General features: G+C 38.5%; 1 protein-coding gene across 1 annotated transcript; it reads right to left on the bottom strand.

Annotated features, from left to right (window-relative positions):
• Positions 1 to 12,045: 12,045 nt before the first annotated feature.
• Positions 12,046 to 54,786, bottom strand: LOC134320909 (interphotoreceptor matrix proteoglycan 1). Its single transcript, XM_063002548.1, has 17 exons — positions 54,679 to 54,786; positions 50,474 to 50,633; positions 44,774 to 44,940; positions 41,898 to 41,932; positions 40,303 to 40,708; positions 38,124 to 38,273; positions 35,934 to 35,992; positions 27,422 to 27,603; positions 27,159 to 27,211; positions 26,003 to 27,017; positions 24,820 to 25,014; positions 23,830 to 23,856; positions 21,828 to 22,384; positions 17,487 to 17,706; positions 16,444 to 16,654; positions 13,613 to 13,798; positions 12,046 to 12,085 (listed from the first exon to the last, which is right to left on the bottom strand). The coding sequence occupies exons 1-17, from the start codon at positions 54,784 to 54,786 to the stop codon at positions 12,046 to 12,048; spliced, it is 3,771 nt and encodes a 1,256-aa protein (XP_062858618.1).
• Between the last annotated feature and the right edge of the window lie 17,303 nt (positions 54,787 to 72,089).

Raw genomic sequence — 72,089 nt, 5'->3', positions numbered from 1 at the left:
CTGACCACCACTGAGCTATCACAGGGGCAATGGTAGCTCAGTGGTTAAGGTACTGGACTAGTAAACAGAAGGTTGCCGGTTCAAGCCCTGCCACCACCAAGTTGCCACTGTTGGGTCCCTGAGCAAGGCCCTTAACCCTCAATTGCTCATTGTGTTCAGCTCATTGTGTAAGTCGCTTTGGATAAAAGCGTCTGCTAAATACTGAAAATGTAAATGTTGTCTGCCTGACAGCTACTAATCCTAATGACCTTAAGGTGTAGGGGTGTTTACAATGCCTGAAGTGGTAGCTGAGAGTTGATTGGTTACATCTCGACATGTCAGTCTTCTGTTATATATGGCTTGGTTTACTGTCACCTTTTGGTTTGCTGCTTACTTTGCATTTAATCTTGCTCATATTAAGTGTTTATGCTACTAAGGCAAACAGCATACACAATACACTTTGCAACAAATTTGTGTGGACTAATTAACTGATTTTAATTCTTCCAAACTTACTTTTCCTTAGCCCAATGCTGTAAATCAGAAACATTAGATCCACTTTCAAATTGGTTAACAACAAGGAGCTTACCAATTATGATGCCCAGGCATGTTGTGATTTAATCTTAAATATGCATTTAGTTTGTGAGTCAGTAGCTTTATTGCAATTGTTTTATGCCTTTGACTCCCAATAATACGTATGCACTATCTGATACATTACATTGTATTAAAGGAAACATTAAATTAAATTGAAATTGAAATTAACATAGACTGGTAAGCTTGTGAAAAGTTTTTTATTAAAGATGATCTAATAGATGTAACAATAATGTTCGAGAGAGCTTCTCCTTTGTATGTTCAGCATACAGATCATACTGCAATACATAAAAAAAAAAGTTGGACACATGTTTAAAACCTTTTGCAATATTGAAAATTGTTGATCATTTGTGAACTAAGAATAGTAATTATTGCAATTTTCAAGTGCAATTGTTAGTTGTAGTAAGTAGTTCACCTTTCGGGTTTATACCAAAACATTAATTATATAAAAATATATTATTACACCTTGATTGAATACTGTACTGTAGTAGGTAGTATAAATGACTAAGTGAGTAATACAACCTTCCTTATAACAAAATGTTCATTTATTAATTTGTATTTTTTTTAAATGTTTGATTCGTTACTGTACCAATGCTGTAAGACTTTTAACTTATATTGTGGTTGTAGTAACTAGAACAGGTGACTAGTTAACTACTACAACCTTACTTTTATAAAAAATGGCGTTTCTTGATTTATGCTAATTAAACAATTTTTTTGATTAGTTACTGCACCCATGCTGGGGGAATTTTAATTTGTATTTTGGTTGTAGTAAGTAGTACAGGTGACTAGTTAACTACTACAACCTTTGTCTTATCAAAATTTGCGTTTCACGATTTTTGTTAATTTTTATAAAACTTTGATTCATTACTGTACCTTTGCTGGGGGACTTTTAATTTGAAACGTGGTTGTAGTAAGTAGTGCAGGTCACTAGTTAACTACTACAACCTTTGTCTTTTCTAAATTTGCGTTTTACGATTTTTGTTAATTTTTTAAAACATTTGATTCATTACTGCACCTATGCTGTAAAACTTTTAATTTGTTCTGTGGTTGTAGTAACTAGCACAGGTGACTAGTTAACTACTACAACCTTTGTCTTATCAAAATTTGCGTTTCACGATTTTTGTTAATTTTTATAAAACTTTGACTCATTACTGTACCCTTGCTGGGCGACTTTTAATTTGAAACCTGGTTGTAGTAACTAGCACAGGTAACTAGTTAACTACTACAACCATTGTGTTATCAAAATTTGCGTTTCACGATTTTTGTTAATTTTTATAAAACTTTGATTCATTACTGTACACTTGCTGAGGGACTTTTAATTTGAAACGTGGTTGTAGTAAGTAGTGCAGGTCACTAGTTAACTACTACAACCTTTGTCTTATCAAAATTTGCGTTTTACGATTTTTGTTAATTTTTATAAAACTTTGACTCATTACTGTACCTTTGCTGGGGGACTTTTAATTTGAAACGTGGTTGTAGTAAGTAGTGCAGGTCACTAGTTAACTACTACAACCTTTGTCTTATCAAAATTTGCGTTTTACGATTTTTGTTAATTTTTATAAAACTTTGACTCATTACTGTACCTTTGCTGGGGGACTTTTAATTTGAAACGTAGTTGTAGTAAGTAGTGCAGGTCACTAGTTAACTACTACAACCTTTGTCTTTTCTAAATTTGCGTTTTACGATTTTTGTTAATTTTTTAAAACATTTGATTCATTACTGCACCTATGCTGTAAAACTTTTAATTTGTTCTGTGGTTGTAGTAACTAGCACAGGTGACTAGTTAACTACTACAACCTTTGTCTTATCAAAATTTGCGTTTCACGATTTTTGTTAATTTTTATAAAACTTTGACTCATTACTGTACCCTTGCTGGGCGACTTTTAATTTGAAACCTGGTTGTAGTAACTAGCACAGGTAACTAGTTAACTACTACAACCATTGTGTTATCAAAATTTGCGTTTCACGATTTTTGTTAATTTTTATAAAACTTTGATTCATTACTGTACACTTGCTGAGGGACTTTTAATTTGAAACGTGGTTGTAGTAAGTAGTGCAGGTCACTAGTTAACTACTACAACCTTTGTCTTTTCTAAATTTGCGTTTTACGATTTTTGTTAATTTTTATAAAACTTTGACTCATTACTGTACCTTTGCTGGGGGACTTTTAATTTGTTCTGTGGTTGTAGTAACTAGCACAGGTGACTAGTTAACTACTACAACCTTTGTCTTATCAAAATTTGTGTTTCACGATTTTTGTTAATTTTTTTTACATTTTTAAATCGTTACTGTACTCATGCTGTGGGACTTATAATTTTTTATGTGGTTGTAGTAACTAGTACAGGTGACTAGTTAACTACTACAACCTTTGTCTTATCAAAATTTGTGTTTCACGATTTTTGTTAATTTTTTTTTACATTTTTAAATCGTTACTGTACTCATGCTGTGGGACTTATAATTTTTTTATGTGGTTGTAGTAACTAGTACAGGTGACTAGTTAACTACTACAACCTTTGTCTTATCAAAATTTGTGTTTCACGATTTTTGTTAATTTTTTTTACATTTTTAAATCGTTACTGTACTCATGCTGTGGGACTTATAATTTTTTTATGTGGTTGTAGTAACTAGTACAGGTGACTAGTTAACTACTACAATCCTCATCATATCAAAATTTGCGTTCCTCAATTTTTTTCATTTTTTAAATATTTTGATTCATTACTGTACCTATACTGTGGAGCTTTTAACTTGTATTGTGGTTGTACTAACTAGTACATGGGACTAGTTAACTACTACAACCTTTGTCTTTTTGAAATGTGTGTTTCTTGATTTTTGTAAATTTTTTAAAAACTTTTGTAATGCACCCAAACTGGGGGACTTTTAATTATTATTGTGGTTTTATTAACTAGTACAGGAGACTAGTTAAGTATTTCAACCTCAAAATGTGCGTTTCTCGATGTTTACTGTAAGCATACTGTAGGATTTAATACAGGTGTATTAGATGGTACACGCCACTGGGTAATTACTACACCTCGGAACTTTATAGACGCTCCCTTAGCACTTCCTTAGCATTTCAGCGCGGATGCACCTCACATTTACCAAATAACGTTAAATAAAAATTAACAGAAAAACCTTTTTAAACAAAATTAATTGTAGTTTGTTCCTTGTTTACTGAGGTATCAGTTCGTGCAATTTAATTAATTTTTGGATGTTTATTAGCCGAGAACGAGCCGAAAGAAAGTCGAATGTCAGGCGAATGAACTAACTTTACCACGGTAACTCTGATTGGTTGAAACGGCGCAGATGATCCTAAACTCTGATTGGTTGAAACGGCGAAGATTATCCTAAACTCTGATTGGTTGAAACAGCGCAGATTATCCTAAACTCTGATTGGTTGAAACGGTGCAGATGATCCTAAACTCTGATTGGTTGAAGTGGTAAAAATGACTGGGACCTTTAATTAGGAAACCTGTTGCGGCTTTAATTCAGTAAATTAGCATAGCACCCGAAGATAATGTGAGTTAACTTTCTACATTCAATAAAATGTTATAAATGTTATACCAGTAAAATGTTATTAAGTAAACTGTGTTAAAGAAAAAAGTCCTTATAGTTCTGTAATCTTAAAATTATTGTTTTCATGGCAATATCGCGAGTGTTTACAGTGTCGGACTTCACTAAAGTTTATACTAGAATATAGAGGACAGCGGATTCATTCAGAGGAAAGTAAAAGAAGACAACGAATTTACCACAACAAAGCATTTATGTTCGAATTCATCTGGCACGGAAAATTCTACACGTAAGTATGCATTTATAATTCTTTTATTCATGTGTTTGGTCTGTATGGTTTCAGGTGTTACGTTTTTAAATGTCCGGAAAATTCTTTAAATCGCTGCGCTTCTTTAACAGACAGTTTAAGAAGAAATCTGGTGGATTTAAAAGATTTTAAACCTGTAACTCATTTAGTGTGAGAAATCTAACTTATATATCACAGTATAGGTGTTTACAGCGCAATGTTTACAGGCGATTCACCGAATCTCTGTTTTTATCAAAAAGAAATGATTTGGTTAGCCTTTATTTGTTGACTTTTTAGTCTTGTTAAGTATTTTTGTATAGCTGTGTATATGTGTATAGCTTTTATCTGACTCCTGGTTTTGTTGGGCAACTCATGTTAGTGCTCCAGAGCATCCTTACCTTTCACTGTATCAGGAACACCTGCACATTCACATGCAATGTATTGACAAACGTATTGGGATACCCTTTCTAATGTGAAAGTCATGTGTTTAAGACACAACATATGCTAACATGTGTATTAAATTATTATATAATGAAAATTATGTTTTTTTAAATTTCCAGCAACAGTTTAGGGAAGGTCATTTCATGTTCCAGCATGACTGTGTATATGCAGTATATGCCCTGTGCACAAAGAAGTCCTCTGACCTCAGCCCCACTGAACAGCTTTGGTATGAACTGGAGCATCAGTTGAGGCTTTCTTGACCAACATCAGTGCTCTTTTGACTGAATAGGCACAAATTCTCATAGACATATTTTGAACTGTGGTTCTTAGAAAAGTGGTGACTGCTATATCTAAAAGGATCACAGATATAGGCCACTGTTTTAATTAAATTTTCATGGAATGTCCAACCAACTCATGGTCAGGTGTACAAATACTTTTCGCTTTATAGTTTGGTATCAGTCATGTGGCAACAGCCCAGTGCATACAGGTGTTTCTATAAAAGTGATTCAGCAGGTGAAACATGAAACATACCTACATAGCTTTAGTACCATTTTGATTCTCTAACTCTGTTTGCCATGCATGTCCTGAGTTGTTATACAGGAGATTAACAGTTTGCTTTGTAGTTATTCTTTAGTTTACTTATTTCTATTTAACAAACTATTGTGCTCCTTAACTAAATGCATGATCATCTTTAGTAATTCTGTATAATTTAGAAGAATTTATATAATGTTTAGTTTTATTCCTAATTAGTTCTTAATTGTACAACAAAAATATAATTTTCTGTCACTTAATAACTGTCTGTTCGTTCAACTTCAGTATTAATGCTGCAAGGGAAGATGGCATTCTTGGCAGACTGGTTAACGATGACCACATTAACCCCAACTGCAAAATGAAGAGAATCATTGTGGAAGGAAGACCCCATTTGTGCCTTTTTGCTTTACGAGACACACCACCCGGAGAGGAGATCACATATAATTATGGAGATGCTGATTGTCCCTGGAGGAGTAAAGTAAGGGTGTTACTTCTTGTAACAATAGTGAATATTTAGATGCAAAATGGTGAATGTAGTTTTACCACATCACTTAGGTCATGTAAATTGAACGTTGGGATTATTAAACAATATACTGAGTTTATGTAGACTGTCTTGGGATAATCATAGCAGTGTCAGTTATTTACTACATGGCACTGCATGGCACATACTACATGATGTTTTACTACCAGGTTTTCCCTTATTCTTTTCAGTTTATTAGTGACTGTTTTGCTTATTTCAGGTGACAAAAAGTGGCGTGGAAGTCGACACTGAGTGTCTGAAGTCAGAACGTGCGTCTGAGGATAATCCCCATTGCACCCAGCACTTACAGGATGAGCCAACTTTCTCCAAAAAGGTACCAACATGCTTTTTACATGTATTTTTAACATGGTAAACGTCAAGTCCCCACAATGTGGTATGAATTTTAAGTGTTTGCACATTTTTACATGACTGTTTGTATGTGTGTGTGTATATACAGGGGTTGGACAAAATAACTGAAACACCTGTCATTTTAGTGTGGGAGGTTTCATGGCTAAATTGGACCAGTCTGGTGGCCAATCTTCATTAATTGCACATTGCACCAGTAAGAGCAGAGTGTGAAGGTTCAATTAGCAGGGTAAGAGCACAGTTTTGCTCAAAATATTGCAATGCACACAACATTATGGGTGACATACCAGAGTTCAAAAGAGGACCAATTGTTGGTGCACGTCTTGCTGGCGCATCTGTGACCAAGACAGCAAGTCTTTGTGATGTATCAAGAGCCACGGTATCCAGGGTAATGTCAGCATACCACCAAGAAGGACAAACCACATCCAACAGGATTAACTGTGGACGCAAGAGGAAGCTGTCTGAAAGGGATGTTCGGGTGCTAACCCAGATTGTATCCAAAAAACATAAAACCACGGCTGCCCAAATCACGGCAGAATTAAATGTGCACCTCAACTCTCCTGTTTCCACCAGAACTGTCCGTCGGGAGCTCCACAGGGTCAATATACACGGCCGGGCTGCTATAGCCAAACCTTTGGTCACTCGTGCCAATGCCAAACGTCGGTTTCAATGGTGCAAGGAGCACAAATCTTGGGCTGTGGACAATGTGAAACATATATTGTTCTCTGATGAGTCCACCTTTACTGTTTTCCCCACATCCGGGAGAGTTACGGTGTGGAGAAGCCCCAAAGAAGCGTACCACCCAGACTGTTGCATGCCCAGAGTGAAGCATGGGGGTGGATCAGTGATGGTTTGGGCTGCCATATCATGGCATTCCCTTGGCCCAATACTTGTGCTAGATGGGCGCGTCACTGCCAAGGACTACCGAACCATTCTGGAGGACCATGTGCATCCAATGGCGGTGCCGTGTATCAGGATGACAATGCACCAATACACACAGCAAGACTGGTGAAAGATTGGTTTGATGAACATGAAAGTGAAGTTGAACATCTCCCATGGCCTGCACAGTCACCAGATCTAAATATTATTGAGCCACTTTGGGGTGTCTTGGAGAAGCGAGTCAGGAAACGTTTTCCTCCACCAGCATCACGTAGTGACCTGGCCACTATCCTGCAAGAAGAATGGCTTAAAATCCCTCTGACCACTGTGCAGGACTTGTATATGTCATTTCCAAGACGAATTGACGCTGTATTGGCCGCAAAAGGAGGCCCTACACCATACTAATAAATTATTGTTGTCTAAAACCAGGTGTTTCAGTTATTTTGTCCAACCCCTGTATAAATAGCAGTCCAACACCATTAACCTGACAAATCAATGTTTTTAGTAGAAATGCTATTTCTACATAGCAAAAAATGTACTTGAAAGTGTAGTAGAGTAATGAAAACAAAACAAACACAACAGTTAAGACATGCATGCTGCTTATTCTGAGTTATTGAAGCACTGATTGAAAAGGGGCTTGTTCAAAATAATAGCCGTGAGGAGTTCAATTCGTGAAGTCATTCATTCTGCAGAAGAACGGGTGTCAATTTTTGCCCTTATTTAATTTAGGAGGGGGGCAAATGTTGGTCATAGCATATTTCCTTCTGAAATACTGGGTAAAATGGGTTGTTCCAAACATTGTTCTGATGAACAGCGTACTTTGATTAAAAAAAAATTTCATATTAAAACTTCAATAACTTTAAAATATGCATCCAATTGCTCCAAAACTGCTGTATTGTATCAAGTGTAACCCACATTACACACTACAACTCCTAAACTGACACTTTTACACTGTATTATATGATAAAAATAAAGATTTTGATTCATAACTTCAATAGCATTTAAACTATTCAGCATATCAACAGCATTTAAAGTATTCAGCATATCAACAGCGTTTAAAGTATTCAGCATATTAAAACTTCAATAACTTTTAAAATATGATAAAAAACAAATTTCTATTCATAACGTTAATAGCATTTATTGTATTCGGCATATCAATAGCATTTAAAATTCAATAACTTTTAAAATATGCTTTTAAAACAAGCTGTATTGTAAATACATTGAAATACAGCATAGCCAAAACCTCAATAGCATTGCAAGTATTTAGCTTTTTTAAAACTTTAATAGTTTTTAAAATATTCATCGACTTTATCTAAAACATGTTATATTGTATCAAGAAAAACCCACATAACACAGTACAATATTTATTTTTAAACATTTACCTTTTAATACCTTATAAAAACTGATTTTATCCATGATATTAATACCATTGAAATACAGCATAGCCAAAACCTCAATAGCAATGCAAGTATTTAGCTATTTTAATACTTCAATAGCTTTTAAAATATTCAACGAATTTATTTAAAACAAGTTTTATTGTATCAAGAAAAACCCACATAACACACTACAATATTTATTCTTAAAATTTTACTTTTTAATACCTAATAAAAACTAATTTTATCCATGATATTAATACCATTGAAATACAGCATATCCAAAACCTCAATAGCATTGCAAGTATTTAGATATTTTAAAACTTCAATAGCTTTCAAAATATTCAACCAATTTATCTAAAACAAGTTTTATTGTATCAAGAAAAACCCACATAACACAGCACAATATATATTTTTAAACTTTTACCTTTTCATACCTAATAAAAAACTGATTTTATCCATGATATTAATACCATTGAAATACAGCATAGCCAAAACCTCAATAGCATTGCAAGTGTTTAGCTTTTTTAAAACTTCAATAGTTTTTAAAATATTTATCGAATTTATTTAAAACAAGTTTTATTGTATCAAGAAAAACTTCCATAACACAGTACAATATTTATTTTTAAACTTTTACCTTTTAATACCTAATTAAAATTGATTTTATGCATGATATTAATACAATTGAAAGCAACCTCAAAATCCATGTTAGTATAAACAACTAGTTTGAAAATTAAAACTGGAAAGATCATGGAAGAATAAGTAAACATTGTTGGACAAGTGTTCTCAGATAAATTGATAATAATGACCTTACTACCTATTCTCACTAAGTATGTTCATAATTCTGGACCTGATTGAACCATTATACATTGTATAACTATTAAGGAAAAAAGAAACTGTATCAGATAGGGGAATTAACTCATAACCAGACATAACCAGGAGGTGCATAGTTTATTAGCACAAAGGCAGAAGTTTAGTAATACACTGTAGCGTCCAGCATGTTCAAAGCTAACAAATAATATTATAAACACATTGTGAAAATGTGTGGTCACTGAAACCACTTAAAATGCTGATAAATAAAGAAAACTCATACTTTAACTAAGTGTGTCCTGATAATTCTGGGTACATACTCACTGGCCAATGCATTAGAAACACCAAATTGATAATCAGTAAGACTTACTCCCTCTTTGCCCCTTTTGGTTCTCAATTCCTTGTGGCATGAATTTCGAACATTTTGGTTCAATGTAATTGGAAAAATAAATTGCAGCAATTATGTGATGCAAATCTCTCATTCCACCTCATCCCATAGGTCCTTTATTGTAATTTGGTGACTGAGAAGTCTTTTGTAGTTGAAACCAGCTTGAGGTTGATGCTTTATCATACTGGAACGGATGTAGCCATTATAAGATGGTTACATCGTAGCCATAAAGTGATGCACATGGTCAACAACAATACTCGGATTGGTTTTAGCATTTAAAAGTGTTAATTGTATATAAGAGGCATATTTGTGTTCCTGGAGAACAATCCCTGGTCTTTAGCTGATTGTTTCAAGTGAGTCTGTGATTGGTTAAGCCCATGCTTGGTCGACAGGAATGAAACTCCATGTTGTCTTTAGGTGTTGTAGCCCATTCTACGTGAGGTTTGTTGTGCTGTGTGGTCTGAGATACTTTTTTGCCCACAGTGGTAGTAAAGAGTGTTTTTTTTTCTGTTAGCTCAAACCAGTCTAGCCATTTTCCTCTAACTTGCATCTGTATGGTTTTATGCATTGTCCTGCTTATACGTGATTGGCTGATTGGATAATGAGCAGGTGTACAGGTGATCCTAATAAAGTGGCCTGTGAGTCTTTATAACACAATTTTACTATAAATAACAATTATAAAAATACAACCTAAAATAAATGTCAAACTAAATAATACTGCTTACTAGTCAATGTGCTATTTAATGTACTAATTTTTAAAATGACAACTACTGTACATAAAATGTTCACTCAACAGATGTATATAAAAATAAATATGAATTTCTTTTTCTACATTTTACTATATTGTCAATAAAACTTTCTACAGTTATGCAATTAGAAGACAAAAAGTCTATCTGGTTTTAGCAGTAACTAGAATGACTTTATATCCACTTGTAGGGGACATGTATGTCAATTGTTTTTACAATTGTACTTTTTCGATTGGAGCGCATGCTTCGTTGATTAATTTAAGGATCAAATACATTTATTTATTGTTTGAGCTAGTAAATTTGAGCTATTTTATTTTTATAAAAAATAAAAAAAAATTATAGCTATTTTATTTGTAGTTTTTCTGCTAAGTTGAAAATACACAAAACATCTCTTATTATTAATATATAAAAAAATATATAATGTAATTTAACTTTGTGACGTGGTCCAATTTCTTCCAATTTCAGGAACGTCACCTGGTGCCATTTCCTAATGTTTAAAAAAATGTTTACAAATTATTATCTGTAGGTATATCAGAACATGGACTAGTGATCTCTTTTACTCGTCACCTAATGCCTGTTGGTTTTTGGACGTTTTTAACTGGTGCATAACAATAGGAACGTTTTAATAGCTCCAATTAGCATGTCTTTGGACTTGTGGGAGGAAACCGGAGCATCCGGAGGAAACCCATGCGGACACAGAGAGAGCATGCAAACTCCAAACAAAAAGGACCCTGGTTGCCTGGTCGGGGAATCAAACTCAGGCCCTTCTTGCTGTGAGGTGACAGTGCTAACCAACTCCCAACCATGTGTTCCAATCATTCGCTCCCTCAAAAATAGCAGCTTGAGAATTTTCAGAAATTTTGAGACTGAAATGACATACATGTCCCATACATGTCTAAAACGATTGACTGTACTGTAAGTAAAACAAATCACCAGCCAGCCGAAAGCAAAACATTATTCTTAAAAAAGTCTCCTTTTCAGGACAAGGATGCTACGCTCTAGGCTAAGTAGCTATTTAAAATGTGTTTGACACTGAAAACATGTACAAAGAAATATAAACAGCTTAATATTAGATTCTTCCTAGCACATATAACACTTCATTGACCTTGTTTTGAGCAATTCAATGAGCTAAATCACATTTCTTTCTTTCGGAACAGCCTGTAGTGTCTCTGTATTTGTTTCATTTTGCTGAGTAGTACTTCATTACAATAAACAGTCAGTGAAATGTGTCAAACAGGTAAGTAGCGGGTGCTGATATAACTGTAGAGCATAAAAAACACCAGCACTGAATACAGCAGTTAATTATCAGCTTTTTTTGTTCCTGGCACCTCTGAACATCCTGCACTTTTGGATCTGCAAAAAAGGAAATACATTTCTTAAGCTTGTTTATTTGTCTTAAACATTTGTCTTAACATGATGCTTTAAAGCTAACAGCACATTTCACTATTATTGCTATTAATTCCCTAGCACAGTCACAAAACTTCACCTCATTTAAACACAACATTCACCCTCAACCCAACTAAAAAATAGATATTGGCATCATTAGTGGGGAGAATAAAGGCTGAAGTGCTGCCTTTTGACACTTTTTACCTTAATGCCAGCAATAACGCTGTCGACGTCTGGTATCGGCATGATTAACTGTTCAGACCTGGCAGTGTGCTGGCTTCACGGTTCCTATAAAAAGACAAGGCATCCATAACGCTCGATTGCAACAGAGACCTTAATGCATTATAAAATCTAATTAAAAAGAGTAAAATTAAGAGTAAAATAAAAGAGTTAAATAAAAAAGGAAAATACAGAGAAAATGCAGAAGTGGTTGGGAGGAAAGACACAAAGCAGTAAGCTATACATTATTCCAAAGGTGGATTAAAACATAAAAAGAATTTTTAAAAAATAAATAAATACACTAAGTTATTATTTTAATGTAAATTGCTAGAAAGCACATTTGGTTTTAAGCATCCTATTTTGGATATTGCGCAACACACTTAATTTATACTTTTGCGCCTACTGGCAAATTAGAGCAATCAATTCCCCCTCTGCACTTAAACTTCGAATTACATATTGATTAAAGGAAATGCCCCAAAAAGTCCAGGCCATGAAGACGTTATTGAACATTTTATTCGAATTTTCACATGGTTGTCCTCTTTTTCAAGCGCACACACCCTTTGTGCTCTGATCAATAGATGCCTGATTTCATTACACTGCTTTTCAAATGAATAACTGCTACACTAACTGCACTATTGACAACTGATCTACTATTGATGTGCTCTGAAACAACCATGGACAAGAAAATGCTGTCTTCTTTTACTCCCTCCAATTACTTGGTTAAGGACTTTGGACGTGTGAAATGATTATTGAATTATCCACAAAGCCTGGACATGAGGATGCTGAACCATGAACCTTCCTTCTCCAAGCCAGATAACTGTACTGTTGCAGGGGCTTTTCTTTTTAAAAAGCTCAGAGGAACAGTGAGAAACGAGACTGATAAATATGAAATGTGATTAAAGAAGTTTTAATGAAAAAATGTCGAGATATGGAGAAAAATTAATTAATACAGAAAAATGTGGACAATATCCTGCAACCACTATATTTTTTCAGATTATTAAATCATATATTATGAATTTTAAGTCACGAGACCGAAAATGGCAATTTAGATAAAGTCTAAACATTAAAAAGTGGAACAATTTTGTTATCTTCCAAAACACATTGAACATTGTTAACATTCATACAGGGTCTAGACTTATATAGTTAATAAAAATGTAAAAAGGAAAGACAATTATTCCCAACCTTTTTAACAGCTGGGCACAACAGGCCATAACAGCTGCTAAAAACACACGTATAAATCTATAGACATAATTTCTGCAGACATTAATGGACATTTTATTAGAATTATCAAACATACATGTATTTTTCATGTCCATAAAATCATTTATATACAGTATATCTATGATAGAGGCACATTTCAGATAGCTTCATGTTCACTTCAACTAAACTGAACCTGCTGAAAACGTTCTGATTTTGGAAACATGACATTCCCTTCATTTGTGACTCTTAACAGCTTCAGAAAAGTCTTATAGCATAAACATTAAATAATTAATCAGTAATTAAAATACTTATCAGTACTCTGCATTTCTGCAGACGAGCAGAATGGAAAACAATTGACAACACATTAAATATCTAACGAAAAATAAAACTGCTTACACTAAATTCAGTGTCTTTCTGGTCCGTACACATTTCCTGTACATAGATATCAAGAGTGCAATAATGCCAGAAATAAAGCTGAAGGCCCCCACAAGGCAGGTTAGGAAAACAAAAGGATCTAGAGGCACGGACACCAACTCGGCACATCTCTCCCCTTTAAAGTGCCAGAATTTACCTACAGGACATCTAAAAGGGTCGAGAGAGACAGTTAGAGCATCAGTCCATGTGATAACACATAGAGCAGAGTTTAAGAACTCCTGGCGATGCTAACCTGAATCGTCTGTGTGAAATATCCAACCTCAAAATGGGACTGCATGTGCTTGTAAGCAGTGTTCCTAAAGGTATATTAAGACCAAACGTCACCTACAAAGGGTTTACTGTACCCGTGCCACCACAGTTTGCTTTAAGATTAGCAAGAGAGTCAAATCTGTCTTTGGAATTATTGATAAAGCTTTGGATTTGGTAGCTGTGGGACCTGCTCAGAAACACAAACAGATATAAATGTGTGTATTTTACCTCTAGTGTTTTCACATGTGCACACAGACAACACACATTTTTAACAACATGCTCAATACAACTCAATACAAGCAGAAATTTCATTCTATTTCACTCTATTTAAAAAAATATATATTTTCTTTATGCATTTTCTCCCCTTTCTCCCTTTTTAGCGCATCCAATTGCCCGATTGCGTCATGCTTCCTCTCCACCAATGCCGATCCCTGCTCTGATTGAGGAGAACGAAGCTAACCCACGCCCCCTCCGACACGTGGGCAGCATGCCGTATGCATCTTATCACCTGAACTTTGACGAGTGCAGTGCAGCTCAGCGTTGTGTACGGAGAGACACACCCTGAGAGCACTCTTTTCCCATCTCTGTGCAGGCGTCATCAATCAGCCAGCAGAGGTCATAATTGCACCAGTCATGGGAAAGAGACCCCATCCGGCTTAGTCCCGCCCATATCTGAACAACAGGCCAATCGTTGTTCATGTGGCCGCTCAGCCTTAGCCAGTAGGCAGAGCTGAGATTCGATACGATGTGCTCGAGATCCAGCTCAGGTTCCAGCGTGTGTTTTTACTGCTGCGCCACCTGAGCGGCTCATTGAACTCTATTAAGAAAACTTACTATGAAGCATCAGAACTGTGCTAATATGAAGGTATCCCTGAGGTGATATGTTCTTATAAGGAATTTAATAATGCATATAATTTAATAATGCTTTTTTAATGCTTTAATAATGCATCATAAGGCTAAGACAATGTGTTCCAAATTAGTTACATGAATTTCATTATTTATGATAAATGAATTTAGTGCACTGTGCTACCTTAATAACTATGTAACATAAAAATAATAACCTAATTATAAAGTGTAAGTATTTTAGAGCTATATACAACAAATATATAATAACTATTATATTTTGTAGTTAATTATGCCCACATTATGAACATTTAAAATGACATGATTTGTAATTTAATGAACTTATTGAACTTAAGGGAATGTTTAAGGTGCTTGTTGTGAGTACAGATTTTTCTGTTCAAGTGTTTTTGAATGATTTTATCCTTGAGGAAGCTTCTTTACATTCACCATCTTTACTGCTGCATAAAATCTTCATGCAGTTTGCACCTGCTTTCATTATTAGATTGGTTTGAAGTATATACAGTATATAGATGGATGGATGGATGGATGGATGGATGGATGGATGGATGGATGGATGGATGGATGGATGGACCGATTAGGCATAACATTATGACCACCTTCCTAATATTGTGTCGGTCTCCCTTTTGCTGCCAAAACAGCCCTGACCCCACCACGCTTTCGGTGGTGGACAGGGGTCAGCATGGGCACCTTAACTGGTCTGCAGCTATGCAGCCCCATACGCAACAAACTGCGATGCACTATGTATTCTGACACCTTTCTATCAGAACCAGCATTAACTTCTTCAGCAATTTCAGCTACAGTAGCTCGTCTGTTGGATCGGTCCACACGGGCCAGCCTTCGCTCCCCACGTGCATCAATGCGCCTTTGCCGTCCATGACCCTGTCGCTGGTTTACCACTGTTCCTTCCTTGGACTACTTTTGATAGATACTGACCACTGCAGACTGGTAACACCCCACAAGAGCTTCAGTTTTGGAGATGCTCTGACCCAGTCGTCTAGCCATCACAATTCAGTCCTTGTCAAACTCGCTCAAATCCTCACGCTCGCCCATTTTTCCTGCTTCTAACACATCAACTCTGAGGATAAAATGTTCACTTGCTGCCAAATATATCCCACCCACTAACAGGTGCCGGGATGAAGAGATAATCAGTGTTATTCACTTCACCCGTAAGTGGTCATAATGTTATGCCTCGTCAGTGTGTATAAATATATGTTATATCGATTTTTTTAATGACCATGACTACATACATTTTTCCACTATCATAATAATTTCTTTTACATATCTTTATGTTGTTCATGCTAATTGATAAATACTTTTGTTTATTTAAATGCACAAGATTAAATTAGATGTGTAAAATTATAGTGAATGTACCAACCAAAATGTAAGTTAAATAACAAATGAAAGTGGATTAATACTTGTTTTCTCCTATGGTAATAATAACTTAAACTGTATAATTATTTCTCATTGTAATTATGCTGTAGCACCCATGACACATATTACCTTCTCTAAAACAATTCATAAAAAGTCTCTAGTTAAGTTAGCTTACGAGTGTTCTTAATTCTGCGTATGGTATTCCCCGAGTACACCCTTAGTTAATTAGGGCCTCAGAGTTTTGTAAGCTCTTTCAGTAACTGATAATGGCATTGTGTTACATGTCTGTATAGTACGTAGTAAGGTACCTGCATGCTGCACCATATCCTGGTACAATCTCACACTCTCCACCATTATGACAAAAATCAGGTTGCACATCACACCGGCTCTGACAGGGCCGTCCATCCATCGCTACGTATCCTGGCTCACACCTACACTCGGCTTCCTTGGTCCAGCGGTTCACCACACACCGCGAGAACTCATTACAGGCCAGAAACTTGCAGGGGTCAGCTTGATCACCTGAAGGGTTCAGACATTACATCAGCGTTAATAAATGATCTGTGGCAGGGTGTCTATGCCTTTTGACCGTGCGTATGTACTGCATAATGATTAGGGACTAAGGAGGGGTGCTGGGATTAATGAACTTTGATGCTACGTGCTTGGCAAAGATCTACAGGAGCTTTACAAATCATTTAATGTTTAATGAATGGTGAAATACTTCAGGGAATTTGATCATTATGCTTTATTACACTGCAAAATATAAAAATGTGGTTTTTTTTAACACATTTGGACCAATAATTCCAACAATGAAGATTCTAGTTTCAGAACAAAAGGCTACAGTTCCTGTTTTATGTACTGTGTATTTTTTTGCATCAACAGAACCTAATAGGACAGGATTAAATGTGCTGTACCTGTTACAGACAAACAACAAGCAGCAGTAGAGAGGAAGCGTTGTGCAATCGGGTTATGGAATACAACTAAATTGAGAGGAAAATTGGGCAAAAAGAAGCAAATAAAGGCCTTAAATTAGTTTTTTTAATGGCCTGGCTATTTTAAAAACTTACCCCTTGACTTTCAATAGTGTTCCTGCCTAAAATCCTTTAAATCAGTTTAGCACTATCAGAATACAGGACGGTTGTATGGCTCGCAGCAAGAAAACGCAGTGTTAGAATTTTGATGCCTCTCTAAGAACACATGTAGCTTGCAGCAAGAAAATTGGTTAGTAATTGTGATTTATTTTTAACCAGCTTTCCCCAAAAGCTGTCTTGCTTTTGTTGTGTCTCAAGTGGTTGGAAATTTTTATGCAAAAAACGTCAATGATACAACAATAGTAGACACACAATTAAATCACCTGGTTCCACATCTAACAAATGGCTGTCGATCTTTATGTCCAGACGCTGTGAAGCAGCATTACAGAAGTCCTCCAGAACACGTTGGACCTTTTGGGTTATGTTGTATGGTACAGACTTTGCAAATTTCATCTTGCTGTTGACCACCACGCTGCCGTTTCTAAAGTTCAGAATCTCAAGCTGCTTAAATCCAGTTAGGTTGGACTGTAGATATGGTAAAAGCTGAAAAGATATAAGGATAAAGAAATATAAATGATTAATAATGCTGTTAAAGCAAAAATGTGATGTGATGAGAGAAATGTTTATGTAACGTTTGGGCTAGTCATCCAGACATATTCAGCATAGAGTACAGTGAATTATCTCAAGAACTTCAGTTATACACATTCTCTATTCATGCCAACAGATGAACACCATCAGAACAAAATTCTACAGTACAAATAGCTACAAGGAAATCTTCACCTCAGTACCCTCCCAAAAACTGCTTAAATTCTTGGAAGCACTTACACTTAAAAACACCATATAAGAACTCTTCACCCTCATTGTTATATAATCACTCTAACTACCATACAGACTTGTTAAGAAAGCAAATTGACCCACCACTTTGACTTTTAAAGACCATTAGCTAGCCATAATAATAGCCATAGCAGTTGACATGGCGTTAAGAATTAAACAACAACATTGAATTATCAATGGCAATGTAACATTGCGTTAGGAAGGGCATCCAGGCTTTAAAAACAATGTACCAAATCAAATATGTGGATAAATGCGGTGACCCCCAATGACAGCAGCCGTTAAAGTAGTAGAAAAGGTTTCAAACATGATTATATGATGTTATAAAAAAGACTATTTAAATAATAATTGATAAAAAAACATTGTAGATTCACAGCATGGCCAATAGCATATTTACACCTGAACACAGTGAGCTTGTTTAATATCCTATTCCAAAATCATGGGCATTAATGTGGTGTTTGCCCTCCATATTCGCCCTTCACATTTGCCCTCCAGTTCCTTCATTTCTCTGGGAAAGCTGTTTAAAATAATTTGTACTCATTCAGTCAAAAAAAAAAGGTGTTTGGTGAGGTTGAGGTCAGACCTTTGTGCAGAGTTTCGAGAGCCAAATTTGTCAAACCATGTCTGCTTCGGGCAAAATGGCACAGTCATACTGAAACAGGAAAGGGCCTTTCCCAACTGTTACCACAATGATAAAAGCATATTTTTTTAATTTGTTACTTATAAAATATATACATATTGTCGTATTGTAATAGGTATGGCAGAAACCCCTGACATCAATAATCAGGAGGGGTGTCCACATACTTCTTGTCACATTGTGTATATACCAAGGGCCAAGTCAAGTCTAATGAGTACAATTTTACTGACCCTAATAATTAAAAAACATACACACAAATTAAAACGTTTGTATTCTATTTTTCTAGGTCAGGGTTTTAAAATAATGGGTCGCACATAAACACAAAATGAACTTGTACGCTAACGCCCCCTTGTGGAGCCTTTATGTTACATTTTGGAAACCACTGTGGGACCAGATTGACATCATTTTTTTTCATTTTGATGCATTGTTTGTGTTGGCTGTCTTGAAAAACCCCGATCTAGGTAACATATGACTATCCTAACTGCTCATAAATGTATGTTTAAATAGACAATTGTTACCACAAAAATAAATACTTCTCTTTTTGAGTCAACTAAAGACACTTAAAATTAAATTAAATACTATATAAAAACTATTTATTTCCCATTGTTGTTTAAAAAAATAGGACTAAATAGTTTAACCGCGCCCATTACAAAGTAAATGGACCAGAGGTCATGTTGGAAAGAAATCCCAAACTGTCACCTTACATAGAGAGGAAATTTGTCCATATGATCATGGTCAGGTCTGTCATGAATCCAAAGCTGCTTTAATACAGGAGACACTGTCCACTGTCAAGTAAGCGTTACATTTTAATAGATGCTGATGGAGCTTTGCTGAAAAAAGTTCCTGCTCCTGCTTTATCTTTCACCATGTGATCAGTTAAGCTTTAAGTTTTAGATTTTGAAAACTGTTTCTTCTACTGCCGCTTTTTAGCCTATGAACTTTCCTTAACTAACACTTTATTTTTTAATTAGGGCCTTGACCTTAATTATACGACCCCCATTAAGACATACATGCTACTTGACAAAGACTAGAAAGGAAGACCTTTTTATAATGAGCCATTATTTTCATTACTTACTGTGGCTCTGCGAGAACAGTACTTCAAACTGAAAAAAATCTTCCAAATAAAAGGCTTATTGAAGGAATCGTACAGACATTTGTGCTCAGTTGTTTACTTTGTAAGGAGAATGCTGTTGTGCTCTAGAGTTAATGCATTTGAGGGTTTTGCTAAGGATTTTCACTCGCTTTACAGCAGACAGAAAACAAATCCTGAAAAAAACCTTTATAGCAGACATTAATGAGCCCATCTCCAGACCTTGTTGGCAGAGTACACTTTTAATCTGTTGGTTAACCCTGCAGTGGGTCATGGAGGATAGTGCCACTTTGAAGATGTCAGTCTGTTCCTGCTTTCAGTGTATTCTGCCTCTCTCGGGTCACATATAAAGGTCTTATTTTTATTTTTTGCTGTGCAGTGTTTGCGGATGAGTCATGAGTTCATTTTGTACAATACAATAATAACTACATGATCATCGCTGTTAGAGGATTCTGTTCTAAAAACATCACTTCACTTGAGAACTTCAGAACTTCACTTGCTGTATTTATGTATGTTGGGTGTTGGTCAAACTAAAACTTAATTAATCTGAAGTTTTAATAAGTGACAACTCTAGGGTAATAAATTAACAATGCCCTTTACTGCATTAATAACAATGCACACTACTTTATTATTTATGATGTAACAACGGCCATCAGTTAAAAGTAAGAGTTGGTTATTTAGTAGGCAGCTAACATTCAACAAACCGTCAGCAGAGTGTTTATCACAGTGAATCTAATTATCATCATCATAATCCGAAGCAAAGGTCAGTGAACAGACAGACAAGGTACACAAAGTTAAATTCATAATTCATTGTAGAAATCCACGCGTGGTTCAAAATCACAAATGCTATAAAAAAGTTGTAAAAGCTCACTAGCAAAAATAACTTCAATAATTTCATTATGATTTATTATGTGATTTATATAACCAGATTAATATTTATATAACAGATTATTAGAGGTGACTCCTGATGCAATTCAAATGATTTCTCTTAGTTCATCATGTTCTACTGTGTTAACTGGCCGGTAGTTTTGGCTACTTAATTAACTGAAGCAGTAATTTTTTTTTTTACTTTTCTAACAGGTTTTGTTTTTTGTATTTGGTCACTCCTGTGATGTAAACCGACGAGGCCCTGTATAGATAGTTTTGGTACTGTGCTTTGCTTGGATATGATATGTCATAAACTAATACTTCTGTGGTAATTCAGCTCTCCAAACTGCAGATTAGCTGTGTTTTCTCCAAAGATCCAGTCTGCAAGTACCGGGTGAGTCAAAATTATGTTAACGCTGATGGATCTATTCCCTGCGAAATGTGTATCTGTGCTTTAAATGGTACTGTTGGTTGCTGGTTTTTGTGTGTTGAACATGATGGCAAACAGGTTGAGACTGTCCTGTAAATCATCTTACACATATAAAGTATGTTTTGTGAATAAATGGTTTCCGCTATTCAAGTGTTAAAATAATTTTTACTCACCGTGTACTTTTCATCTAAAGCTCCATCTTTGTCCTTATCCTTTTTAAGCCATGATGGTCTGGTTTGGCTGGACACCCATAGGTCAGCCTCCCCAGAAAATAAACACCCAGCTTTGTTGTGTTAATTTTATGTGTCAAAAAAATTAATTAATTTATTGCAACAATTTACACATTAATTTTGAAAGACCTCGTCATGGCCAGCCCAATCTCCAGACCTAAATACCACTGAAAACCTTTGGAATGGGATCAAGAGGAAGATTAATGATCACAAGCCATTAAACAGAGTTAAGCTGCTCAAATTTTTGCACCAGGACTTGCTTAATAGCAATGTGAACTCTGTAACTGGATATAGTGATTATCCCAACACATGTTTAAACATAATGTGTCCTTATGTTTTCTTATTATATATTTAATGTGTTGGTCTAAAAACAACATCTCTTTTTATGTTGACCAGTTGACAATTTCTGCAAATAAATGACAATTTTTGTTTGGAATTAGGAAAAAAATGTCAGTCCAAAAACATTAATTTTACTCAAACCTAAAGATTAACTAAAACAAGAGTAACTAATAATTCTGCAGTGGTCTTTGTGATGGTTAATGTAAACATAAAATTCCTCAAATAAGTTGCATCACTTACCAAGTGAATGAATCTGTTTTCCAGATTTTGGTATTCGAAAGAGCTTTTGTTAAACAGGTCTTCAGAGAACATCATGTTGGTGACACGCAAACTGAAGAACACTACCAATTCTTTGCCTTTGCTTGCCGTGGTCATTGAGGGGGTTGTCGGGTACCTCAGCGGCGGTACGACTGTGCTCTCAAACACACGTTTTTCATTCGGGAAACTACCATAACTCAGGGCATCGATGGTTTCCGTGTTTATTATATCCGTTTGGTCCAGCTCTGTGGCAAGATCTTGTACTTCAAGACGTAAATTGTCCTCCTTGGTTTGTTTTGTGTCGTCTGTTTCCACTGGCTCTGCGTCCTCCACATCTACAGGCTGTACAGTTGTACTTGTAGGTAGGAAATCTTCGTCGGCAGATGTTGAAGTTATCCAAGGTTCTTTTGTTTGAACATCCTTGGGGTTCATGTCTGGATCTATGAAGGACAATGTATCATGGGGCTGTACCGAGACTGATGTAGTTTCAAGTGCTGGTTCTTCAGTGCTTATCTCCCCAAACTCTGCAGAGTCTTTTTCTGTAAAAAAAAAAAAAATAATCCAAAGAGTGACTTTTCATAAATCATTTTTTAAAAAGATTTCTTTTTAAATCATAGTTGGTGGCTAAATTGGCTACACTATGCTTAATTACCAGGACTGTTTTATCTTCTTCTTCATAGTGAAGACAAATCACTTGTACTCATAAGTACATCATAAATCTTAATTTATCAAACTGACAGTAATTATGTTTTTAAAGCAACGTAACACAAAGAAAAGCATTTTACAAAAACTGTTTGCAGAGCTGCAGAAACAGCATCACATGGCGATATGTGGTGCCGTAATTAATGAATTAATTGGTGCTATAAATTACAGACAAGACAGAACATTGATCACTGGAGACAGCACATTAATTCACCCCAAGAGATTAAACTCATCATTAGCACTAATGCTAGCACATACTGTAGTTTAAGTATTGCAGTTAATAATGTATGTTTTTTTTAATTTTTTTCTCTCTCAGCATGTGTTAAATATCTCTAGTCATGTTAAAAGTAATTATATCATAGTCACAGAAAAGTGCATCTCATTCTAGATCAGGAAAAAAATAATACAGTAGTACCTTGTAACTGAATGTCCCCTAAACTCAAAATCTTTGAAACTAAACACCCTTCATCAAGAAATTTGTACCCTTAAACTCAACATTTCCTTTAAACTCAATGTGTGAATGACTGCTGCTTTGCTCAGCGCTCAGCTTGAGCGGTAAAACGTCATCAAAGTGCGAATACGAGACAAATCTGCATTTGTGTGGAATAACCGTCAGATCCAGTCTGAAAGCTCCACATGCATCTGTGTTTATCTGGATATTCCTCGTTTCACTTTTAAACTTGTGTTACAGCTCAAGGTTCTGAGAAATTGTGAGAATCAGCTTCTTCGAGAGTCTAAAATGCTTATCATTAAAAATAAAGCCTAATGTGGTTTAATGTAGTAAAAGAACGACAAAGAAACACTAAAACTCTCTTCATTTTTACTGCTCATAAGTTCTCTCCACTAATTAAGAAGCATAAGGAAACAATAAAGAAGTAAAGCTAAAGTGCAGGTTTTATTGTATTTTTTTTTTTTTTTTTTTTTTTTTTAACTGTTTTTAATTGCATTTCAGTGTTTTTTATATTATATTTGTGTTTTTTGTGTGTAAGTGTCAAAAACAACCCCATTATTTTACATGAGCCTAAAATATAGCATGGAACGCATTAACAGGTTTTCCAAACATCCAGGGAAAAAATACCTTAAAACTCAATGTCTTTTAAACTCACCGCCACTCCCAGAACCAAGTGATGTTGAGTTTCAAGGTACCACTGTATTATAAATTATTGCTGCTCTTATCTCAGTGTGAACAAACAGTATTAAAATAACTTAGCTGGGTCTTTGTTTAAGATTTGCTATAATTAAACATGTTGCCATGGCACAACTAAACAAGAGGCAGTAAGACCTGTAGCTGTAATGGTAGTTTGATAGCCTATGTGGGAAACAAAACACTTAATTACATACAGTAAAAATGTTTTTTTTTTTTCATAAATCATAAAAATCATGTTTTAAAGATCATGTAAGTAAATTTGCAAGAGTAATATTTTGCCACACCTCCTCCAACACAAATAAATTAGAGTTTGATACATAACCAAGATTTTTGAACTTTAAAAAAAAAAAAAAATTATAATTACAAATATTAAGGTTCATCAAAGTTAAAAATTAAAATGTTTGTTGGATGATTCATTAATGGCCACCTAAAAATGTAAATAACCTGTTTATAATACAGTACAATAATACCAGCTGTACATTTAATAATTCTTTAATTATGATGTATTTATTTATTTATTTTATTAGGATTTTAACGTCATGTTTTACACATTTTGGTTAGATTCATGACAGGAACGGTAGTTACCCATTACACAAGATTCATCAACTCACAAGCTTAATGTCAAACACAGTCATGGACAATTTTGTATCTCCAGTTCACCTCACTTGCATGTCTTTGGACTGTGGGAGGAAACCGGAGCTCCCGGGGGACACCCACACAGACACGAGGAGAACATGCAAACTTTACACAGAAAGGACCCGGACCGCGCCACCTGGGGATCGAACCCAGGACCTTCTTGCTGTCAGGCGACAGTGTGACCCCAATTATGGAGTACAGCAGAGTACAGCGTCTTTCCTTCTATTTAGTCTCCTCTTTTCTTAACAAGCAGAAGGTGGATTGGCTAATTTACACGATTTCTGCAAACAAGTAAGTCAGTAGTTTTAATATAATATAACAAAAAAAAACACTTACTTAAACTTATGGCTTGAGAGGATTAAGAGTACATGTGTTGTTTACACATTATTAAATGATAAAGTTTTTGTATTATTCAGTCTTGTACTTTTTGCCACCTCAGTTTTTTATTTATTTATTTATTTAGAACATTTTGTTTTTAGCATCTCTTGCATAATGTGAGGACAGATTCCTCAGGGACTGAAGACTTATCCTCAGTCTTTACTGCTGTCTCAATGTTCTCATTAAGCTGTTTTTCAGACTGAACATTAACTGTAGTGTCCTCATATATCTCAGTTGCCATGACCTCTGTATCTTTAGATGCTCTTTTAGCATCCTGTTCACTAAATAATGGTACTTTAGGTTTACCTAAATGTGCATATAATCAACATACTCAGGCTCACTTAGGTTTCTTTGGCTCTGTGTTTGCCGTGGGCACAAAAGGCAAATTATCAGGTTGAGGATGATCTATGTGCTTACCGGTTTCTGTGTGTTTTCTTGAAATATCTGGGGAAATTAGAGTATTTTTGTGAACAGGAGGCTCAGGCAAACTTGTTGCCTCATTATAGGGTTTTTTCCACTTTTACCTCTTTCTCAAGATCTTAACCTGTTCCTTAAGATTTGCCTTACATGTTTCTTCCTCTCAAGTGAATCCTCTAGCTCACATGTGTCAAACTCAAGGCCTGCGGGCCACATCTGGCCCGCCACGTCATTTTATGTGGCCCACAAGAGCTTAAAAGACGTATGATTGTCTTAAAATACACTGTAAATCGTACATAAACTGCATCTCCCACAATGCATGCCAATTTTGTGGCCGCATCCCGCCACTAAAAGGCAGTGTTTCCACATCAGTGTTTAACTGAGGCACTTTTCCAACAAGTGATGTTAAGAAATATTTACATTTACAAAATTGAAGCAGAAGACAATGTAATGAAAGATGGGAAAGTGAATACAAGTTTGAATACAAGTCTCTTGTCTTATGAGGCCATGTCTGTGGTAAAGGAGTGCAATATAAATGTAAAATTTGGCATTTTGACACCAAACACAGAATTTAGCCTCCAAGAAAAACAACACATTGTCCAAGAATTAAAAGGCAGACTGCAATCACAGCAGGATACTTTACAATCGGCCCTTTGAGGGCCACCATAATGCAGATGTGGCCCTCTGTGAAAATGAGTTTGACACCCCTGATCTAGCTGATGTTCTTCTGTCTTAATATTTTTTTCTCTGTCTGTCTTTTATGTCTTCATCAAAATGTCTGGCCTCACCCTGTTTGTCAGTTACTTTTAGTACTTCAGTCATTCTTTTGATACTGATCCAGCCTTCTTAAGGTCTGTTAGTTGATCACTTTTCTTACCTTTCACTTCCTCACTTTCTCCCTCAGATTCCACAGTCCCAACATCTTCCGTTTTTCTTTCTTCAAACTCTTTGTGGGGGTTTTCTGCTTTATCTTCTTTCGTTTCTGTTATTTTAACCTCGTCCTCAGGTCCTGGTACCTCAGATTGTTCTTCTTGTTCTGTTTCCTCAACTTCTTTAACAGGTTCTGTTACTTCAACCTTTTCTGGTTCTGTTTTTACAGTCTCACTTGGTTCTGTGCCCTTAAAACCTTCCACTGGTTCTGTTACATTACCATTCTCGGGCAATGTTTTATCTCCAGACTTTGACTCCAGAGATTTTTCTACTTCACTTATGTTCCCAAATACTCCTTCACGGTCTTCTTCAAAAACCGATTCAGTGTGTTTTGATTGCTTATCAGGGCTGTTCAATGATGTCTCAAAATGATTCGTTTTAGGTGGCTCAAGACTACTCTCATCATATACGTTGGTTAGAACTGACCCTTCCTCTGTCCCAACCGCTTCCTCTCTTGGTTTAGTTTGGGTCTGAAGGGTAGTGTCTGAATCTGTTGTAAGCGGAAACATTGTGTATGCGTAAGGAGTCATAACTGTTGGCGTATTCAGCAAGATTTGCATTGTAGTGAGTGTAGAAAAGACATCATCCTCTGATATCATGTTAGCACTCCTGTCAGTAACTAGGGCAGGGTTCCCCTGGGCATCATGATGCTCACTTGGTAAAACTAGGTTTGGCGTAAGAACAGTTTCTGGGACATGTGTCACCTCTCTCTCACTGGATGTCTTTGATGGCTCATTGGGTATTTTGGATGGTGCTGTGGGCAAGATGTCCTTTTTGAGAGCTCCATTTTCTCCTTGTATTGTCACGACATGGGTGAAAAACATCTCTGCCTCAGGTCTGTTTGTTGGTAGTGTTGTTTCTGAGACTGTTGAGTCTGTCTCTGGATTTAAACGAGTGTCCAGGTCAGGAATGTTCAGCAATTTTGACTCTTTTGTTGGTATGCTAAATTCATCAAAGGTGACCTGTAAAACCAAAATTACACATTGTTACGATGTCATTTTTTATTGCTCTAATGACATTTTACTAGGACATAATTTTTGTCTATTTTATTGCCATATAACAGTGGACATAGCAGAGACAGTATATAAAATGGCATAGGTCACCTCAGTTGCAACATCCTTTAAAACTTCCACGTCTGGTGTTGTGGTTTTATCTGCTGTGGTTATAAAACAACACAACAATAAAAAATAGCATGGCATTAATACAGGACAACATTGATATTCTGTTTTGCTTTGAGACCATGTAAAAATAGCTTTAATATATTAATGATAAATATTTTTAATTCCATGACATAAATGACTCAGCTTGAGGTGTAATTACTTATTCATTACTCTGACCGACTGAGTCAACACAATCATCTATCTACCTGGTTTAAAAGTCAGTGTATCCAGGTCGACAGGCAAGGACGACTTCTCAATCAGTGCTTTTTTCACATCCTCCCTCAGGCTTGGTCTACCAGATGAAACTCCTTTACTTTTGCTGTCCTCACCAACATCTGGTGCAGTAATTTCAAATTTGGCCACATAGTGCACGGATATTCCTTTAGACCTGCAAGGAAAAAGCTACTTAAGGGTTTTAATGGCAAAACCATTTCATATCTCTGCTGTATTAGGATACACTTGAGGGCAACTTTTTATATACACTTTTTAGAAACATGTAATTCAGAGTAGTCTTTGATTTTTTTTTTGGTAAGCTAATTGAAACACATGTTGAAAAACATAGTCCAAAAATATTTGGACTATCTCCGCTCATGTTCCTCCTTGACAATTTTTAAGAAGCAATTAAAAACTTATCTCTTTAGAACTGCTTTCCATAATTCTTAGTTTGATTGAATACTTGTTTTTAATTTGTTTTATTCTCAATATTTGCAGTAGTACTATTTACTTTCTTATGTTTTATTACTCGTTTTATACCTTTTCTGTTGTTCTCTTTTAATTTCTTTGATGTGTAAAGTGTCCTTGTGTATCCTGAAAGGCGCTTATAAATAAAATTCTATTATTATTATTATTATTATTTGTTTAGATGTCCATAGTTCTCTTAACGTCAATCAGTCTGTGTGCGTGTGTTTATGTGGTGTAGACGCTACCAGCTTAAAAAAAAACTCTAGCTCTGCAGCTTTCTTTCATTTATTTCAATAGACTTGAGTTTCTTATTAAACCTTGTATAGTGAGATTTGTTTTTAGCAAGTGCTTGACTTGAGTTTACTCACTCACATTCTTAACCGCTTATCCAATTAGGGTAGCAAGGTGTGTGTGTGTGTGTGGGGCGGGGGGGGGGGGGGGTTGCTGGAGCCTACCCCAGCTTTACAATGGGTGCAATGCACACAGTAACACCCTGGACACACACCCATTCACCTATAGGGCAATTCAGTGTCTCCAATTAACCTGACTGCATGTTTTTGGACTGTGGGAGGAAACCGGACCTGACTTGAGTTTAGTCCATATATATTTTTTAGGATTATTGTCAGGACCTAATTTAAGCCTTATTTAGCCATTAAAAAAAATGCTGACATGTTTTGGGTCACTGTTCTGTTGTACCACCAACTACATCCAGGTTTTTATTGTGCTTAGGAACCGAAAAGCTGGTGGCACCACTGAGACTCATTGTTGGGTCTTTGTGGTGGTTGTTTACCTCACAGAACTGCTGATGAGAAGATGTCTATTTTTGGCCTCAAGCGTTTCAACGCCATACATTTAGCCAAATGTTTTCAGGTAGATGTCATTTGTACTGCATGTTACAATAAAGCAATTAAGAACCGACCTTGCTCAATGGACTGTATGAAAATGCTGAGCGGGCCCAGTTAATCTTAATTCTGGATCAAGATAACAGGAAAAAAAATCTAAGTATTTTTGACACTGGCTTTAAAAGACTGATTGTTTTGTTAGTGCTTCGACAGGATCAATGACTGAAAGGACATCTGCATTCAGATCTATGTAAAAGACATCAGTAAATTGGGTTGGGAATTGTGGTTCAAAGCACCTTGTGACCTTGATGCTCATGCTTAGATGCAATACATAAAGAAACTGTTCATCGGGTGACTCATTGTTAAATGCCATTGTTAACAAAAAGTAAAATGTAAAAAAAAAATAAACAAAAATGGGAAAAATACATAAAGAGGAATATTACAGTAGAGTAGCAGAACATAAAACACCTATTATGAAAATCAAACCCCTTTTAGTAGTTTAATGGTACAAAAAACCATAGGCAACGGAAAAAGTGATATGATCAGATGATTCAGCATTCATCATTGATGACAAGCTGTCCTGTCCTGATACAGCAACTTGTTTGTTTGTAGTGAAGTTTTTATGTTGGAATGCATTTTTTGCCTACCATTATGCTTTGGTCTTAAGCAAACTTTAAATGGGCAGCAGTGTTCTTTTTTTTTTTTAAGTATTAGCCTCATTTTTTCTATCCTTTCATACACACTGTTCTTGTTCATTGTTTGTCTGATGACTCATGAACATTAACATCGCTCAGTGTTGCCGCTCAGGTGGCGCAGTGGTAAAGTACGCTACCAGAGTTGGGGTTTCGAATACATCGTATCGAATCTCAGCTCTGCCTTTCCGAACTAGGCTGGGCGGCTGTATGAACATCGATTGGCTGTTGTTCAGGGATTAGAGGGTAAGAAAGTCGGATCATAGGTCCTCATAACTGGTGCGACTGCTGCCCCTGCTGGCTGACTGATGGCGCCTGCACAGGGCTGAGGAATAATGCTGATGGGGGTGTGGCCCTCCGTACACAGTGCCCGTCAAGTGTATGAACTCGACCCCTGCAGGTGAAAAATGCAGTTGTCCTCTGGTTCTTTGTGTCTTCTTGTAATATTTTGCTAGAAAATCATTCCTTAAGACTGTCCCAATGTTGCTTAATTACCTCCATAAGTATTTTTTCTGCCTTATTGTGGATTGGAGAAGGCCAAACTCTTTGGAAATGGTTTTGAAGCCCTTTTTGGCCTGGTGGGCATTGATAACTTTAGGAATCTCTGTTGTTTAAGGCATGGGACACTTTAATACACCTGTTTTGGTGAAGACCCGGTACACTTCTAGTCAAGTGTATTAGATTAGATAAAGGTGTGATAACCATTCCAGGTTCAATTTATGCAGAAGTACAGATATTTGTAAAATTCATAATGTTCACATGTTTAACTCCCAAGCAGCATTGTAAATAAAACATTCCAGATATCTTTTTTTTAAGATATTTTTAAATTGAATTAAAAATGGCACTTGGGCTATGTGGTGATCTAATGCGCCAACCCACAACTGCTGGGATCCAAATTTAAATCTCAGCTGTGGCGTTGACCGGCCTGACACTACTTGCTATGTCTGGTAGAACATTATTTGAAGGGATTTTTCATTGCCGCCTCTGCAGGCTGGTCAAAGAGGCCTGAACTAGAGATGCTGAAATAACAGAGCAATGCATGACTCAAGTTCTTTGTGGGATCCTGTCAGTGGAAGATGAAAAGATGTTGTCAGTGATTCCACTTATTGGGTGGAAAATGGGGGAAAAATGCACCAAAATGCTTTCAATGTGATGTCAGTCAATAGTAGCGTTACCTTCCAATTACTTTTCCTAAAGACAGTTCATTTTCACCAGTCTGCCTTCTTTCAGCCAGCTAGCAAATATTTGTGCTGTCTTAACCGTGCTATAGAGAATAGCATTACTTTCATTACTTCTATTTTATTCCTTCTTTTGTCATCCTCTTCAGGAAACCCTGACCTTTCCTTTTCAAGCTACCCACTATCATTCTTCTTTTATGGTTTGCGGGGGAAGTGTGGGAGTCAATCGATGACTGTCATTTGTGGTCCAGAACAATGCTGCATGCTTTATAAAACTGCTTCTTCCACATTCACAACTACTTGTTTTTCTCTGCATTAAACTTGGCCTTTATACATTTGTACTGTAATTAAATCAGTTCTGTAAAATTAAAGAAAACAAAAAAATGTTGTAAAATAGTTAGATTCTTCATATTCTAATGCAGAAGTTCTCAGATTTTTGCCTATTGACCCCTTTTTAATGGGTCCAGTGGTTATGTTTTCAAGTTGTCATTGTTGGGCCCTTGAGCAGGGTCCTTAACCCTCAAATACTTGGATTGTATGTAGTCACAATAGTAAATTTCCCAAAGCTGGGTATAGGGCTAAAACGATTCCTCGAGAAACTCGAGTAAATCGATTACTAAAAATCATCGATTCAAATTTTTTGCATCGAGGCATCGTTTAATCCATACAACTATACAGTATACAGCTCACGGTGTTTCGCACGGACGACTTTTACTTTTGCACAACGTGTTCACGCTGTGGGCAGGTGACTTGAAGAAGCCGAGGGCTGCGCCCGAAATCTCATACTTAAACAGCACTTAACAGGACTTAAACCGGGTACTTTTTGCGTACAGTTTAATGAATACTACGTATTTGGACACGCTCGCCGCTCCTGCGTACTGTTCAGTGTGAACGTAGCGATTTAGGACGCAGCCGAGATTTGATAGCGCGGACTGCAAAATATAGAAAGAGAGAAAATATCGAGCAGGAGACTGGACTGAGAAAACCACAGAAAGTTTGAGATCATTTTAAGCTGAAAAAACGAAAACTCAGTACAACATCCACACCATCAGAGCGCCTTGTTGAAACGCTGACTTTTCTTCATCACAACCACCACACACTTTTTTTAAGACTTAGGCAAACACACACACACACACACACACACACACACACTAAATCTACCTCATCTAGGAGATACAATCCTGACAGAACCTCCTACAAATACCACAAAACCTCCCAACAAAATATTAAAGGTTTATGTTCTGCGTGAGCTGTAGCTGAAACTTTTAGTTCTGAAAGTTGCACAAAATCGAGGCAATGTTCATGTATTATTGTTTATTTTTTATGCCTTAGTTTTAGGTTGCCTGTTTACATTTTAAAGGTAATTTGATTTATTTTTGATGTATTTGTTTTTGCATTTCAAAAATGTTCTCTTTAAACTGTCCTGTATGCAAGGAATTAAAATGTGCATTAATTTTTAAGACACGTGTTATTTAATCTTATATGTATTTATTTTTGCTCTTTATTAAAGCAAAATAATTTCTTATCCGATTACTCGATTATTCTAGCGAATAATCGATTAGAATACTCTATCACAAAAATAATCGATAGTTGCAGCCCTAGCTAGGTGCATATTGCTGCTTACTGTGGCATTTATGCCTTCCATATACAGTAATCAGCAATTAACCCGCTTTTTGCTGGCTGTGCCAAAAAGCGGCAAACCTAAAAAACAATCCACAATATTGACTGACAGTATTGACAGCTTTGTATGAGAGATGTACCACTTAGTTTAAAACCACAAAGTACTGGCAATTGTTGTCATTTGGGGATGTAATAAATGAAAAAAAGGGAAATAGTTAATGACTTTTTTTATTGGTTCTGTCAAAAGGCAAATTAAATTTTAATTATCTCCTTCCTCCTAAATGTAGATGTTTCAGCTACATTCATTGTTAACAAGTGTATCATGCAGGTTCATCAAGGTTTGACAAGTTGTGTGTGTGGGAGACTCCAAACCAGTCAAGTTTCCACCCACTCCAAAAATGTCCAACAAGCTCATAGTCAGGTGTCTACATACTTTTAGTCAATAATAAAAAAAAAATGTTCCTACTAAATACTACTCTCTATTTTTTTTTTTAATTACCTGTTATTTCCTTCTGTCTCGCTTGAAAATGAAGAGGTCAGATTAAGAAAATCAGAAGCTAATTAAACATATAGAGCAGATATGATGATTAAAAAAGTAATAATCTTAACCAATAAGTTTATTTATTATTATTCACTCATATTGTATTTCAGCACATGCATAACAACAACAAAAAACTTATTATTATCACGAGTGTAAAGAGCTCGAAACTGAGTATAAGGGCTATATTACTGAAACCATCTGTGTAATGTCCACATACTTTTGCTCATACAGAGTTAAGAGAGGAGTAAATCCCATCCAAATGAGGCCTAAATAAAATAACATAGCTGTTAAATACAGGGCGACACGGTGGCTCGGTGGGTAGCACTGTCGCCTCACAGCAAGAAGGGTTCGATCCCCAGGTGGGGCGGTCCGGGTTCTTTCTGTGTGGAGTTTGCATGTTCTCCCCGTGTCTGCATGGGTTTCCTCCGGGAGCTCCAGTTTCCCCCCACAGTCCAAAAACAAGCAGTCAAGTTAATTGGAGACACTGAATTGCCCTATAAGTGAATGGGTGTGTGTATGTGCGTCTGGACTGGCCCCCCGTCCAGGGTGTTACTGTGTGCCTTGCGTCCATTGAAAAGCTGGGATAGGCTCCAGCACTACACCCCCCCACCTGCGACCATAATTGGATAAGCGTTAAGACAGTGAGAGAGTGAGTGTTAAATACAGAAGCATTGAAAGATAAAGAAATGATTGATAGCCTTCCAGAAAGATTGGAGGCTGTTATAGCTGTGAACAGGATAGAGTAAACTTCATTATAATGTCTACTGTTTACTATAGAGAGTATGTGTTTTTGCAGGGAAATGTGACCATCTGGTTTGGATAGTGTTAGCTCAGTGATTGGGACTCTAAGCTATCAATCATAAGGTTAAAGGTTAAAAGCTAAAGGAATTGGATTTATTTAATAGGATTGATTTTATACTCATTAGCAATGGGTGAGGCTGAACCACCTAAACTAAAAGTTAGGAAGATGTCCACATACAGTACAGGCCAAAAGTTTGGACACACCTTCTCATTCAATGCGTTTTCTGTATTTTCATGACTATTTACATTGTAGATTCTCACTGAAGGCATCAAAACTATGAATGAACACATGTGGAGTTATGTACTTAACAAAAAAAGGTGAAATAACTGAAAACATGTTTTATATTCTTGTTTCTTCAAAATAGCCACCCTTTGCTCTGATTACTGCTTTGCACACTCTTGGCATTCTCTCAATGAGCTTCAAGAGGTAGTCACCTGAAATGGTTTTCAGGTGTGCCTTATCAGGGTTAATTAGTGGAATTTCTTGCTTTATCAATGGGGTTGGGACCATCAGTTGTGTTGTGCAGAAGACAGGTTACTACACAGCCGACAGCCCTATTGGACAACTGTTAAAATTCATATTATGGCAAGAACCAATCAGCTAACTAAAGAAAAACGAGTGGCCATCATTACTTTAAGAAATGAATGTCAGTCAGTCCGGAAAATTGCAAAAACTTTAAATGTGTCCCCAAGTGGAGTCACAAAAACCATCAAGCGCTACAGCGAAACTGGCACACATGAGGACCGACCCAGGAAAGGAAGACCAAGAGTCACCTCTGCTTCCCAGGACAAGTTCATCCGAGTCACCAGCCTCAGAAATCGCAAGTTAACAGCAGCTCAGATCACAGACCAGTTGAATGCCACACAGAGTTCTAGCAGCAGACCCATCTCTAGAACAACTGTTAAGAGGAGACTGCGCAAATCAGGCCTTCATGGTCAAATAGCTGCTAGGAAACCACTGCTAAGGAGAGGCAACAAGCAGAAGAGATTTGTTTGGGCCAAAAAACACAAGGAATGGACATTAGACCAGTGGAAATCTGTGCTTTGGTCTGATGAGTCCAAATTTGAGATCTTTGGTTCCAACCGCCGTGTCTTTGTGAGACGCAGAAAAGGTGAACGGATGGATTCCACATGCCTGGTTCCCACTGTGAAGCATGGAGGAGGAGCTGTGATGGTGTGGGGGTGTTTTGCTGGTGACACTGTTGGGGATTTATTCAAAATTGAAGGCACACTGAACCAGCATGGCTACCACAGCATCCTGCAGCGTCATGCCATCCCATCTGGTTTGCGTTTAGTTGGACCATCATTTATTTTTCAACAGGACAATGACCCCAAACATACCTCCAGGCTGTGTAAGGGCTATTTGACCAAGAAGGAGAGTGATGGAGTGCTGCGGCAGATGACTTGGCCTCCACAGTCACCGGACCTGAACCCAATCGAGATGGTTTGGGGTGAGCTGGACCACAGAGTGAAGGCAAAGGGGCCAACAAGTGCTAAACACCTCTGGGAACTCCTTCAAGACTGTTGGAAAACCATTTCAGGTGACTACCTCTTGAAGCTCATTGAGAGAATGCCAAGAGTGTGCAAAGCAGTAATCAGAGCAAAGGGTGGCTATTTTGAAGAAACTAGAATATAAAACATGTTTTCAGTTATTTCACCTTTTTTTGTTAAGTACATAACTCCACATGTGTTCATTCATAGTTTTGATGCCTTCAGTGAGAATCTACAATGTAAATAGTCATGAAAATACAGAAAACGCATTGAATGAGAAGGTGTGTCCAAACTTTTGGCCTGTACTGTACTTCTGGAGACACAGAGTTAAGACAGGATTAAATCCCATCCGAATTAGCCTTAAATACAACTTTAAACTCTTAAATACAGAAGCATTGAAAGATTAAATAAAAGTTTAAATGAATAATTGCTGCTAAACATTGCAAATGATAGCACACCTGGATTGTTTTGTGTGATTCCAATAAATAATGAATCACCAGGTATAGGCAGTCTAAAGCTAATACACAATCAAGCCTGCTGGCCCAGAAGCACTGTAGCATGAAGCCTGCAAAACAACTGTTTCTCCATCTGATATGTATGGTAATTCAGGATGATTCTTTAGAGAACATAAACCGGGATGTTTTATCCCCACCAGCTGTGCCTTTATCAGATGAATGCTACGGTGTGTCTGAGCAATTACGTCAAACCATACTTTTGAATACTGCGAGCAGTGCTGCATTCATCTAATGACTCACCCACTAATTAGCACGCTGTATTGTGGAGGATATGCATTTTAGATGACCTTTGTTACCTCATCCTGTGTTATTTTATTTTATTTTTCTCCCAGCCTTAAATTAGCGTGTCAGACTTACCTGATTCCTAAAACTTTGATTTCTTTGAACCCTGGCAAATCATTAAACACGTGCTGCATCTGTAGAAAAAAGTTACATGTTGTTTAACATACAGTATTTACATTACTACCATCTGCTGACGAGTATCTGGTCATTACACTTTATCCTGGTCAGGGTCATGCTGGGTCTTGAGTGTAATCCAGAAGCACTCAGGTGTCAACCCAGACAGGTTGGCACCACACAGACTTACTCATTTACATCCATTCACACATAATTGAGTTGCAATATAGAGCCAATTAACCTTCTAGAATGTGTTTGGCAGGGAGGAGGTAATCAGACTACCAAAAGATCCACATGATATGACGACATTACCTGGTAAGCCACAGTATCTAGAAATTAACATATGGTTCTTAGCTAATGGTTCCAAGTAAGGCGGGGTATATGCATGTGGCTTTGGCACGTGGCTATTGGGAAACCCTAAGCAACTTGATCCACTAAGATAATAAATATAATACTTCTTAAAGTAGGGGTCGGGCAGCACGGTGGCTCAGTTGCTCACAGCAAGAAGGTTCTGGGATCGATCTCCAGGTGGGGCATCTGGGTCCTTTCTCTGTGAAGTTTGCATGTTCTTCCCGTGTCTGCGTGGGTTTCCTCCGGGAGCTCCGGTTTCCTCCCACAGTCCAAAAACATGCATACATTTTCAGCATTTAGCTTTCTCAAAAATTCCTCAATTCACTACAACTACCTGATAAGCCACAGAAATCAAAATTTAAGTTCAGAGCAAATAGGTCTTTGTCAACAATATGTCTTAAGATGGGGTGAGGAGAGGTTGGTTATGTTCTTGCCTCATTTTGGAAGCTGAGAGAAAAATGTTAATTTTTTAAAACTATTAACTCCAGCTAAGAATACAGTGTTCATTAAAATCACAAATATTTTATACCATCATTAAGCTATAACACTGATTAATAGCAAATGTGATTCAGTAGAAACATTCTATAACTAACATGGGAAAATCAATAACAGTTTGACTTGAGCAGTTAATGGTGTGAATGCTCAGATGGGAGATGCTTTGGCAGCGAGCCCTTGTTGGCAAGACGACATCAGTTTGTGCCTTGTTTATGTCAAGACTATTTATGTTAATCTGTTGTCCCTCTCTGATATTAGACTGGCTGTCTGTAAACAGATTGTTAGTGTTTTGCTCTGTAGTTAAGTGGAAATGCATTTTATACCTTGTTAAATAAATGGTCCATTGTTAATTTAGTCATGTCTTGCAGTAAAATTCAGCCAAACACAATTCTTACGTACAGAATGGCTAGTTTTTTCTGTGCAGTTCATAGCCAATTTTGCAAAGACTTTCCTCAAATACTATTCTGGTCAAGATCATGTTTGGCTTGACTTGAAAACATTCTTCTCAATGCGTCCAACTTGGGAAATCAGTTTCCATGGATCAGTTTGTGGTTTGGAGCAGTGGCGGCTGGTCAATACGGGGCGCAGGGGCCGCCCCCCTTAAAATTATTAAGATGTTAAAATAAGTAAATTACATACTGCAAAATAATTATGAAATTAATTAGTCTGTTTGTCTAATTAACTGTTTATCTTATGGTCATGATAGCATTTTTTAAATAAATAAATATTTGTATTGAATTGTTTACATTGTGCACACGTCCCATGCGCGGGGCGCCGGTCTAATGAGTGTCTATGTATGTGCACAAACTTTTGGCAAGCACGTGGTCTGAGGCTGCTCTTTAATTGGTTGTTTTAAATTGTCCACAGGGGCGCAGCTCTCTGCGCCCCGTACACACCCACTCTTATTAGAAGTGTGTCACTATTGGCTTATTTTTTTTAAACGCCGTGTGATTGGACAATCCCCGAGTCGACTCATTAACTGATTCATTCAGCTTCGGCTCGTCAGCTCGGTTCACGTTAAACAGTTAGTTGCAGATTGGAGCAGCATTTCTTCCAAAATGAGAGATAATTCAGTCTTGTCTTTACAAAAAACGCTTTCACAAAGCGTTCACTTGAAGAAAAAAAGTAAAAAAGGGAAAAATTCATGTTCAAATAGTGCTACTTTTAAAGGCTTGTTTTTTTTATTGTTTTGTTTTTAATTTGTTGTTTTGTTTGCGCCCCCCTCAAATTTTTTAGCACCAGCCACCACTGGTTTGGAGTTATATTTAAGTGCATTATTTTATATACACTGCAACAGACAATTACCTGGTCTTGTAGATGGTGTAAGAGGTCATGGTACTGAGGTGAATTCACATCAACAAGCAGCTCACTGTACCCAGGATCCATCAGACTAATACTGAACTCTATTATCTGCTCCTGTGGCTGCTCAGGCACCATGTTGGGCAACCACAAGTCCTGGAGACGAGACACTGGTGTGAGATTTATTTACAGTTGAAGTTAAAATTCTACCCCTTCTTTCATGAAATTAAGTCTTTTCATATGTTTATTTATACAAAGAGCAACTTCAATCAATTTGGTGGTGAAAAAAGTTCTATAATGTAATTTACATGTGCATGTAATTCCTTGTTAGTAAATACAGAAAGCTGGCACAACAGGGGACTGTTAGTGTTGGTTACGGTTGGCGGCTGGTGCTGGCTCCATAACGGTATAGGGTTTGTTTAGCTGGAATTCCATGTAACCCCTGGTACACCTACAAACGTATCTGACAAGTGAATGCTATGTGTGCCACTTTTCTGACATGTTCCAACAGGGCAATGCACTGCCACGCAAGTCTAGAGACACCAAGTTATGGTTAACACTCATCTGAGGAACTCTCATCTGAGGTTGGGGTTTTGCCATTCCCACCTAAGTCACCAGATCTCAGTGTTATCACACACATCTGGGATGCAACACGCCTACACCTCGAAATACAACAGAATTATGGACCATTCTGCAGTATGGTGTTCACTGCCTACAGAATATTTCCACAAGCTTGTGGAGTCCATGCCCCATCGTATTTCTGCGGTCCTACACTCCTGTACTCCTTCTGGTACTTCAGTTCGACTATAGTAGGTGACTTTTCTGTGTTCATATAAATAGGGCTAGCTTGACTGTTCTTTCACCAGGGTTGGGATGAAACACATAAAGAAAATGTGTCTGTCATGAATTTTAAAAGCTTCTGCGCATGTAAGAAGCTTGCTTTACTGTGTTATCTTTGTTGTGTAGCGTCCTATGAACAGCTTCCTTGTGGTTCTTGAATTACATCTGAACATCCGGGCAGATTTCCTCTCAGAATAAAATACAGTTTAGGTTTTCCTTCCTACCTTGGCAAGAGACTGATTTTTATTAGCTGCACTAACATATCACAGTTGACAGGCTGTAAGCTTAGTTTAAAGTCAAGTTATCGACTTGCATTTCTTTATACTGTTAAAAAAATCCACTATAGTTGAAGTATCGACTCCTACAGATAAATGTTGCACTTCATTGTGAAATAGGGAATTGTGAATGTTATTTTCTGCAAATCTGAAAACATTAAAACCACCTCCTTGTTTCTATACTCACTTTCCATTTAATCAGCTTCACTTACCATATAGAAGCACTTTGTAGTTCTACAATTATTGACTGTAGTCCATCTGTTCTTTACATACTTTTTTAGCCTGCTTTCACCCTGTTCTTCAATGGTCAGGACCCCCACAGGACCACCACAGAGCAGGTATTATTTGGGTGGTGGATCATTCTCAGCACTGCAGTGACACTGACATGGTGGTGGTGTGTTAGTGTGTGTTGTGCTGGTATGAGCGGATCAGACACAACAGCGCTGCTGAATTTTTAAATACCGTGTCCACTCACTGTCCAACCTATTAGACACTCCTACCTAGTTGGTCCACCTTGTAGATGTAATGTCAGAGACGATCGCTCATCTATTGCTGCTGTTTGAGTCGGTCATCTTCTAGACCTTCATCAGTGGTCACAGGACGCTGATGAAGGGGTGCTGTTTGCTGGATATTTTTGGTTGGTGGACTATTCTCAGTCCAGCAGTGACAGTGAGGTGTTTAAAAACTCCAGCAGCACTGCTGTGTCTGATCCACTCATACCAGCACAACACACACTAACACACCACCACCTTGTCAGTGTCACTGCTGTGCTGAAAATGACCCACCACCCAGATAATACCTGCTCTGTGTGGTCCTGTGAGAGTCCTGACCATAGAAGAACAGCATGAAAGGAGGCTAACAAAGCATGCAGAGAAACAGATGGACTACAGTCAGTAATTGTAGAACTACAAAGTGCTTCTATATGGTAAGTGGAGCTGATAAAATGGACACTGAGTGTAGAAACAAGGAGGTGGTTTTAATGTCATGGCTGATCGGTGTATGTTGCAGTGGGCTAATCAAACTGTGTTTTAACCTTAAATTGTAATTTTTTTCTGGGGGCAGGCACTCACCTTATCAAGGGGGTCTCTAGTTCCTTTGTCAAGGACTTCTGTGGTATCAGGAACTGAGACTTCTGTTGTCCCAACTGGAGCTTCCTCAGGTTTCTTCTCAGGGTTTTCTGTAGAACCATCCCCCTGTTTTTCTTCAGTATCCATACCTGTGGCTTCTGCAGTACTCTGTATTGGGGATTCTGTGGAATTTTCCTCTAGGGGTTTACTAGTACCTTCTCCAGTTCTCCTCTCCAGGGCTTCTGTAGAGACTTCTTTGACAGTATCTTTTTCTAGCGGCTTCCCAGTTTCCTTATTTGGGTCATCTCTATACCCAGTGGCAAGCTTTTCTCCAGTTCCCTCCTCTAAGGTGTCAGTAGAAGCATTTTCTTCTATAAGTTCCTTTCCTGTAGTCTCTCCTGTACCAACTCTATAGTGTCATCAGTGGGTTCAGATGAATGTCAGTCTGGACGAGGATTTCAGCTGGTTCTGAACATGGCATATATTTGAAATAATTAAAATACTTTTGATTACAGGAGATATACTGTACTGTATATTGATCACATAAAAAAACAGAAAGGTAAGCTTAAAGAAGTAATAGTCTCGCAAAGATCAATTACTTTTAATTTAAGCTTTTTGGTGTTTTTTTTTGTTGTTGTTCTCCCCATTTTTCTTCCCGATTTAGTGCGTCCAATTTGTCTTCCGCTGCTGACAGACTCCAGATTTGCGTCCAAGGAGAGCACGCCGCTGCCCACGCCTTCTTTACACGTGTACAGCCCTCCTCTTCCTGCACGGGCGTCTCTTCTGCCAATCAGGGTCCTTACACAGTGTATGAAGACCTATCCACCCACATATTGTCCGGTCCCCACCCTGCAGACACTGTGGCCAATTTGTATCTGCTGCAGGCACTGCCAATTATGCCCACCAGATGGCGCCCAGCCGACCGGTGGCAACACCGAGCCTCAAACCTGGGAGTTCAGAAACTCGGTGCTGGTGCGACAGCGGAATATCCCTCTGCGCCACCTGGGCGCTGGTGTTTTCTTTTTAGTAAAATGCACCAGTTAACAAGACTATATTGTGTGTTTTTAAATCTTTTGCATTATTAATTAGTAATTACTAAAGGGCTTCTTTTATAGCATTAGTAAGCAACTCCAAACATCAGCTCCAAAAACACTGTAAGCTACACAACAGTTACCTCCAAAAATCACTGTAATTGTTAATAGAATAGAAGTATTATTATTTTTTTATTATAGTATAATAGTAATATTACAATTTTTGACAAGACTTTGACTGTACAGTCTTTAAAATCACTATTTTTTGGATTTTAACAGTATAAATAAAGAATTAGCAAGCTCTGCCTTAAAGTACCACTCTGTCTTCTGGGTGCCAAACTTGAACAGGTTCCCATGAGGTAACTTTTACAATCAAACTGCAGGTACTTTTACAATCAAATTTTCATTGTTAGAGCAGTAAAAAGAAAACACCCTCTTCTCAATTTTTACCTGTTACTACTGGAACAGACTCAGCAGTTGTGAGTTCTCTGTGAAAACAAGACAACTATGTTAATGATACTGTTAATTAATAAATATGATTTTTGTATTATTTATGGTCTTTCTTACTCTTCCGGACGTCTGTTTTGTTGCAGATTCATTCTCTGTTAAAATAGAAAAAACAAAAAGAACAGTTAGATTTTTGTGATAGAAAATGTGTGTTCAAAAGGCTAAATACTTTATATATACAGTGGAACCTTGACTTACGAGTGACCCAACTTACGAATTTTCCGAGATATGAGCTGTCACTTGGTCGATTTTTTGCTTTGTGATACGAGCCGAGATCTGAGTTACGAGCGAGCGAGCTTACGCCACCCGCCACTAGGTAGCCCAGTGAGCGTTCAGTTCATCTGGTTATCTTGCCGTACAAGCAAGTGAAAGTGAGGAAAGTGTGGCGAAAAAGCCAAACGTCAGTGAAGAAGAGTAAGTGAAGTAAAAAAATATATATTTAAAAAAAAAGTAGCAATTAAGTTTAGCGATAAAGTGTAGCATAGTGTGTACGTTAAATTTAGCAATATATTGTAGCATTAAGTGTGTAGCGAGTAAGTTAAGTGATAGAGCACGACATGAAACACTCCCCCAACTTCCTCCGCCAATCTCCACCTCTGCCAGCATCTTCGTCTGATTTTCAAGGTAAATACACTTAATAAAACCAGTTTATTTCTTTACATTCTCTTCTATTATGTATTATTATTTTTTTATACATTATTTGTTATTTATAAAATAAATTTTTCTTATTTAAAAACACGTAACAAAAAAACATCTGTGTGGTTTTTGGGGGGCTAGAACGGATTAATAGCGTTTCAATTCATTTTAATGGGAAAATTTGCTTTGATATACGAGCAAATTGAGTTACGAGCTTGGTCACAGAACGAATTAAACTCGTAAGTCAAGGTTCCACTGTATATATATATATTTTCTTTATGCATTTTCTCCCCTCTTTCTCCCTTTTTAGCGCGTCCAATTGCCCGATTGCGTCATGCTTCCTCTCGACCAATGCCGATCCCCGCTCTGATTAAGAAGAACGAAGCTAACCCACGCCCCCTCCGACACGTGGGCAGCATGCCGTATGCATCTTATCACCTACACTTTGACGAGTGCAGTGCAGCTCAGCGTTGTGTATGGAGAGACACACCCTGACAGCACTCTTTTCATCTCTGTGCAGGTGCCATCAATCAGCCAGCAGAGGTCCTAATTGCATTAGATATGAGAGAGAGACCCCATCCGGCTTAGTCCCGCCCATCTGAACGACAGGCCAATCGTTGTTCATGTGGCCGCTGAGATTCGATACGATGTATTCAAGATCCCAGCTCTGGTTCCAGCGTGTGTTTTTACCGCTGCACCACCTGAGCGGCCCTAAATACTTTTTAATCTGTTGAACATACTATTGAAGTGCTCTGTATGTGTGGCGTTCTATGTGGAGTGTTCAGACTGACATTTTTCTACTGTGCATAATTAAAACGTCTTATGCAGATCCTCATCAAATTGATTTTCAATGTACCGAGCTACACAAGCAGACATTAACAATGCATGTCTCTTATTTGTAGTCGTTGAGCTTTGAATTCCATTAGCACACCCCAGCACTTAATCTTCATTTGTGTTTACTGTCGCCGCTTTCCGATTTGCGCTATCAACACGCCGCAAGAAGAGCAAACAGATGCCTGCATGGAGGTGTATTGATCTTAATGGAGAGACTTGCAGTCGATATGCTGTGATTTGGTTTTAATGCATTGAGATTTCTGTTTCTATTTAAGTGTCATGGTAGCCATTCAATTTTCAATAGTCTTCAATTAGCATGGTTTGAATTTCTTTAGAACCCTGGACAGCTTGTATTTGCATTAAGCAAATGCTTTTATCCAAAGTGACTTACAGATGTGACAGGATACAATCTAAGCAATTGAGGGTTAAGGGTCTTGCTTAAGGGCCCAACAGTAGCAACCTGACGGTGGTGGGGCTTGAACCAGCAACTTTTTGATTACTAGTCCAGTACCTTAACCACATGTATGCTGTGGCAGAACGTTTTAACATAAAGCAACTTAGATGATTCTTTTGTTGGTGTAGAAACTTGATAGCATGGCCTCCTTATTCCTCCTCCTTATCTCCTCATTAGTCATCGTTACTCACTGTAGGTGGAGACTTCACTCTAAATACGTCTTCATGTCTGTTTAAATGGAGCTAGTTTGACTGCACCCATTAAAAGTCCATAAAACAGTGATCACTTTCCAAGGTTGGAAAAACAAAACTCAATCGGTCACCTTATGCTGAGGGGGAATTGGGTCAGATGTAATCCTAAAACCACCCAAAACCAGTTATGGATCGAATTATAAGCTCCTGGAACATAAGTGTCCAAAATCTACTACGCTTCACCTTAATGTGAGCTTAGAGGCTGAATGCAAAAAAGAATGTGTTGCCTAAAACAACAGTACTGTACAAGCTCGATCATTTTAAAACCTGGTAAAATACGCTAGCACACCAGAGCTGACAGCTCAGACTAGTCAGCTTGATTCTCAGCTCTGCTACCGGCAGGCTGGGCGCCTACACGAACAACGATTGCCTGTTGTTACGAGCTCTGCTGGCTGATTGATGTCGCCTGCGCAGAGACAAGGGATAATGGGATGTTTGTGCGCAAAGCTGATCCACATATGAACTCGTCTCGTACAGGTAAAAAGATGCAGTCGACTATTGCACACGTGTCGGGGGGGTGTTAGTCACGGCTCTCCTCTGTTCCATTACATGCTTTTGGAGTAATTTGTACCATTGATTGTGAGCTAGGTCTTTTCATCTGACCTCACAAATGCACTTTTGGTTAAACTTTCCGCAGACATACTCCAAAACCATGTAGAAAGCCTACCTAGAAGAGTTACAACCATAAGAAGAGCCAAGTCCATATTAATGACTGGTTTTGAACTAGAATTTCCAACATGCTCAGTCTTTGAGCTACTTACCCTCTGCAATATATCTAGATGCTCCTTAGAGCTGCTGAAGTTTTGCGCCAGATCCGAGACACACATGGACTCGTGCTGGCACGCGTGGACCCATCTTTGATACTCGGTTGAGCCAGGGATCCTATCGAAAAAGATCCGGAATGCCTCCCACACCGCTTCCTGACACACTGATACAGTGGATAGAGTGGAGAAAATAAAAGTCAGGCGCTGTAAAACCGTTTGAATCATTTTTTACTGACCTGCCGACAGATGAGATTTAAAGTCTGCCAGAAGAAAACCATATTTTGGACATAAATTGTGGAATGCACTAATATTTGTGCTCATATATCTTTCTAATTGAGTTTATGAATTCTTTATATGAGTGTCAACTGGCCTGAGAGTAATACTCAGGGTGGTTTGTATCTCTGGCCGAAGGAAATAGGTAAATGTAATTTCTACCATACAGGGTGAAAATGTGAAGAAAGAATGAAAGTAAGAGAACGGTGCCTCCGAAAACTATTTAATCTCTCTCTCTCTCTCTCTCTCTCTCTCTCTCTCTCTCTCTCTTTTTTTTTAATAATGGTCATAACCTGGGATATGTAGCGAATTGACTGATTTATTTTTCTTTTCAAATCAGACACTCAATTTCTCAGTAAAGACCAAGAATTGTTTGGTCTGTTTAAAGAATCATCTGGTTTATCACTGCAGAACGATACAGTGATGACAAAACCACTGCCACTAATCTGTTAAGTTCCTTTGTTAACCCTTATAAATAAAGTCTGATGGAACCAAAACTGCACATTTAGTACTTTCAGTTTCTTTAAGTAAGCAACCATAGAGAAAACCATGAGCTGTGTCCGGAATCGCATACTTAGAGAGTATGTACTAGATTGGAGGAAGTACGCACTACTCGGCCGGTAAAAAAAGTACATTTTCAGTACAGAAGTATGCAGTATGCACACAACACCGCTACGTACTACATCCGCCATCTTACCAACGTCAAGTGATGACGTGGGAACGTGATGACGTAATATCACCATAGTTACAAACTCATTACAAACTCCACTCGCCGATATTTATCGTCTTTTTGTTATTTATTCGTCTTTAAAAAATTTATTTTATTTATCTTACTTACACTAAACAGAGGACTCTCCGTTTTCCACTATCTTCCTTGTTTTTTATTCCGCTTCGAACGCCTACGCAGCTCCAGTTGCATTATGGGATACATTAGCGGCACACAAGTGTGCATCACTTGCATACTCAAACATGGCTGCCCAATAAGTAGGTCATCCAGGTACTTCTCGCGTACCTCTTTGTGTATACTATGTATTCGGACATACCAACCGCTCTCGCGTCCTCATTTTGCGTACTATTGAGTATGGAAGTATGCGATTCTGGACGCAGCCATGGTGTCAGATTTGAAGGTGCTGATTCAGATCCCAACTGAGTCCCAAGTTCAACAATTAAACAGACTCGTGCCCAGGTGCGAGTTAGAATCTTAGCTCTGCTACCGGTTGGCTTGGTGCCCCCTAGCAGACACAGTTAGCAGTGCCTGATGCAGACAAAATTGGCCACTAGTCTGCTGGGTGGGAAAAGACCGGACTAAAAACGGGGTGTGGACTTCGACGCTGTTTAAGGACCCTGATTAGTAGCCCAAGGCGCCTGCACAGAAGTGGAGGAACAAGGATATCGATGTGTGACACTCATAGCCCTTTTCCACCGACGGGGATCTGGCTCTGTTCCGGTTCGCGAACTTGATTTTGAACCGGTTCCGCATGTTTTCACCGAAAAAAAGAGGTTCCAGAAAGCGAACTAGCGTTCTTATCTGGCACCACAGAATACTTGGTTTTTCCAGCGCGAACCAAAGCGCACTTTCATCTTTTAAAGTTCAGCTGATTAAATTTTGAGCCAGTTTGCTTCTGATATCCGCTAATATTTTCAAAGCGATGAATTGTGTGATGTGACGTGGTAAAAGTGACCAGGACAGTACGAACAACGCTTAACGTGAAAAATAAAGCATAACGTGGCTTGTTGTACTAAAACAATGACTGATATATTTGGGCAGTACAGAGCACTTTATAACCAGTAATAACGGAGAGAAGTTTAGTGTTTCTGTGTCCTACTTTTAGTACATTAAGCCACGTTACGCTTTTTTTAGGTGAAGCTTTTCGACTTTCCCGAGTAGCCGATTCAGAACCCTGAGCTGCGTAAACACCACACATAAAGTAAATCCAGCTAAACACAGATACATGTGGAGCTTTTAGAGTGGATTTGATGGTTATTTCACACAGATGAATGTTCGTGTCGTGAAACTTTGGTGATGTTTCACCGCTCAAGCCGAGCGCTGAGCAAATCGGCTATTTGCGCCGAGGGTCGCGGTGAGAGCGAAGCGCAAAACGCTTCTCAAGTCAGTGAATTAAAGAAAACAACAGCTGCGACAAACACGTCTACGTCTTCTTATTACCAGTAGTTAAGCGATGCTTTTTGCATAAAAATGAACATCTGTAACAACAGCACAAACGCTCGCACATAATCTACACGCTCCGCCATCACATCAGTACTCTTTACTTTCGTTGTGTAACGCCCACCGTTGATGACGCATTCTTGGTTCCCAGAAACTGGTGGAAATGCGGGTCAGTTCTCTACAAAACACCAAGGTTCGAAGAAACCTGAACAGAACCAGTTTAAGAACCAGAGTTCTTTTGGTGGAAAAGCGCTATCAGTGTGTAAGACAGGCCTCACGAGAGAATTCACCAAAGTATGGGTGAATAAGAACTTAACTTTTATTGCGCCTAGCATGTTCTGCCAGCCACCACATTTCACTGAGTGTAAGACTTCGCCTTACCGCTGACTTTCAGCACCGTCCAAGATCTCATTTAGTTTGTGTAGAAAGACAGAGAGCAATTTCTTATAAGTGGTCTTCAAAGACCAGCCAGCCAATTGATCTCAATAAGGACTGGACAAAGCCCAAGACTTAAAAGAATTGAGATGGAGAGTGAGTATAAAAGTGTTCTTATTTGGATGCTAGAAGTCATTAATCGAGACTGGTGATGCCGCTGTTATTTTCACAGTTCTGACCCGCCTGGCTGCTCTCTCATGCCACCCCTCCCTGCTTATACAATCACTGCTGAGGTAAAAGTTTATTTTCGCACCCTGAATATTGCAGTCGTGACGTCTCTGCCTCCTCGCGCTGAGGAGATTCATTCGAAGCCCCTCCGAGCCCAATGGCATGCCTGAGAGATTAGATTTCAAGATTGCGTCTGTGGTGTAGAGGCTGATGTGAGGCATGATTGCATCCAAACTATGTGATAAAGCCTAAACCCGTGTGTAGAACGGTGTAGAAAAATGCCATGCCTTGTGTGTCGGCAGTGAGTTCTTTCATGATATGACAGTTGATCTATATTTTTACTTTGGGTTTCATCCCAACTTTTATGCTGTAAGATTTTTGATTGATTTTTTTATTCTTGGTTGTTTGATTTGATAGGTGCCTCTGGACAAGATACGAAGTGATAAAAGCCCTATGACCAATAGTGTGTGGACACCTAATTATGAACTTGTACATTCCTTTGGTTTGCCGGAGCTCATGTTTGGGGTGGTTTTGTTTACAGTGGCAAGTCAATGCAAATAATGATTGGTTGGTAACGCTAACAGTGGTGTAACTAGGAGCTCATGGGCCCCAGTGCAAAAAAAAATGCCCTCTCAACAAATTTTATATATGTATATATATATATACAGTGTATCACAAAAGTGAGTACACCCCTCACATTTCTGCAAATATTTTATTATATCTTTTCATGGGACAACACTATAGAAATAAAACTTGGATATAACTTAGAGTAGTCAGTGTACAACTTGTATAGCAGTGTAGATTTACTGTCTTCTGAAAATAACTCAACACACAGCCATTAATGTCTAAATAGCTGCAACATAAGTGAGTACACCCCACAGTGAACATGTCCAAATTGTGCCCAAAGTGTCAATATTTTGTGTGACCACCATTATTATCCAGCACTGCCTTAACCCTCCTGGGCATGGATTTCACCAGAGCTGCACAGGTTGCTACTGGAATCCTCTTCCACTCCTCCATGATGACATCACAGAGCTGGTGGATGTTAGACACCTTGAACTCCTCCAACTTCCACTTGAGGATGCGCCACAGGTGCTCAATTGGGTTTAGTCCATCACCTTTACCTTCAGCTTCCTCAGCAAGGCAGTTGTCATCTTGGAGGTTGTGTTTGGGGTCGTTATCCTGTTGGAAAACTGCCATGAGGCCCAGTTTTCGAAGGGAGGGGATCATGCTCTGTTTCAGAATGTCACAGTACATGTTGGAATTCATGTTTCCCTCAATGAACTGCAGCTCCCCAGTGCCAGCAACACTCATGCAGCCCAAGACCATGATGCTACCACCACCATGCTTGACTGTAGGCAAGATACAGTTGTCTTGGTACTTCTCACCAGGGCGCCGCCACACATGCTGGACACCATCTGAGCCAAACAAGTTTATCTTGGTCTCGTCAGACCACAGGGCATTCCAGTAATCCATGTTCTTGGACTGCTTGTCTTCAGCAAACTGTTTGCGGGCTTTCTTGTGCGTCAGCTTCCTTCTGGGATGACGACCACGCAGACCGAGTTGATGCAGTGTGCGGCGTATGGTCTGAGCACTGACAGGCTGACCTCCCACGTCTTCAACCTCTGCAGCAATGCTGGCAGCACTCATGTGTCTATTTTTTAAAGCCAACCTCTGGATATGACGCCGAACACGTGGACTCAACTTCTTTGGTCGACCCTGGCGAAGCCTGTTCCGAGTGGAACCTGTCCTGGAAAACCGCTGTATGACCTTGGCCACCATGCTGTAGCTCAGTTTCAGGGTGTTAGCAATCTTCTTATAGCCCAGGCCATCTTTGTGGAGAGCAACAATTCTATTTCTCACATCCTCAGAGAGTTCTTTGCCATGAGGTGCCATGTTGAATATCCAGTGGCCAGTATGAGAGAATTGCACCCAAAACACCAAATTTAACAGCCCTGCTCCCCATTTACACCTGGGACCTTGACACATGACACCAGGGAGGGACAACGACACATTTGGGCACAATTTGGACATGTTCACTGTGGGGTGTACTCACTTATGTTGCCAGCCATTTAGACATTAATGGCTGTGTGTTGAGTTCTTTTCAGAAGACAGTAAATCTACACTGCTATACAAGCTGTACACTGACTACTCTAAGTTATATCCAAGTTTCATGTCTATAGTGTTGTCCCATGAAAAGATATATTGAAATATTTTCAGAAATGTGAGGGGTGTACTCACTTTTGTGATACACTGTATATATATACATACTGTATATGTGTGTGTGTGTGTGTATATATAAACCGGGTGCTGCATTCTGATTGGCTGAGCTAAATGTTACTCACATATCGCCGCTGCACTATTGTAATATAGTAATAACAACCTGGCTAAAGCTGCCGGGTGGGGGGGGTTGCTGTGGGGGGTTCAGTTCATGTCGTGGAGGGCCCCCCTCCGCCATGGGCCCCAGTGCACCTGCCCCCTTAACGTTAACGCCCCTGATTGCTAATGATCCACAGCTGAAGCTCATTGCAGGATGAGTGCCAAGAGATTTAAGGACTGGCTTACTTCATTAATTAAATAAAAAGCTCCGTAATCCTTATTACTTTTATTATTTAAAATTATTTTTTTTACTGATTATCAATAAAGACTCTTACCTCTCAGTTTGTAGTAGGCCTGATGACTTGCTAGAACCTCTCCTAAGCTCTCTTGTGAACATACTTTCACCCCATAGTGAAAAAGCTCTGACCTCTTTGTGCGACGTCTGGTCATTTCAAACATGGACCTAATCCCAGAGGTCTGCCTGGATGAGCTCAGCTGTTTGAGCAAATGTAGAGAGCTGCTGACTTCGGATACTGGGATCAGTCTGCTTTCCTCTAGAATAAAAGGAAATGTTGTTATTTCCTATTTTATTCATAAAACCATGATCATTAGACTTTCTTTTTTCACAACATTACTTTCCACTAATTCTCACATGCATGCTTGTCCAATAATGGTAGTAATGGTAAAATAGTAAAATGGTAAAGATTTCCGGCACAAAATTAGCCACAGTCATTAGCAACGGTTGTATCCAATGAATTATATAGTAGAAATGATATTTTCCTAAGTAAAAAGACCCTTTATGGTTCCATAATGACTGTGCACATGGTCTGATGACCTGGTGTGAAGGAACCCTGATCTCAACCCATTAAACACATTTAAGATGAATTGGAACCTTGATTGCAAGTCAGTGCCCTGTGATGGACTGGCGACCTGTCCGGGGCATTTCCTACATTTCGACCTGTAAATTAGACGCACCATAACTCTGAAGAGTGAGAGCTGCTGTAGGCTCAGAGGGGAACAACTCCATACAAATGCTCATGGTTTTGAAAAAGGATGTCAGTATAGGTGAACTGCAACAGTTACTGCTTTTTTCTAACACTTACAGAGGTCTAGCTGTATGGTAGAAACTGTCTGTTGTACAAATTGGAAAAAAAGTCAAGGAGCAAAGCCAGTGATCAAATCAGAGAAAGACCCAAGTCTAAAGAAGGTGACAATAAGCTCTGAAAAGTACCAAACCCATTTTAGAGCTTAGTTACGTTAATCTTAAAGAAGAAGAGAAAACACGAATGTACAGTCACGCTGCCCTGGTCAGTCCTAGTTGATGTACATACTGGAAGGACACTCAATGAAATGGCTAAATTAGCCTACACAATACTTTACTCTGTACACTGAGGCATGTATGTATTGCCATTTTGACTGGTATTGAACGATATGCTTCCAACTTTGCAGTAACAGTTTAGGGAAGGCCCTTGCCTGTTCCAGCATGACTGCACCCCCATGCACAAAGCAAGGTCTATAAAGACATGAAGAAAAGCTTCGTTTAAAGGCACTCCAGTAACCTCAGCCACACTGAAAAGCTTTGGAATAAACTGGATCTTCACGTGTCACTTTCAAATGGGCTGGGCACAAATTCCCACAGACATACTCAACATAAGTCTTTTGAAAAACCTTCTCAGAAGAGTGGCTGTTTGCGCAGCTGAAAGATCACATAGACTTTAATACCATTTGTTTTTGAAATGGGATGTCCAACAAGCTCACGATCAGGTGTCCAAATACTTTTGGCTGTATAGTGTACTAAAAAAAATCCAGCAAAATGGAAGAAAAGTTTGTGGACTAACGAGACTGGAGTAAACTTTTTCTAAGCCTTATGTGTGGTGTTAAGTGTATGAAGGCTCACACTACAGATAACGCCTTTCTAAAAATATAGTGGCGGTAGTTAAAATGATAAAGATGGTTTTTAGTAGCAGAGGAGGATAAATCTGATCCTGTGTGAGGAAACCTACAAAGACACAGGGAGAACATGCAAAGTCCATACAGAAAGGACACGGACCTTCTTACTGTGAGGCAACAAGTTTGGAGTAATCGATTCATATATTTGCCGTAAATTTCTATGTTAATTATAGTTTTAATGGCTCTGCAGCTAAAAACCCTGGGCACAAAGAAAAAAACACATGATGGTGCAGCTGGTATTGTGGGTGCCACGCAACAACATAGGTCTCACGGACATCTGGTTACTGTCTGTGAGGAGTTTGACATTTTTTCTCTGCTTCTGCGTTTTCTCCAGGTATCAAAAAATTTAAAAGGTGGACTGACTACTCTAAATATTCCTGTTGGTGTAAATACATAATACATAGTAACGAGTGTGTACATGCCCTTGTTTTTGGTGACCCTGATTTTTTTTTCTTCCTCTATACTACATATTCACAAGCAGGGTGCCTCATTATGACTGCGTGCTGTATTTTAAACATTAAGGCACACGGAAAGGAAAGTCACCAAAAGGGAGAGGGTGAGAGATCTCAAGAACACATCCATCAGTCCTGTCACCTTGTTGGCAGCAGTAATTGTACCCTAGATGATAGATTTAGAATAGCAGTCACCAAGGAAACAACAAAGATGCCAGCTTTAGTCGGTACACTTTGATTACAATTCCAGCAGATTACTAAAAACAGGAACGGTAATGAGGCATGCTTTAAATGACCTATGTGAAAAACGTTTAATGGAACAGGGCAGGAAGTTTTGTTTTTGAGGATTGTGCTTGTCTTGAGCTTAATGTTCTAAATGGTATTAGTTTTACTGTGACCCTACCCAAGATAAGATAAGATAAGATTCCTTTATTGATCCCCATGGGGGAAATTCGAGTGTTACAGCAGCTCTAGTACAGTGTAAGTACGGTAAATAGAGTAAATAAAATAGACAACGAAAAGCAATTACTATTATACAACAGTATGACAATTACAACCATATGATAAAAAACACTATATTTTCTACATGTAAATATATACATATGTATAAAGAATGAAATGTCCAGTCCAGTCCAGTGCTGGGAAAGGGGTCTTGAGTTATTGTATGGGGGGGAAGGTGGGCTGCCTTGTCAGTGTGAGGGCAGCCTGTGTATTCTGCTATTGTTATAGGGCAGTTGTAGCCTAGTGATTAAGGTACTGGACCAGTAATCAGAAGGTAATCAAAAGCGTCTGCTATATGCCGAAAATATAAATGTTATGCAGTCTGATGCCAGTTGGCACAAAAGAACGTCTGAAGCGCTCCGTCTTGCTCTTTGGTGGAATGAGTCTGTGACTAAATAAACTGCCCAGCCCCCATAGTTTCTCATTGAGAGGGTGAGAGGGATTATCCACTATGGCCCTGGATAATTTGTTATTTGTTCTCTTCTCACATACCACCTCCAGACTGTCCAGCTGTAGACCCACAACAGAACTGGCTTTCCTCACCAGCTTATTTAGTTTATTGGCATCTCCAGCCTTGATGCCACCACCCCAGCACACCACAGCAAAAAAGAGGGCGCTGGCCACTACAGACGAAGTGACGAAGCCACTCTCAAAAGATGAGATTTGTATATGTTAATGCAGTGCCAAATGAGGCATGAGGGACTAAACATAAACTAAAAAGCAGTCAGATTTAATGGATTTAAAGGTATTCTTATGGACAAATTAGATATTATTATTATTTGATATAACCTGAATATTAGTTTTATGCTGTTTTGTGCATAAAATCACTAGTTATATTGTGCTTGAAGTGAGGCTGGGAGTCTAAAGTACATAAATAAGCAACATGTCTGTGTAAACAGATAAGAAACAATAGGTAGCACAGAATAGAGGTTCCAAAGTCCAACACCCGATGTAATGTGACTACAGCAGTATAACGGGAGGGCCATAGTATCTGTTCCTTGTTCTTCAGCTTTTCCACTGCTGTAAGAACCTACGATCGTGCCAATAAATTCCTCCAATCCAGTCATCCCACCTTTTTTTCCCATGACAGTATCTGACCAAATCATACATTTCTAAAGCCACAAGGTTAAAAAATGACTCTCATTCTAGAAATCTAATAAACGAGTAGCTGGACAGAAATTGAATATGACAGCAGGTTGCTATGGGAAAGGACATGACTGAGCGAGAACGTGAACCCAGGTGACCCATCTGTCATTATTACAATTGGCTAAATATCAACATGGTTGCACTGCGGTTAATAGGCTGTCTGAGCATTATCTGGGCATTATTCACATGAGGTCAATGAGAGCTGATAAGAACAATGAAACTACACAGTCATTGAATGCTTACTCACTTGTTACCGTGTTATTAGCATAAAGTTATTAGTATGTTTTGATGTGGAACTACTCCTTAATGAACTCCCAACACTCAGGTCACGTGGATCATAATAGGTGAAATTACTTAGCAAAGATATTAACGAAGTAATAAACAAGCTAATCAAGACATATCATGGCAACTCATGCCTGGTCATTTTCAGTTCATGTTAGCCATGCTCGATTTTAATGGGTGAGGTACTTCTTTAATCTGATGTTGTTTACCACATGAGCATCTAACTCCTGCCCGTGTGGTTGTGCCAGGTCATTATGCAATACCTGCTGAGCTGTTTTTGGATCTTTAATGCGGTCTTCGTGAACAGGAGAAGGCATGTCAGACTAAGGTTAATCATAAGCTAGTGCCACTGAATGAAGTTTGTTTTACGCTGCAGGGCGCATTAGTGTTTTCAAATCCACTTGAGATTACACAACCACGTGTTACCTTTAGGTCCGGGGCCAGTAACACCAAATTCGGCCCACAGGTCGGTTTTCACGGTTGGTGTGGTGTAAATGGTCACCAGTAACTATATCGCAAAAAAAGGATTAATGAAATGAAGACTTTACACTTTAAAAGTTTGACACATGCAAGCTAGTTTAGTAAAAGTTACCCAGTCAGCAGGATACAGGCAGGAGACAAATTAAAGCAAAAACGATCAGAAAGTAAAAAAAACAACAAAGAGTCAGAACTTAAACACATCTTGGTATAGTTTTTACACTGTCTACAATCCTCTAATCCTACAGTCTCCTGTTCTATAAACATAATTGCATTTATATAAGAGACATACTAGATACAAAACCTATATTACTCTGTAACTTAATTTCTGGTAGCTATCTTTAGCAGCAGTAAATGCAATTAAATTCTTCCCAGGATTAGATTGTACTCCTTACATCGCTGTGTAGATATTTTAGCCTGTCTGTCCTTGATTTTTAGGCACAAACTACTGATTCCAGGTCTCACAACATCATCTCTTTAAGGTTCAGAACTCTAACCAGGCCACTCCAAAGCTTTCATTCTATATATATTTAACCATATATTATGTCGATGAATTTTGCGTATTACAAATAGGGCCCTCCTAAATTAACGGGAAAATGTGCTTAATTTAATGGACCTAATTTTTCAAAAATGTCACGAATTTTTAAGAAAAAGTACCACATTTCACGGCAGTCGATTGACATAATAAATAGAAGCTACAACACACAGCACAGCCTAGCTTAATGTAAGAATTGTAAACCCAGAACATCCAGCGATGGTGTGAGGCTTCATGTTTGGAAATTCTTGTTTGTGTTTTGACTACACCTTAATTATAAATCATTGTCCTGTTGCAGAACATGTAGCTTAAGCTCATAGACAGATGATTTTCCATCCTTATAAGGTATTTCCTAATTCAGCATTCCTTAATACCATCCCTCACATAAGTACACTATTACCATGTTTACTATGAAATTCTTTACTTCCAAACATAAAACCTTTGTTGTTTCAGATGTACGGATAAGTCCATTGTAGCAAGCTGGACAATCCTGGATAGATTCATGTTCCAAATCCAAATTTGAAAGACTGCAAGTCAGGACTGCTGAGCCAACAATCCTGCTCCTGCTAGATGTGACGGGAACCTGGCTTGTTTGAACCAAAATAGTCAAGAACTCACTACGGACTTTATCACAGACAAATAATGAAGAACTCCAATTATTTTTTGCTAGTTATAACTTTTAGTTTAATTTAATTTTGTGTATGTATGATTTGTGTAAATCCTATTTATTCAAATTATCCTCCAGGCCATTCCAAGAAAAATGGAGGTCCCTGCTGAGTCTGGTTCCTCTCAAGGTTTCTTCCAGTAATTTTAGGGGAGTTTTTCCTTGCCACTGTCACCCTCGGCCTGCTCAACAGGGGTTTTTGTATCTGTTGGTCCTGGATTCTGTAAAGTTGCTTTGAGACAATGTTCATTAAAAAAGGCGCTATAGAAATAAAATTGACCTGACTTGACTTGACTTGTATTTGGAGATATTTGCTCTTGCTGTGATTCAGTGGAGTCTTAATGTTGTAGAAACTGTTTTGTAAATATTTCATTATGTGTTTATATTAAACTACTTTTTTTCTTATGTTTTTTTCTCAGACCTTTTTAGACAGCAGCACAGTGACTCTGTAAAGTCCTTCAACTGACTGCCTGACTTTGATGATAAGTTTCAACAGAAGATAGTAAGGGTTATATCGTACAGATCGTACAGGTGTGACAGAAATCAAGTCTGTCTGGTAGATTATATACATTTCCTTACTGGTTAAGGCTGATAAACCTGTTGAGTGTGAGCAATAACTATTCACAATAACTTTGTCCATGAGGATGATATAGGTGTTGTATAGCATAGTCCACAAAATAAAAGGGTTGCAGAGAAACATTCATTGGAGAAGCTTTACTTTACATCTTGTAAATCTCAGTGGGACCAGATTGCCACCATTTTTATTAATCAAGTATGTATATGTATATTTTTCAATAGCATGATAACAGCGTCTTACCCTCAATAGCTGATACTGGTAGAACAAGGAGAGAAATGCCAAGTCCAAGTAAAAAGCTGTGTCTCAATTGCATTCTGGTGTCTTTGTCTTGTGCCCTTATTTAAACAAAATATCCACACCTGAAGTTTCTTCTACCTTAGTTAGACCCTAATAGAAAAAAGCCAGTCATTATAGTCACCTGAAGAAGGTTAAAGAGTGTACGGTAGGTGGTAGGAATTCTGGGATGTGAAAATCTAAAGGAAGGTGGTACAGTGTGGGAGGGGTTTGCGTGGCTGCATTCAAAGTACTAATAACAGCAGTGAAGTTAAAAAAGGGAATAATCTGTTTATCTGCTGCTCGGACATAATCCCTGATTTACCCACTGCAGTGCACCCACGTCATCCGTTTAGTGGCTTTCACCTGGAGTCTCGGCTAGCCGTTCTCTGAACCTTATTTTGCATTTTCATTTTGCATTTCCCCTAACCCCTTCCATCTCTTATTTATGAGTACTGGTGCAAACCAGGGGTTCTTTTCACCAGTGACCTAATTATATGGGCTTTCCAGTCTTCACCTTTGGCTTTTTTCACAGCAGATTAATGCAAAATCTGCAGATTATATCACATCGGTGCACTACATGATGTTTTTAACACACTCTATAGTAAGACGCACACGATTTATGATGTAGCGCTTCTCTAACTGCTAACGTTCACAGAATCATTATTAAGGTTATTAATTAGTAAGTAGTAGTCATAAGGGTCTTTCATCTACATACATACAGTGGTACCTTGAAAATCGACATCAATTGGTTTTGGGAGTGGCATTGAGTTCAAAAGACGTTGAGTTTCAAGGGTCTCGTGAAATGTTAATGCGTTCCATGGTCTCGTGAAACTGCATATATTTTAGGTTAATGTAAACTAATGAGGTTGTTTTTGATACGTATACACTGAACATAACATGGATATGATATTAAAAAAAACACTAAAATACAATTTAAAAACAGTTTAAAATCAATAAAGAGTATACAGTAAAACCTCACAGAAAAATCGGAGCCCAACACAGCAAAAAAGCGCCCTAATGTTTACCCCTTTGTTTACATCGCACGCACAGCAAATTGACGTTGAGTTGACAAACGTTGAGTTGAAGGGCATTGAGTTTGAAAGGTTTAGAGTTTAGGGGACATTGAGTTACAAGGTACTACTGTAGTAGATCATATTTTAAGAAATGTGTTTTTGGAAAAGAAACAAGAAAAAGAAGAGTCTGTGGTTTGATTTTCTTGAACCTTCATTGACTTCAGAAATTGAACAAAAGCTGAAGCGTGGACTAATCTGATCAGAGCTGATCAAGCACTTTTCGCTTGTCTTGAGCCCAGAGAACTCAGCAATATTTCTGCATAGACTTGATTTATGACCCTCTCTTTGGTTAACAGAGCTTTACTTGCGTTGCTTGATGCAGCTGACAGACTGCGTTAAGCGTCAATGCTTTTCCGAAGTACTCCTGAGACCACGGGTCTGTCTGAAAACCTAGTGAGCTGCCTTGCTTCCCACGGCTGTTTAAGTAGAGAGGATTTTAGTTGACATCGAACTTTAGATGGCAGATTAAACGATTAAACGCATTACATAGACTAGAGCTGCGTTCGAAATTGCATACTTCCACACTGAAGAGTAGGTGAGAGCGGGTAGTGTGTCTGAATACGTAATATTTATTAAACAGTACACGAAAAGTACCTGGATGACCTACTGCATGGGCAGCCATTTACTGCGGCCCGATAATCAATAATTCTATCCCATAATTCAACTGGAGCTGTAAAGGCGTTGAAAGCAGAGGAAGAAAGATGGTGGAAAGCGGAAATGTTATGATTTTGTACAACCCTGAATAATGTTTTAAATGCGGCTAGAGAAAGTGGACATCAGTCCGGGTGCATTTTACAAGACTAATGTCCTTCTGATTAGATGTTAGAGGAGCCTCAAGGACAATAATTGCCCCCGAATTAGGGCATATTATAAAAAAAACAAAAAAAAACAGAAAAGTTACATTTATTGTTTGTCTTTCTAAAGCTAGAGGTAAATAAATGGATTTCAAAAGCTGGATTAGCTGCTCTCGTTTGTTCCTCTGTGTGAGTGATTAAATGAATGGGTAAGTGTCACCCTAGAATGGATTGGCGCCCTGTCCAATAAATACTCCTGCCTTGTGTTACCGAGTGTTAATTAGTAACCTGCTAAGTATGAAGCAGGTAGAGGAAGTAATTGAATGAATAAATATAAAAGAGACCCTTAATTAGATTTTTCTACCTACAAATTCACATTGTTTGTAAAAATTACTCATATTTTTAGGTGACCCCATGTGTTGTATTATGATAAGTTAGAGGAAATGCTTCTTTTTTTGTTGCAATCTTCCCCCCAATTTTCTCCTTAATCTAGTCAGTCAAGTCAAAGTGAACTTTATTGTCATTCAGACTATACAACTAGGAGTGCACAGCTGAACGAGATTGCGTTTCTGAAGCCCCAATGTGCAAAATATTAAAAATAAAGCAAATAAAAGACAAAATATAAGTTTAAAAAATATACGTCAAGTAAAAATATTGCACAGACATTGTAGACAGACATAAAATACACGTTAAGTAAAATACAAAATATATATATATACTGTATATATACACAATAAGTAAAAAATATTGCACATAATTAGCAGTGGTGAGGTAATTGTTATTACACAGTGTTACTGTACACATGCTACCGGTGAAGTAATAAATAAAACAAAATAAAATGCCTGGTTTTAAATACTTGAGTTATTGCACAGAATAAAAGAGTAGCAGCATGAATAAATAAAATAAATGTGTTTAGACAGTCTGTAAGTGTGACCAGGTATGTTGTGTGTGCTGTTACAGGGAGTTGAGTAGTCTGGTGGCTTGTGGAAAGAAGCTCTTGCTGAGTCTGGCAGTCCCGCATCGAATGCTGCGGTAGTGTTTGCCAGAGGGCAAAAGGCTGAACAGTCCATAGACCGGGTGTATGGGGTCACCAACTATCCTGGTTGCTCTTCTGAGGCAGTGTGACTGGTATATTTGTTGTATGGAAGGGAGTGAGGTTCTGATGATTCTCTCTGCCGTCCTTACTACTCTCTGAAGGGATTTCTGGTCTGAGGCTGTACAATTTCCATACCAGACTGGGAGGCTGTTGGTCAGAATCCACACATATAGTCACATCCAATTACCGATACTACCATCCACTGCTGACTGAGGAGATGTGTGCAGTACCAACTGCATCTTTTCACCTGCATGAGGCAAATTCATATGTGGATCAGCTTTGTGTATGGAGAGCCACACCCTGTCCACAATATTCCTTGACTCTGCGCATGCGCCATCAATCAGCCAGCAGAGGTCGTAATTGCACCAGTTATGATGAACCCTGGTCCGGCTCCCACCCTGTGTGAACGACAGCCAGTCGTTGTCCATGTAGCCGCCCAGCCCAACCGGATGGCAGAGCTGATGCTCATCAATTATAAGGGAAAAACAAATGAAGTGACTCCCGACTACTTGTGAACGTTTCAAAATAAAGCTTCTGGATGCTTTGCTTTAAGTGAGTAAACATACTGTTTTACTTTTTTTTTTTTAACTATAGCCACATACATATAGTGGTTACTATGGTTACAGATCAAAGGCATTATAATGCTTGTTTCAGGTTACAGTTGGATTTCACACTCTGCATCCTAAAAATACTATCCGTATGCTTACTGCGAATGTTCAAGGTCTTGGAAAGCTTTTTATACCCACTGCCCTTTTGGTGCAATGAAATGATCCCCTCTATCAGCTTTTGTGTTAGCTCTATAGTATTCACCACTGTTGCAACACCTTGAACCTTGAAAGCAAATTAAGGGTTGTTACTGAGTCCTAGTGGATTAATCATGTTGTGACCAACTTTTGATTATATAGACTAGACGTAGGTGTATGAACACCCATTATTCTATAATGGGGTTTCCAACAAGCTAAAGGAACTCCATATAATGGCACAATTTTGAGACTGATAACCTGTATGCTTGGCATGTCACTCTTACTCATAAATGAATTGTAGTAAGGTTTTATACACCATAGCTCTGTGTTAATCACCAGCTGAAACCTCTTGGCATCTGTTCTTTACTGGGCAGAGCTTTAGACGGTTGTTGTGTTTCCTCAGGGGCTTAGAGAGTGAGCTCTTGTTATGCTCTCTTTCCACCTGTAGTCTTCTTGATGGGAATGAGCAAAGCGGATTGTAGTCAGTAGCTCTTTACTAGTTTAATTTTTTTCTTTGATTTATCATACATTTCCATAAAAATACAGTGGTGCCTTGAAACTCAACGTCAACTGGCATTGAGTTTTTAAGGTATTTTTTCCCATAAGGATGTATGGGAAATCTGTTATTGGGTTCCGTTCTTAATGTGACTTATTGTACTAAAACAACAATTGAGGAATTTAATTAGTGAAGAGAACTTATGAACAGTAATAATTAAGAGAGGTTTAGTGTTTTGATGTCGTTCTTTTAATACACTTTTATTACATAAAATACGTGACTTTTTAGTCACATTAAGCTTTGTTTTAACGATTAACCTTTTAGACTCTCTCGGAAAAGCTGATTCTTACAATTTATCAGCACCCTGAGCTAAAACACAAGTTTAAAAGTGAAACAGCTAAACACAGTTACATGCGGATGCTTTCAGAGTGAATTTGGCGGTTATTCCATACAAATGCAGATTCGTCTCATATTCGCACTTTGAAGACATTTATTGAGTTATTGCACCGCTCAAGCCAAGCGCTGAAGAAAAGGGTACAAATTTCTTGACAAAGGGCATCAATTTAAGGGAAACAAGGTACCACTGTAATTAAATGTATTTCATCATTAATTCATCATTATGTATTTTAACATTTAAATTTTTAGAGCAGCCAATCTGGTTTTGTTTTTGAATGTTGATAGGAAACTGAAGTACCTCAAATACAAATGGACACAGGTCGACATTCCAGACTCCTTGAGGGCAGTGAACAGAGGCAGGGAGCAAACACAAATTCTTATAATCATATCAAATAATAAATAATTATTTGAGCTTTTAATGAATTATTATTTTAAAACTACTGACACAAAAATGTAAAGTTACAAACAATAGTGCATTTTCATTTGTTCTATAAATGATTATAATTAGCTTTTTCAAGTCATAAAATATGGTAATACACAGTTCATTTTAATGGAGTTGTTTGGTTATATAGTTATTATTAATGTAGCAATACATGACAGAGTGAATGCATTTCCTTTAAGTCTTATGTAAGCACACTCGATTTACTCGAGATAATTTTTTACCAGGTGAGAGACATGGATACACACATCTTGCTGTTTTTGGGTACATTTTTTAAAAATAAACAGCCTGTTAACCAAGTAGGCTGACGCAGTTATCTGTAAACTCTCTGAAGTGTCATTTCCACACAAGGCAAAAATCTCCAGGATGACATTCGGATCCTTTCACTTTATCTTTCCTTATACCTGTCAGCTTATTCTCAGAGGAGCCATTTCATATGGAAATGAATCTTTTATCCAAAAGGAGATGGTTCTAATGAAGCGTTACTATTATAGATATGGAAAATCATATTTTAGAATTGGAGTGTTTGATCATCAAACAGACCGAGCGACACTGTTGAAGTCTCTGAAGAAATGGTAAACAATTTTGGCATTGGATGCAAAAATCATCTGGTCTAATGTTGACTTATAATCTAGTGCTGGATGAAATACTTGATAAAATATTCACTCCTGAATACTGAATATCCTCTATTAAATCAATCTGGTAATATATTCTTATATAAATACTTATAGTTTTGTATTCAGAATAACTTGAAAGGAACTTGAAAAAGCTAGTGAAACAAAAGAGAGTTTTTTTGGACAGTGGAACATCTAAGATGACATAGACAGCCAACAAAGACCCTAGGAGGCCAACGGCAGACTTTAAAGATCATTGATGTGAGAAAAAAGGCTAGAAGAGTCATCAACTTTAAAAAGAGTGCCAGTAGGGTCACCAGTGCTCTATTAGAAACAGGAGACAAGACTGTGCCCTTTTAGATTTAGGGCACAACTTCAATTTACTCTTGGAGGCAGGGAGTCACAGCCAACACCACTGACCCTTATGCAGGCACCTTGATCATCCAGCAAAGGTCGTAATTGCAGGATAAGATACTTCTGCTCGACCATTTCCTTTCTTTCTAGAAGAAGAGGAAGAATAGAAGAATGGCCTTTATTTGTCATATATACATATACAGACCTACAGTACAATGAAATTCTCTCCACCTATCCCAGCTTGTTTTTTGCGCAGGCTCAGCCATTGTACGGCGTCCCTGGAGCAGAGAGGGTTATGGGCCTTGTTTAAGGGCCCAACAGTGGCTGCATGGTAGAGCTGAGATTCAAACTCTCAACTTTTTAGTTGATAGCACAAAGCTCTACCCACTAGGCTACTACTGCCTCTGTAGTTCTATAGACACTCGAACTAAAATCTCACTGGTGCTGCATCACCCAAGCGGCATTGTAGAATTCTAAAAACATGAACCTGTGTGGTTCCTGCTTCCTAGATGTTTTTAGTTTAACTCCAGATATTCTCTGGGACAAACAACCATACCACAGTGATAGTCACTCGTTCTTTTCCCATTCTGATATTTAAAAAGCTTAATTCTCTTCTTATTAAACTATAGTCGTATGGATTTTTATGTACAGTACGTTTGGAACACAGTCTTGGAAAATGAAAGATGCAGTCATGACCCAGTTTTAGTTTCTTGGAGGAGGAGACACATTTTATCTGAAGTCTCCTGGTACTTCATGAAGACCATGATGCTAAACAGCATCAAACCATCACAGATCCCTGGGGATTAGTTTACCTTTTACACTAACTCAGCATAAGATTTTTTTTTCTGTCATCTGACAATGGAACCCAGATTCATTTGAAGTTCCAGAAGCATCAAGGAACCTCCAGGCACATACTTTTGCTAACTGTAGATCTTAAGACTTGGCAACCCTGAAATAATCTTCTGCAAATTTTAGAAATAGTTTCATCTTTAATTCTCTTCATCACTCTGCTTGGGGCCATAACACTTGAGTAGTTTTCCTGACAGGTTTATACAGCTCTGATTTCAGGATATAAACATTTTAATATCTATTTACTGATTATGGTTGCCGCACAGTTCTCGCTCTCATTTCTTGTGTATATGGGTGTTGATATATGACTAAGAGAGTTTTGCTTTGGTGTCATTTCATATTTATACCCCAGTAAAACAGGATGCCATGGATGACTGCTTATGTGTTTCTTACCAGTCATGTTAACTAAAAAATGCAAAAAAACTCATGGCTTTGTGTTTTTTAAACATGTTTTTTAAGGTGTTTGGGAATTATGTAGCCTCAGTTAAAGTTATTTTTTCCCACTAATAATTCTAGAGCTGACTATAATTGTACTCAGTAACAACACAGCCAACAGCGGTTGGCTGCCCATGGGGCGCTGTTGGCTGGATATTTTTGTTTGGTGGACTATTCTCAGTCCAGCAGGGACAGTGAGGTGTTTAAAAACTCCATCAGCATTACTGTGTCTTATCCACTCATACCAGCACAACACACACTAACACACCACCACCATGTCATTGTCACTGCAGTGCAGAGAATGATCCAACACCTAAATAATATCTACTCTGTATTAGTCCTGTGGGGGTCCTGACCATTGAAGAACAGCATGAAAGGGGGCTAACAAAGCATGCAGAGAAACAGATAGACTACAGTCAGTAATTGTAGAACTACAAAGTGCTCCTATATGGTAAGTGGAGCTGATAAAATAGACAATGTGTAGAAACAAAGAGGTGGTTTTAATGTTATGGCTGATCGGTGTAATGCACAGTACGTTTTTCTTTAAAAAACAAGTTATCCATCATGGAAAGAGAGTCTCAAGTTTATTCACCAAGAAAACAAACAAATTGCTCCTCTTTAGCTTAATGAAATGCAGACAGATTAAAAGTGATGATCAGTGCAGTGCACTTCAGTTGGATGGGAAAGGGCAGACACCATTCATTATTTCATCTCATTCTACTGTGGCCTCACTTCACACCATTTAATTCCACTGTCACTTTCCTTTATCATTCTGTATATGAAAGTCTTTATCTCAGCTATCTTCTGATTAGACAGAACTAAGAAGATGGTTTGTTTAAATAGAGATGATGACAGTGCTGGTTCTATTTTTCTTGTTGACAGAAGGAAATAAAAAGGTCCAGCAGAATAATGTAGTTCTATATAATCAAAACCCAGAATTACTAATGCTTTAATGAGAATGTGCAACACTGATTGCATGTTAGACACATTAATTTCATTTTTTTTTTTTTTGCTATTTTTTCCCCACTTTTTTCCCCCAACTTTTATCCCCATTCTAATCATGTCCAATTACCCTGATTGTGTCCTCTATACTGATTCGACCCTTTTGCCGCTGACTGAGGACGCCACTCAACTGACTTGCGCCCCCTCCGGCACGCAATCAGTACAGCCTGCATTTTGAACCTGCACGAGCCGAGTTCATACACCGAGAGACACTGCGCACGGAGGGTCACACCCCCCTCAGTGTTATTCCTCAGCCCTGTGCAGGCGCCGTCAGTCAACCAGCAGGGGCCACAGTTGTACCAGTTATGAGGACCTATGCTCCGACTCTACCTCTAAGCCCCTGAACAACAGCCAAACTTTGTTCATACTGCCGCCCAACCCAGTCGGAAAGGTAGAGCTGAGTTTCGATACGATGCATCTAGAAACCCAACTCTGGTGCACTAGCGTACTTTGCCGCTGCGCCACCTGAGCGGCCTTCATTTTAAAATACTTAAGTTTTTTGTCTAAGTTTGGTGCCATGTTAATATGTTATGTCATTCTCACAAACCACATCTTATTTGACATCTAGTGTAATGAATAGGTTAACAGGACAAGAGGGATGGACACACACACAGAGTCATGCTGTTAAACAAAGTTTAATAATAACAAAACACAAAACAGGGATTTACACAAGACGAGACACACTAAACAAATGCCCCAAGATAAATGCTAATGCTAATCTAAACATACATGAACAATGAACCTAATCAAACCTAAACCCTAATGCCAAGTTCACACTACACAACTTTACAAGTTGTCAGGTCGCTGTACAGTTCACACTACATGACTGGATCTCTTGTAATCGGGAGTCTTTCAAGTGGGTGTGGTTTTCACACTACACGAATGATCGGCGATAGGGGGTTTCACACTACACCATCGATCACCGGGAGAAATCGCAGGCGAGCTTCTCTGGTCTCCCAAACTACGTTTTGTCACGAAAACAAACGCGAGAAGTGACGAGAGGTTTAATGATACGACGTCCAAAAATGCACGTCAACAAGTAGCGAGCGATCAAAGTTTGTGCACTGATGTGCAGCGTAAAATCAAGTAGAAAAAATAAATGAATGAGTGTATTTGGCTTTGCGAACAGCAGGGATTGTTCTATAGTGATTGAAGGTTAATACATATTTTTGCAATGCAACGTCGGTGTTATGTTTTGTAGAGAACGATAAGGTCAGAATCTTGCGTTCTCATTGGGCACTCATTACCAGTCGGGCAACTCAGATCCAGATATTTGATATGCTAGAAATCTCTCTTCTCTCTTCAGCCGCTCGGATCGAGTTGTTGGGTAGTTCACACATAGCGATTGAGAGCTGAGTTTCGTTCGCCGAGCGAACGCAGAGTTGCTCCTGAGCCGCCAAATCTAGCACCGACCAGTCGGCGAGCGAAAATCAGGGCAAAAATTGTGTAGTGTGAACTAGGCATAAGCTAACAATGCTAGTCCGGTCAGAATTGTTTGGAAAATCAATGGTGTTCAGTACTAATGTTATTAAAAATAAAAGGCAGTGCCGCTCAGGTGGCGCAGCGGTAAAACACACGCTGTTCACCAGAGCTGACATCTCAAATACATCTCGGCTCTACATGCCGGCTGAGGCTGAGTGGCCACATGAACAACGATTGGCCTGTTGTTCAGATAAGGGGAGGGACTAAAGCCGGATGGGGACTCTCTTTCAGACTAGTGTGATTACGACCTTTGCTGGCTGGTTGGTGGCGCCTGCACGGCGATGAGGAAGGAGTACGGTAGGGGGTGTGGCCCTCCGCGCACAGCGCTGTACCGCACTGCGCTCGTCAAGTGTAGGTGATAAGATGTTCGATTGCTTTGCACGTTTCGGAGGGGGCGTGGAGCAGCCTCGTCCTCCCCAATCGGGAGCAGGGACCAGCATTAGTGAGAGGATGATTGATGGGTAGAAATTGGATGCGTTAAAGTGGGAGAAAAAGGGGTAAAATTAAGAAAAAAAAATTTAAAAATAAAAAAAATAAAAGGTAATGACCATAAGCATTACTAAACTGGTGTAGAATGAATAAACACATCCTTGAGTAGACTAGTCCTGGCTTAGTGGCCCAGTCCTGATATTTTCTTTACTGACAATCTGTGGTAAGAACGCCTGCTCTGCCAGGTTAGTTGGTGGCTTAAGTGTTGGCATAAATAAAGCTGAAGTTGTGAAAGTGAAACAGACCAAAAATGAAATTTTTTTTTACAGAAATGAGTGTCTGATAAACAAATTAAGCTGCTACTCAAATTGATACAAAATCCAGGTTGCCATTACCTTTCTTCATTCATTTATTCATTCATTGTATAAATAAAATGTAATGAATCTGGTGAGGCAGTGAGCTCTTGGTGAGTACTTTTCCAAGCCACTGTATGAATCCAGCCCGGGTCTGTAAAATTCCAGCACGGTGACAGCAGATCTCTACATGCTTTACAGTGTTAGTAATGAATAGTGTGGGTGAGATGCTGGCTTGATGTCGACATGTGACAATAGATAGCGGAGAACTGAAGTGGAGCCTGAGCTCTCTGCAGCTGTGAGATGCCAGCCTGTGGAGGCGGGCAATGCCAACTCCTCACCATCGCGCGGCTAAAAAGCAAGAAGAGCCCGCTGTTTGTTCTCAACAAGTTAGCCATGAAGCATTTAGGCTGTGTACCACTGGGGAGAAACTGCACCTTGTTCTCCAGTTTTTCTTCTTGATGGCATTTACTCTAAAAGGAACTCGGCACAGCCAACAAGTTGTGGCAGTGATTTAAAGCTGACCTTAAAGAAAGCTGCAGGAGAGTTTAGTACGAGCACAAAAGCACCGTTTACGCTTCACGTGGAGATAAACAGCAATTATATAAACTGTTGTGTTTAGAAGATTTTCATTATACAAGTTCGACTCTACTGGGAGATTGCAGCAGGATGCAGCTTTTATTTTAATTGTTGTAAAAAACCTTTCATTGTATAGTTGAAGCCAACTGTTAAGAGAAGAATTTAAAGGGAAGGAAATATTGAGTTCCTATGTTTCTCTTTGCTAAAAAAAAAAATATTAAAATGTATTATATGCTTCCAGCTTATATCTACAGTGGTGCTTGAAAGTTTGTGAACCCTTTAAAATTTTCTATATTTCTGCATAAATATGACCTAAAACATCATCAGATTTTCACACAAGTCCTAAAAGTAGATAAAGAGAACCCAGTTAAACAAATGAGACAAAAAATATTATACTTGGTAATTTATTTATTGAGGAAAATGATCCAATATTACATATTTGTGAGTGGCAAAAGTATGTGAACCTCTAGGATTAGCAGTTAATTTGAAGGTGAAATTAGAGTCAGGTGTTTTCAATCAATGGGATGACAATCAGGTGTGAGTGGGCACCCTGTTTTATTTAAAGAACAGGAATCTATCAAAGTCTGCTCTTCACAACACATGTTTGTGGTAGTGTATCATGGCACGAACAAAGGAGATTTCTGAGGACCTCAGAAAAAGAGTTGTTGATGCTCATCAGGCTGGAAAAGGTTACAAAACCATCTCTAAAGAGTTTGGACTCCACCAATCCACAGTCAGACAGATTGTGTACAAATGGAGGAAATTCAAGACCATTGTTACCCTTCCCAGGAGTGGTCGACCAACAAAGATCACTCCAAGAGCAACAATGAATTCTGAATTATATCAGAGAATTCTTAAGGAAAATGTCAGGACATCTGTCCATGAACTGAATCTCAAGAGAAGGTGGGTCATGCAGCAAGACAACGACCCTAAGCACACAAGTCGTTCTACAACGAATGATTAAAGAAGAATAAAGTTAATGTTTTGGAATGGCCAAGTCAAAGTCCTGACTTTAATTCAATCGAAATGTTGTGGAAGGACCTGAAGCGAGCAGTTAATGTGAGGAAACCCACCAACATCCCAGAGTTGAAGCTGTTCTGTACGGAGGAATGGGCTAAAAATCCTCCAAGCCGGTGTGCAGGACTGATCAACAGTTACCGGAAACGTTTAGTTGCAGTTATTGCTGCAAAGGGGGGTCACACCAGATACTGAAAGCAAAGGTTCACATACTTTTACAATATTACAAGTACAATATTTTTGTCTCATTTGTTTAACTGGGTTCTCTTTATCTACTTTTAGGACTTGTGTGAAAATCTGATGATGTTTTAGGTCATATTTATGTAGAAATATAGAAAATTCTAAAGGGTTCACAAACTTTCAAGCACCACTGTATATATCTAGATTATCATAATGTGTATGGATAATATATGTATTTGTATATATTGTTAATAAGAATGTATTTACATTTACATTTTAGGCATTTAGCAGACGCCTTTATCCAAAGCGACTTACATTGCACTGACAGTATACAATCTGTTAAGGGTTAAGGGCCTTGCTTAAGGGCCCAACAGCAGCAACCTGGCAGTGGTGGGGCTTGAACCAGCGACCTTCTGATCACTAGTCCAGTACCTTAACCAGTATCTATCTATCTATCTGTCTGTCTGCCTATATTTATCTGTCTGTGTCTGTATGCATCTATCTATCTGTCTTTCTCTGTCTGTCTGTCTGCATCTGTCTGACTGTCTGCATTTATCTATCTATCTGTCTGTCTGTCTCTATCTGTCTGTCTGTCTGTCTCTATCTATCTCTATCTATCTGTCTGTCTGTGTCTGTCTGCATCCATCCATCCATCCATCCATCCATCCATCCATCCATCCATCCATCCATCCATCCATCCATCCATCTATCCATCTATCTATCTATCTATCTATCTATCTATCTATCTATCTATCTATCTATCTATCTATCTATCTAATCTATCTATATGTCTGTCTCTATCTGTCTGTCTGTCTCTATCTATCTCTATCTGTCTGTCCTTGTCTGTCTGTGTCTGCCTATCTACCTGTCTGTCTGTCTGTCTGAATCTATCTGTCTGTGTCTGTCTGTCTGCTTGTGTCTGTCTATTTATCTATCTTGTGCCAACAGTTTGTACAAGATCTGTTCATGTTTTAAAATGACTAATTGTGTACCCCTGTCCAAAAAGTAAAGTTTATTAAGACCTAAGCCCATGGATCATTTTTGGGATGAATTGGAACATAGATTGACAGTTTTTCTCATCCAACATCAGTACCTAGACTCACACACTGTTTTTTTTGACTGAATTGCCATCTTGAGTAAAGCCATTCTGGAAACAGGGAGCATGTTATTCTTATGGTATGGGGGTGGGATTTATAATATTTGGAAGTGTCCATATAGGGAGATTTGGGTCAAGTCAGATGCAAATGATTTGTAAATGAGGTAGGCCGGCATGTCGTAGGCACAATATATAATTTGTATCAATAAGCACTGATTTGCCCAATGAAGCTTTCCACTCATTATTCACTTCACATTTCTCCACGTATGAGTCTGAATAAGCTGAGGTCTTGTCCCTTTAAACACATTAGTATTAGTCAGGAGAATCCGGCACTTTTTTAAATGCTCTATTATTTTGTTTTCGAGTTGTCTGAACATTAATACTACTGCGCCGTGCCTTCAGTAATTTGTAATTAATTTGCAGCTTATTTCCTTATTTATTTTAAAATATGCAGAATGACTGAGATAAGTAAACAGCCTACAGGCCTGAACACACATTTCCTTCCGTGATTGGATAGTGAAACCTCGTTATTGTGTCTCTGTACTTCAACATGAAGCACATTAATATTAACCAATGACTGTTAACAACACACACACACACACACACACCACAGCTACTGAGATTTTTAATTTTACCTGATCTATCTATTTACCAATGACTGTTAACAACACACACACACACACACACACACCACAGCTACTGAGATTTTTAATTTTACCTGATCTATCTATTTACCAATGACTGTTAACAACACACACACACACACCACAGCTACTGAGATTTTTTAATTTTACCAGATTTTTCTCCCACTTTTTAGCGCATCCAATTTCTACCCGTCAATCATCCTCTCACTATTGCTGGTCCCTGCTCCCGATTTGGGAGGACGAGGCTGCTCCACGGCCCCTCCGAGACGTGCACAGCAATCGAACATCTTATCACCTACACTTGACGAGCACAGTGCGGTACGGCGCTGTGCGCGGAGGGCCACACCCCCTACCGTACTTCTTCCCATCTCCGTGCAGGCGCCACCAACCAGCCAGCAAAGGTCGTAATCGCACTAGTCTGAGAGAGTCCCCATCCGGCTTTTAGTCCTGCCCCCCTATCTGAATAACCTGCCAATCGTTGTTCATGTAGCCACTCTGCAAAGGCAGAGCTGGATTCGATACGATGTAGCGGCCCTACCTGATCTATCTTGATCAATCTTGTATCAGATTTAATCACTTTACATAGCACTTTGTATTTCGTGTGTAGCTGTATACACTGATCAGCCATAACATTAAAACCACCTTGTTTCTACACTCACTGTCCATTTTATCAGCTCCACTTACTATACAGAAGCACTTTGTAGTTCTGTAATTACTGACTGTAGTCCATCTGTTTCTCTGCATGCTTTGTTACCCCCCTTTCATGCTGTTCTTCTATGTATGGTCAGGACTCTCCCTGGACCACTACAGAGCAGGTATTATTTGGGTGGTGGGTCATTCTCTTGCATTAATGAGCCTTGGCCGCCCATGACCCTGTCGCCAGTTTACCACTGTTCCTTCCTTGGACCACTTTTGATAGATACCGACCACTGCAGACCGGGAACACCCCACAAGAGCTGCAGTTTTGGAGATGCTCTGACCCAGTCGTCTAGCCATCACAATTTGGCCCTTGTTAAACTC

This window comes from Trichomycterus rosablanca, chromosome 9 (assembly GCF_030014385.1).
Source record: "Trichomycterus rosablanca isolate fTriRos1 chromosome 9, fTriRos1.hap1, whole genome shotgun sequence".
NCBI lineage: Eukaryota > Metazoa > Chordata > Actinopteri > Siluriformes > Trichomycteridae > Trichomycterus > Trichomycterus rosablanca.
This window is presented reverse-complemented; position numbering and strand designations above follow the sequence as displayed.

Bases quoted from the DNA above. Each gene is read 5' to 3' on its own strand.
- LOC134320909 (XM_063002548.1), bottom strand. From the start codon at position 54,786: ATGCCTTCTCCTGTTCACGAAGACCGCATTAAAGATCCAAAAACAGCT. The intron at 27,018-27,158 runs GTGACCTATGCC...TTGGTTTTACAG, and splicing joins TAAAGGATGTTGCAACTGAG to GTCACCTTTGATGAATTTAG. The intron at 12,086-13,612 runs GTAAGCAGTTTT...GTCTTTTTATAG, and splicing joins AGAAAGACACTGAATTTAGT to GAACCGTGAAGCCAGCACAC.